This window comes from Platalea leucorodia (assembly GCF_965183815.1).
Source record: "Platalea leucorodia genome assembly, chromosome: 9".
NCBI lineage: Eukaryota > Metazoa > Chordata > Aves > Pelecaniformes > Threskiornithidae > Platalea > Platalea leucorodia.
In genome coordinates, this window is record NC_138831.1 from 24,591,211 (window position 1) to 24,663,299 (window position 72,089).

General features: G+C 40.8%; 1 protein-coding gene across 2 annotated transcripts; it reads left to right on the forward strand.

The window, feature by feature from the left end:
- Nucleotides 1-4,847: 4,847 nt before the first annotated feature.
- HDAC11 (histone deacetylase 11) lies at nt 4,848-38,071 on the forward strand. Of its 2 annotated transcripts, XM_082321679.1 has the most exons (10): nt 4,848-4,912; nt 6,587-6,735; nt 9,890-9,990; nt 18,637-18,753; nt 23,801-23,843; nt 25,270-25,346; nt 27,103-27,165; nt 29,308-29,404; nt 32,434-32,612; nt 36,077-38,071. In XM_082321679.1, coding segments are annotated over exons 1-10 (1,071 nt in total). In that variant the 5' UTR covers nt 4,848-4,910; the 3' UTR covers nt 36,320-38,071. The 2 variants fall into 2 exon arrangements, with proteins under 2 accessions (XP_082177805.1, XP_082177806.1); XM_082321680.1 differs by lacking the exon at nt 27,103-27,165.
- The last annotated feature ends 34,018 nt before the right edge of the window (nt 38,072-72,089 follow it).

Sequence of the window (72,089 nt, forward strand, 5' to 3'; positions counted from 1 at the left end):
GCTCAGCTGAACATGCTAATTATTAGATGAAAACAGTTTTTGTGTATCTATCCGGTTGTTCTTAGGACTGAACATTATGAAAACTGTACATGTTATACACAACCCTGTTTATTTTGATAGATAACAGAGTACTAGCCTTCAGGTTGTCTCTGTAATTGGCAATGAAATTACAAAATTGTATACCGTACATACATTTATAAATATGCTCTGGGAGAATGGTTTCAAATTAATTTGGAGACAATTCTGAGGTAATAGAGAGTGTGTTATTAATTAACTCAATTGTGTTTCTCTCCTGTGTTCATGTTCACTCAGTTAAGTAACTGGCTGCACCTCTGAAGGGACCTGCAAATGAATTGCTTGTTCGAAAACTTTTCTTGCTTCAGAAAGTACCTCATTGTACTAAATACAATTTTCTCCATTTTGATATCGACTTGCAGATGTTTACAGTGTAGGAGAGTAAATCAAGTCTTAATGGCTTCCTTCACTGGTCGTTGGCTCAAGGCATTAAGCTGAGTCCCTCTAGTGAATTTGAAAAGGTTCTTTTAAGTCTATTTTGGATAAACCCTTGCTGGGATTTATATAATCTGAATTCTGTTGCAATAGCCTACATCTCTCATTTTGAAAATTGCATGACACTGAGGGCACAAAGTGGTGGTTAGTGGTATCATGCTCTATTGTTTTAAAAACGGAGGATTTCAGTTAGATGTAATTCAGCAAGGGAGAAGGACTTAGACTAATAAGAGTGAAGATAAGACTGTGAGAAGAATAATGGTATCTTTAAGGAATATTCAGGCCTTGCATTTCCAGCTGCTCTGAGCAACAGCAAGGAAAGAAAACTGTATCAGTTTCTGAGCTATAAAAAGCACAGACCTGTTTCTGCTCTGCTGGATTACAGGAATCAATAATTTCACATTTTCTACACACCACGGAAGTAAATGCCTGATCTCAGTCATGTCACCACATGGCAGATCAAAGCCCTCAGCATCAAAGTGATTAAAGTAGCACAGGCTCTCAAAATATTATTTTCTGACTGAAAAACACTAATTAAAATTTTTGTAGAAATTCATGTAATGAGTTACTATTCAAATTTTTTACAAGAGAAGTCAGTCCCAATGTAAATAAAAAAGCCCTTTTCTATATGTTCCTTTGAAAGTGTTTCATCCCTGATTTTATCTGTAGCACATTTCTTCATGTTACCTGTTTCAAAAGCCTCAACTCAAAGTAGTTTGAAAGCAAACTATTTGTGACGTGGCTCTTATTTCAGTCGTGAGAGTGTCTCGCCCTTTAGGGAAGGATATTTTGCATCTCACAACTGAAACAAAATGAGCTGATTTGCAGACTGTTTTTTTTTTCCTGCAGGGGACAGGCTGTCGTGACAAGAGATGGGGGTGAGACTTTGGAGGTAGCTAAGCTGCCTCTGTATGGAGGAGGAGGAGAGCTGCACATGTCAGGCCTGATCAAACCTACTGGGATTATTTCAACTCTTGCATTATTCCAGCTCCAGGCAGTAACTGGGAAAGTTCCTGGGAGGTTAAAATAAGACTGTAAGTTGCATCAGCTCTTAATTTGGTGTCATACTGCTTCACTTGTGAGGCAGGTGACCCAAAGGTTACATCACTGATTATTGATGACTGGATCCACAGTCCCAATTTTCATAGTATCATGAATTTGCTATCACTAACATTTGTCTCTAACTTCACTGTTTCTTGACATGGAAAATGTTTCACCATTGTTTAAGTAATTTCATCATCATGGAACATCAGAACTAAGAAGTAATTTTCTGTTCTATGGGAGGTTGAGAAGCTTTTGCCAAATTCCCGCATTCTACTAAAGAATTAATGTGCAACAAATTACTTGAACAGATCTAATAAACTGACACAATTACTGGCAGGCCCGACCAGCCAATCTCTTTTATATGGGACATTAGTCAGACTTGTTTTTCTGTTTGCTAAAAGTTGGTTTTGCTAGCAATTCAGACTCTGGGACCCATCTTCAAATGGATCTGCACAAGTGGATCCCTGAACTTTGAACAGACCAACCACATGAACAGCCTGAATAGAGTTCCCCAGAAGGGCAGGTCCATTATCTGAATCAATTTCAAACTGAGGCCCCATTATAAAAAAGTATTTCTCTTTGGAAGACAGTCCGTCCTCCCAGAGGTGCTTTTTATGATTTTTCAACATGAGATGAATGGATGATGAAGAGCACGTTAAACAGGCCAAACCTTGAGAGTTAATAGCTTGCTGGTTATTTATTATAACAATGATATGCCTGTGCTTTCAAGTATGCAGCAATTAATAAACTCCCTTACCACAGGCTCCCAGTGTTATCCATAATATTGTCAAAGCCATTCAAGTTGCACTTTGTCTCAACAGAAGCAAAATGGTATAAGGAGAAAACATTTCCCTTTGTCCTGGGAAAATAGAGGTATCAGTTGAGAAATAACACCAGTACACTGCACGAGCTGGGTTGTAATTAATCTATTTTCTCACTTTTATGGTATATTTGGGGCCTAATTTTGAAGGATTCCAAGAAATTTAGAGAAGGCTGGGTTCTGTATGGTCTTTAACTATTTTCTGCTTGTTATGAGTATGTGCTTTTATTCTAAGAGACTTAGGTCATCTTCTCATATTTGCTGCTGACTTATGCCTATTGCCCTGCTTTTCAAATTTGTAAAGAGAATATTAGAACTCAGCAGAACTTTTAAGGGAAATATCTTTCAGCCAAAAGTATGGATTTAACTATTCCAGTACCTTTTGTGAATGTATATTAATTTAAAAGTTTATTATTTATTTGAGTCTGATTTTTATTTTTTTTTAATAAAAATATTTCAGTTATACGTATTTAAAATACAATTTTAGGACAGACTGACTTTTTTTAAAATTTCACTTTAAGTATTGCAATGTTGTAAAAAGATAACGTGAACCCCAGATTTTCTTCAAAAAAGTTTTTTCAGAGTGACTAGTGAACCAAAAATGTCGTTATTTGCCCAGCTCTGTTTCTTCTACCACACTGTAAGGTTTCCTAATCCATTCGCCTTGAAAAGTCTGCTGGCAGAAAACTGGAGCTCAGAGAATGTCCAAAATCCAGCATGGGTCATTCTTGTGCGTTTCTTGTGCATAAATCATGAGGAAATAATTAACTTCCTACACAAAAAGCTAAGACTGAACAACAATGTTATGCCCCATGTGGTTTATTTAAAAACTGATAGAAACTCATTGCGGTAATGAAACTAACTGAAATGTTTCTGCAGTCAGGCTGTGCTCCTCTGAGGTGAGGGCTGCCCATGTGCAGACGGCTTGTTGGGTGTTCGGTGTCCGCAACCACAGTTCCTTGGAACCGTGGCAGTATCAAGAGCAACAATCACAGAATGCCCAGATGGTAAATATATATATACAATATATACTATCAACAATATTTTCTAATTTATAATATCTTAAATAGTGTGATCTACATGGAAATAGGTACATGTCTTGATTGTATTTCTTTTGCTGCTGGAGCCAAAAGAATTGTACCCCAGCAAGAGTGAACAGGTATTAGTCTAAATATGAGCAGCGTTTCCTTGGCGTGCCTCCAAAAGAGCACGTCCCTGCCACTGTCGCAGAAAGGAAAAGGTATTATTGAGGGGCCTGGTGGGAATCAGCCTGCAGGTGAGAATCCAACTTACTGCGGCACAAGAGGAGGAAAATGAAAGCAGCAAATATCACAGCTAGCCAGAACAGAGGAGTAGATATTTTCATTTGATTTTTGGTGGTGAAAGAAGGAATGGCTAAGCAAACTTTCTATTTGGAGGAGTGTGGGTGTCATAGTTGAGATGTGAATGGTTAATGAGAAAGCACACCTGAAAACCGATTTACAACATCCAACAAATATTTAAACTAGTCTGCAAGTTTATTTTTAATTTAAGTTTAAAAGTTAATTTAGATGAAATAACAACACGTTATATTTGTATCTAGTTAACCAAACAACACTCAAACTCTAATTAAGCACCAAGCATTAAGTAGTCAGTAACAAGGAATAAAAGGTAGATATGCTGAACTAGTACTGAGGCAAGCACACAAAGGGCCAGAACAGAAAGAAATGTTAATTAAAAGATGTCAAAGGGATAGAATGTTTTCTTGGTATAACAGTCTCCTGCTGCTAAATAAATACCAAGGTGAAGTCCAGGCATCCATCAAAACTGAATGCCAAGCCAAAGCCAGCATATTTTAAGAAGTCAGACATTTATCTGGAACTCATATAGAGACATTACTCCTCGTGAGAAAAGAGTGCTTCTATACATTGATCCTTGGTTTGATATATATTGCTGCTATTGATGGACCATTTTTCATGATGGTATTATTGATGTAGCTGTGCAACTGCATAAGAAATCCTTTTTGTATATATTCAAGCAGGATTAGTAAATTACATTTAGAAACTGGCTCTTGACTTGAAACTCGCTTATATTTCTTGCATGTCTGAATTTAGGGATGGTGTTCCTGGGGTGAATCTCGACCTGATGAAATCAATGGGAGTTCTGCCGCTCAGATAATATCACTATTTCACCTTTGTTTTCCTCATTCTGCTGCTGACCTGCTATGTCTCTTTACCTACTGGTATCTTGTTAATTTTATTTGATAATGAGAAGCGTATTTTCCTATCCAAAGGTACTCGTTGTGTGGAACCGCTGTGAGGCTCTTGATACAAAATCACGGCAGCAGCTGATGTAAAAACCTGAATATCGGGGCTGAGTTTTTCCAACCCCCACCAGCCGCTTGGCCCCTGCCTGGGGGCGGTCCCGGCGCCGCGCCCCGCCCCCCATGTCTGTCTCCGCCCCGCGGCGGGGCGGGGCCGTGGGCGCTGTCGGTGCCGGGCCGCGGCCGCCCCGTACCCTGCGCGGCCTGGCCGGCGCGCCCGCGGAAGGCGGGGGGATGTGAGTACCGCGCCGGTACCGGGCGGTGCCGGCACAGGGGCAGGCGCGGCGGGGGCTCCGCCGGCGGGAGGCGGCTCTCGGGGCGGTGGGAGGGCCCGGCCGGCGCTCGGGCCCGGCTGCGGCCCGCCCGGCTTGGGGGCCCGCGGCCCGCCCCTGCCCGCACACCGGCGTCAGGGCCAGCCCCAGGCGGGCGCTGAGGCACCTGCTCCGCTCCCGGCGGGGCCGGCCTCGTCCCCGTGCGGCCTAGGGCTGTCTGCAGGGCGCGGGCCGCCGGGAGGGAGCGCCCGGGGGGAGACCCCGGGGAAGCGTCCCCTTCCCTCAGCCCCCGCGGTGCCGAGGCCCTGCTGGCAGGCAGGGAGGGGAGCACAGGAGGGGCCGGGGGTGGCACATCGCCTTGTGCAAAAGGCGCATTTTATCGCGGTGTGGGACGAGGGCAGGGTCCAGGGAGCCCTGGCTCTGTTTGTGGGTGGTGTGTGGGGATCGGGACTGCAGACTGGTGAAAAACCTCCATTGTCTTCGTGTTTGCTTTTTTTGTTTTGTTTTTAACTGGATTTTGAAAGGGTATTTTTGAGCATGAGCTTTTAGGCTGGAAATAAGGGGTTTTCTGTTTGCATTGTTCACCTGACAAAAGGCCCTTCTGTCTTGCTCAGTAAGTGGCAAAGCCTTTTGCACACTTCAACTAAATTTTGGGGAGCAAGAGAGGTCTTGGAGTAACTCAGTAACACAGGCTTTGGGGCAGAGAAGGGAGGCCACAGCTTGTAGAATAGGCTGAGTGTGAACACAGAATCACCTCTGGGGTTTGGCTTGCCTGTTGACCCATGTGTGCACACAGTTGTCCACTGAATACTCTGTGTGTTCATTTGTAAATGCAGAGCACAGCATTGCTGGTTCTGTGAACAGGTTGTGAAGGAGGGCTCTGAGCTGGCTGTGCTGTCTCTCCTTGTATTTGGAGAATACGAGAATTTGGAGAGGCGGTAGAGGAGAGTGTTGGTTAAGGGTTACAGGCATGAGATCTAGAGCTGAGAGTATGTCCTGTGGTTATATGCTATGCAGATACAAAACCAAGCCTTTTTACTTTTGCTGAGATGGTTACAAAATCTGTTACTCTAGGAAAGGATCCTAGAAATCTTGTCAACCTTGTGTTGTTAGAAGCATTGTGTAGGAGCAAAGTGGTTTGGTTTTTTCAATTGTGTTTTGATACGGACTTTAAAATGTGAGTCTAGTAATGTATTTGTTGAAGGTTATGTTGCCTGCAAAACCGGATGCACCTTCTAAGATAGAGGTGCTGCTCGATGAACTTGGAGAGATGCAGGGAAGAGAAGCAAATGTTTCCATTAATTAATGTCTGCAATGAACTTTAGATGCATAATTCATTAATGTACATTCTTCAGTCTTCACTTATTCTTTCTTTCCCCACTACTGCTTAGTTCAAGAGTTTAACTGTCTGGAAGTAAGAGATGTTACTCCCCCTGACCCTACCATTGAAGAGCAGTCTCCAACAGCCAAGTGTTTCCTTCAGTAACCATGGGAAATAGCATCTTCAGGAATCATTCCTAATGTAAAGTTGGTGTTAATAGGGACTCTCACTGAATTTCCAAATTACAAATTAAAAACATTTGACTTTTTGTAAATACTTGCTAAAAACGATGACTAGTTTGTTTTTTGGTTTTCAAGGCCTCACAGAACTGAGTTGTATGAGGATGCTCCATCAGCATGCTGGCCTATCATATATTCTCCAGACTACAACATCACATTCATGGGACTTGAGAAACTGCATCCATTCGATGCAGGGAAATGGGGCAAAGTGATCAATTTCTTGAAAGGTAAAATAACAGAAGATACCACTTAGACCAACGTTTGCACAGAAGCTAATGGAAATTATGTAGTTAGTGCAGACTTATGTTAATAATCACCAATATAATAGTGACTGTACATTGTCATTGCTCATTGTGTAGATTTAAGCTATGCTCTTTAACCATATTTGGAGTACTTTAGTATTTTTATATATTTGCAGAGTTAAATCTTAGCTCAGATATCTTATAATCAATTTAACCTGCTGAGTTGGATGTCATGTGTTACACATTGTTGAAGATCTTGCCTATGAAATATTTAAAAGATGAAATTGTAATGTTAGAGCAAACATCCTACACTAGGGCTTTTCAAAACAAAGGTTTGTTTTCACAGTGCTTTGAAAATGTATGTTCTAGCTCGCTCCACTAAATAAACTGACAGTTTTGCTTTTGGCTCAGTCATGGTGTCTGTGCAGAGTGAAACTTGTGAAATGTCATTGATAATTGAAGCTTATTAAATGATTTCCTCTCCCCAGAGGCATGAATAATACAAGTCAGAGTAACCAGTTTGGTTCATTTCAGTCTGGCCTGCAGCATTACAAGACTGTGAGTAAAAAGGAGTAAAGAGAAACATGAGCATAGCAATGTCTTAGACCATCTTGAAATATTTCTGGTCTTTGCAATTTGAACGAAAGCATGAAGTGAGCAGAATTTCATTGCTTGGCCTTTACAACAAACGTTCTTGTGGGATATTTGAGAACTGTTTCCACCTCTGATGTGAGCACCAGAATCTTGACTTTCAGCTTAGCCCGTGTTAGGTGCAGAATGCTGGAGCCTTGTGGACATAGCTCAGCATGCTGTGTTTTGATACTCAACAGGTTTTTAATGATTCAAACACTTTCTTTCAGCTCTAGATTAATGTATGAGAACAAAATTTCCTTTAAGTTTCCTCTTGAGGATAGGTGCTCTTTGCAGTTCCAGTCTCTTCTTTCTTTTGAGGACCAAGCCTGAATCTAAAACAGAACGCCGACTTCAGTTTTGTAGCAATGAATGGAAAATCCTTCCTATACTAGCTGCAAGCTTACAAACAATTTGTCTTGCAAAACCTGAATTGCAGTTTGGGAGTACTGCGTCTAGCTTCCTATAGCCTTGTGCTCCCATTGCTTTACACCTGGCGTAACAGGAACTGGGGCATTCCTTGTGGCTTGTGAAACTACAGGTATTAATGACTGGCTTGCTGCAGGCTGTAACTTAGGTATTTAACTTAGACTGCAGTCAGTCTACTGGCAAATGGCACTTTTCAGGGTAAAAGATAAGTGCAGCTTGTATAAATCCATTCTTTATCAACCTCATGGTATCATTCTGATAATGTTTGGGAAGAGCTTTGAGAGGCCTCTGGTGACAGGCTGAACTTTTTTGTGATGGTGCTCATTATTGCTGTTTAAACAAATTGGAAGATACAGGTAGAAATACATTAAGGAAATACCAATGTAAGAACCAAGCTTAGGATTGGGGCCTATAAAATCTTGGCATGTCTTTACCTGAAATTTAAGCTTGCTCATCAAGGTTCAAAAAAAAAAAAAAAAAAAAAGAAAAAAAGTCCAAGAATCAGGCCTCTTCCATTTATGTGGCTCCAATGACTCCTTCAACTGATGATCTTTTGCAGTTCAGTATTGCCCTTCCGACTTTAGGCTGCTTTGTATTCATTTAACCAAGGTTAAATGCATTTTAACACTCCATTTAGTAGCTGAGTTTTGGATCTTCCCTCTAACAACCTTAAATAATCAAGTTTTGGGTTCCATGACCATTTTCTTAGTTGATCAAAACCTTGGCCTTTCTGCTCCTTCTCTGTGTAAAGTCTTTTCCTCTAGCTCTTTCCTGTGTGAAGTGTCCATTCTTTACTCTCAGTCTTTCACAGAAAATTAGTTTTCCCAATTGTTTTACTCTCCTTGCTTTGTAAAGCAGAAAGAAGCCCCAGGGCGCTCCTGGTTTTCTCTGGCTCTGTAGCAACTCCTGGCAACAGCTGACCTACACTGTTCCCTATCATCTTCTAGAAAATCACTGGTGAAAATCTTTCTACACTTACCTTCTCCTTCCTCAAGAATGAAAGTAACTGTTAGCAGTTTGGCTTTCTGTCTGACACCAATGAATGAATGAAATGTTTTTCAGGCCTCAGTCAGGAGAAGCATAAGCTTGCCAAAACAAATGTTGTTGCAGGTGCTGTTCTTGCATAACACTTCAGAACAAAATCTCTCACTTTTGTGAGTTGTTCTCTTCCTCCTCTGAGTATAAAATTGGAGAAAAGTTACAGTCTTAGAAGGCTGCAGCCGTGCAGCAATTAAATATCAAAATTTGTCTGGAAAGATCGGCTTGGTGCCTTATATTTGTTGTTTGTAGTGATCATATGCAGGCAACATTGTTTTTCTGCACTGCTTAGCTTTTTTAGTTGAGCCTAACGTGAACTTTCTGGGAAATATATCCAGATGTATGCATTGGAATGTATTATCTTTGATCATATTCTTAAATCTTGGAGTGATATTTTGTAACTTGCTCTTATGAAACTAGGTTTTTAAATAAACTATCTTTTGATCTCTAAGGGAAAGAATTAATAGCTGGTCATTGGTATTTAGTGGAAATTAAATGGAGGTAGAGGTGTGACAGAAATATCCTAATTAAGTGTAAGCGTTCACTTCCATGAACATCCAAGCAATTATTTTGTTTGGAATTTTGATTTTTTTTTTAATTCTCCTTGGATTTAGGGAATTAAATACCAGTATCAAATGTGGAATTCCTTAAAGCATGTTAAAGAGTGGGGAATATTTGATGGTATGAGCACCAAGAGTTCCCCAGTGTATCAAGCCCTAGACTGTAAGGATTCTTTTGTGTCCGTCCATCCTCTGTCACTACATGTCTTTTCTTTTAGTTTAAACAAGATGTTACCATGATTACATACTGAAAACTTTATGTGAACAATATTTATCATGTACACGCTAACTTCATAGCTTACATATACGGAGGGTATGTATTTGGAAAATTTGTAAACACTGAGTAAACAAAAGTTGTTTCAGTGATTTACATTACAGATGAAGTTACTACATTAAGGTCAAAGTAGCTTCTTTGGCCGGGTGGAATATGGGAAGTTAAATGATGGTATACAATGCCAATTGTTATTTCTCTCCTGTTTCAGAAGAAAAACTAATTGCAGATGACTTGATTGTACAGGCACGGGAAGCTACTGATGAAGACCTCTTGGTTGTTCACACAAGGCGCTACCTTAGTAAATTAAAGGTGCTGTACTTATGTGTTTTTCAAGCAAACTGTCTAGAATTAGTGTCAAGGGTAACAGATATCCTGCTAGATTTGTTATAGAATCAACTTGTACAGATTACAGAATGGTATATTTTTAATTCAATGTTGTCATTGTGAATACTAAAAGAAAAGCATAGAAATAGTAGGCAATTCACATTATAGAGGGGTGGAGTGGAAAGAGGGTCTACCATGTTATATAGGTGACCTGAAATGATATTTCAGTAAAGTTAAATGAACATAAGGACAATTTTAATGTTTGAGATGCAAATTATATTCTCTTTAGTACCAGGGCTTTAGTCTTCAAAAGTGTAAATTTTGATTTGCTGTAGTAAAATATGGTTCTGAAATTGAAAATACATTGGAGAGCACTAAAATGGAGTACTTTATTGGATGTTTTTTAATGCAAGGATTGCTTTATGAGCACAGGTGACATTGCTTTTATTTTGCAACTATTTACTTGGAGGGCAGAGAAGGGATTTGTATTAGGGATAATCTTCCATTTCATAATTCAGAAGAAGTTATTTTGAATCATCTTTGCCCTTCCACAGTGAAGAGTCCTTGTATTTCTATTTCTGGAATGTTTTATTTTTCTGTGTAAGGGATCTATTATTTGTGTAAACTTTTTTCACTCTTACTTCTTTTCCGAGTTCTCTTATCCTTCTTCATTCTGTGCTATAAAGTTACATGAAGTTTCATACATCATTAGATTTGATCTTATTGCAGCTATTCATGATATTGAGCTTTTAATTCCATAGAACCACCCACCTCCTTTTGCTGAATCACTTTTTTGAAGCAGGGTGTAATATGCATAGCTCAGTTTGGAATACCATAATAATATTTTTAGTACCTACAGGATGGCTTCACAGGGAATTGTCTGCATAACTTGTGTGTTGGTGTTCAAAACAAGTATTGTCATGTGCATTCAGATGTGATTAACTGTATTTCTCGTTCCCCTTTCCTTGAGAGAATATTTCCTGCAACTGTAGAAACTGGAAGATGTTATATTGGTCATGCCAGCAAATTCCTGCCAAGCAGTGAAAATAAAAGTGCTTAGTTGCAAAGGAAAAATAACATGGCTAGACATGAAAAGGCCCAGGGTATCCACTGTATTGCCTTACCCAAAGTCTGCTGTGCTTTTTTTTTTTTTTTAAATCCAGACAATTACAGATCTACCAATAAATGGCATAGTTTTATGTTAGATCAGCTCTGAAGACTACAAAGGTGCTTGCATTTCTGGGAATGACTTGGGTTCTTAAAATAATGGATCACTTGAGTATTCTTCATTTAAAATTTGGGCATGAATTTGGTAGGAAATGCCATACACTCACAAGAAGAGGCAGTGGTTGGTATCTTAGCAGCAGCTGAAGAAGCTGGCTGGAGGTTGAAGAGAAACAAAATGGTATGCACAAAGTAGATCAAACAGCACTGGAAATCAGTTCTGTGTTGGAAGGAAGGGTCTCCTTGTTTCCCTGCTTTAGGTAACGTGACTAGTCCTTACAATAAAATTTGGCCTTTTGAATTGAGGTGATTCCCCCTCAGTTATACCTTTGAAGAACGTAGGTCTCTAAGGTAATGACTAGACTTTGGATAATTTACTTGCAGTACTTTTCCACTTACTGCCTTTTTCCAATGTTATGTAAAATAATGAATTTCCTGCATATCAGCATTCTGAAATTTTGGAAGGAGATATAGGCAGTGAGGTTAAAGCTAGTTTCAGACCATGTAAGTCTTTCACTTGAACCATTTTTATCTATGAGAGATTCTTGGATAACATATGTGAGTGAATACTGAAATGCAAATGATGAGGATAATGCTTGTGCGTCAGTGGAATGCAAGGTGTGCTTTTCTGAAAGGGATCTGAAACAGGTAATTGATCAATTGAACTTATAAATTTTAATCTGTTTTATGTATTTGCAAATTATGTAGGTTTAAAAATAAAAAGTTAATCATTTTATTAGAAAAGTAAATTTTTATGCTTAGTGAAAAGTGGATTGATTTGATTATAGGGAGTGTTTTCTGGTGCTCAGGTGCTTGTTTGCTTTGACTCTTGCCTGGTCATGTGACTGCATCTGTCAAGAGCTCAGAGGAACCGGTCTCTGTCACATGGTGGCATTGGCAGTGTGCCTGGGGAAGGAGGTAGGGCTCTCAGGAACGAAGGCAGTAGAAGCAGGCTCATAAAATAATCAGTTCAGCCTGTGATACTTGTGGCTGTTTGAGGTGTTCAGATAAAACAGCACAGACTGCATCTTGGGCTGTGTGCATTGTGTTAGTGACGATAGGTGACTCCACAGCTGAAAACGTGTGATTTTGGTTTGGATTAAATGGACACCTTCAGAAGTGCTTAAAATTCCCCTGTCCAGTTCCTCAGTTCTTGCAGTTCTTGTGCTGTCATCCGTTGTCTCTGTTTGCTTTCCACATTGTGCTTTTTCCTTGCTCAGTTTTGTCAAACTTCATTGGTTAAAAATTTATGGAGGCTAGTGGTGGTTTGCTGTAAAATGTTCATTTAAAAAGTCATGAGAGCAGATAAATGAATTAGCTCCTCTTTACCTAAATTTTCTTGTAAATGTTAATGTGTTAAATAAAGGTCTGTAGGAACATACAAAAATGTTACTTTAAAGGTAATGATATTTGAATATGCTTGGAGAGAACGCTGAACAAGAATACTCAGTCTCGAGGGAAAAAGGTCTGACAGGTTTCAGTATTTACACCACTGCACGAATGCTGTAGGGCATTCTTTGCAGCTAAAGTAACTATTAGACCTCTTAAAGGATAAGGTAGCATTTGGTTAACAGTGATTTGTTTCTTTCCTTTTAATATTTCCAACTCATTGGTTGGGAGACTGATGCACCAAAATTGGTTTTTAGCTGGTTGGTTTTCTTGGGAGTAGCACCTGGTTATCATCAGTTTCTACCAGTTGCAGTATCTTATTCCTAATGATAATTGTGTGTTTATACCTTGACCTAGAAACTTTTGTGAAAATTACAAGCTTCCTGCTCACCTTTATGATTTTATCTTACATTTATTCAATCTAAAAATATGCTTTCTTTATCTATTGAAGATGGACCCAAACAGCTTTGTCGCAGGCAAGCTTCTAAATATAAAATCATGTTAGTTGCTTCGTGTTGGATTTTTAAGTCCGTGAATTTTCCCTTGAAGCTGGCACTAGCTCCAGGAACTTATCAAAGATTTAAACACAACTTAAATTTAGGTATTAAAGAACAAAATTGCATATTTTTTAAAAATTTGATGTATTGTTGGCTATTTTAAAATGCTGGAAATGCAATGAATGCATAACATAAAAGGCAGTACATCAGAGGTTGGTTTTGATCATTAATGTGCTGTTTATATTAATCCAGGATGTACCAGCATAAAATCAACTACTTTAGCTTTATCTTCCTAATATTTGTTTTTCAGTTTAACTTTTAGTCCTTGAACACTAATAATTTGAAATAATTTGTAAAGTCATTTAACCTTACTAAGAAGAGTTTTTATAGTTAAGGAATTAAAATTAATAGTAATAATACTTTAAAGTCTTGCAAGAATATCCTCATTAAATGTATATGTTATTATAGAGTTTGGGCTTAAACAAGGAAAATTAAGAACTCTTGAAGTTGTTTGGTTCTTTTGTTTCATTTTAGTTTTGGGGTTTTTTTGGATGTGACATCTTGATATATTTCAACCACCCTGACATATGCTGGGAAGGTAGCACGGCAGGTGGTAGGCAATCTAGGAGACTCCTGGAGTGCATAGATGACAATTTCCTAAGCTAGGTAATAGATAGCCCTACCAGAGGGGACGCAGTACTGGATCTGGTGGTCACCAATATAACTGAGCTCATTGGTGATGTCAGGATTGGAGACAGTCTCAGCTGCAGTGATCACGCACTGGTAGAGTTCACAGTCCGGAGAGGTAAGGGTTGGCTGAAGAGTATAGTCAGGACCCTGAATTTTAGGAAAGCAAAATCCCAGCTCTTCAAGGAGTTAATCAACAGGACTCCCTGGGAAATGGCCCTCGGGGACAAGGGAGAAGAACAGAGCTGGCAGGTCTTAAAGGATGCTTTCCATAGAGTGCAAGAGCTCTTGATCCCCAGGTGCAGGAAATGGGGCAAGGAAGGGAAGAGGCTGGCATGGCTGAGCCATGACCTGGGGGTCAAACTAAAGGGCAAGAAGAGATTGCACAGGCAGTGGAAGAAGGGACTGGTATCTTGAGAAGAGTACAGGGATGCTGCCTGGTTGTGTAAGGATGGGATCAGGAAGGCCAAGGCTTGGCTGGAGCTGAACCTGGCAAGGGATGCGAAGAATAGTAAGAAGGGCTTCTATAGGTACGTTAACCAGAAAAGGAAGGTTAAGGAAAGCGTACCCCCTCTGATGAGCAGTAGTGGCGAGCTGATAACAACAGGCAAGGAGAAGGCTGAGGTACTCAACAACTTTTTTGCCTCAGTCGTCACTGGCAATCTCTCTCCTTACACCTCCCAAGTCAATGGGCCATTTGACGGGGATCGGGAGGGCAGAGGTCATCCCACTGTAAGAGAAGATCAGGTTCATGACCACCTGAGGAACCTGAATGTACGTAAGTCTATGGGTCCCGATGAAATGCATCCCGAAGTCCTGAGGGAATTGGCTGATGTAGTTGCTAAGCCACTCTCCATGATACTTGAAAAGTCATGGCTGTCAGGTGAAGTCCCTGGGGACTGGAAAAAGGAAAACGTTGCAGCCATTTTTAAAAAGGGTAAAAAGGAGGACCCTGGGAACTACCAACCTGTCAGCCTCACCTCTGTGCCTGGGAAGATCATGGAACAGATCCTCCTGGAATCTATGCTAAAGCACATGGAGGACAGGGAGGTGATTCGGGACAGTCAGCACAGCTTCACCAAGGGCAAGTCCTGCCTGACCAACCTAGTGGCCTTCTGTGATGGAGTAACTACATCAGTGGACGAGGGAAGAGCTATGGATGTCATCTATCTGGACTTCTGTAAGGCCTTTGACACAGTCCCCCACAATATCCTCCTCTCTAAATTGGAAGGATATGAATTTGATGGGTGGACTGTTTGGTGGATAAGGAATTGGCTGGATGGTAGCATCCAGAGGGTAATGGTCAAAGGCTCGATGTCCAGATGGAGAACAGTGACAAGTGGTGTCCCTCAGGGGTCTGTTCTGGGGCCAGTGCTGTTCAATATCTTCATCAGTGACATAGTGGGATCAAGTGCAGCCTTGGCAAGTTTGCAGATGACACCAAGCTGAGTGGTGCAGTTGACATGCCTGAGGGACGGGATGCCATCCAGAGGGATCTGGACAGGCTGGAGAGGTGGGCATGTGCGAACCTCATGAGGTTCAACAAGGCCAAGTGCAAGCTCCTGCACCTGGGTCGGGGCAACCCCCGGTATCAATACAGGCTGGGCGATGAAGGGATTGTGTGCAGCCCTGCTGAGAAGGACTTGAGGGTACTGATAAATGAAAAGCTGGACCTGAGCCGGCAATGTGCTCTCACAGCCCAGAAGGCCAACTGTGTCCTGGGCTGCATCAAAAGAAGTGTGGCCAGCAGGTCGAGGGAGGTGGTTCTGCCCCTCTACTCTGCTCTGGTGAGACCCCACCTGGAGGACTGTGTCCAGCTCTGGGGTCCTCAGTACAAGAAGGACATGGACCCGTTGGAGAGGGTCCAGAGAAGAGCCCCAAAAATGATCAGGGGGCTGGAACACCTCTGCTATGAGGAAAGGCTGAAAGAGCTGGGGTGGTTCAGCCTGGAGAAGAGAAGGCTGCGGGGTGACCTTATTGCAGCCTTTCAATATTTAAAGGGGGCTTATAAGAAAGATGGGGACAGACTTTTTAGCAGGGCCAGCAGCGATAAGACAAGGGGTAATGGTTTTAAACTGAAAGAGGGTAGATTCAGACTGGATATAAGGAAGAAATTTTTTTACAATGAGGGTAGTGAAACACTGCAACAGGTTGCCCAGAGAGGTGGTAGATGCCCCATCCTTGGAAACATTCAAGGCCAGGCTGGATGGGGCTCTGAGCAACCTGATCTAGTTGAAGATGTCCCTGTGAATTGCAGGGGGAATGGACTAGATGACCTTTAAAGGTCCCTTCCATCCCAAACCATTCTATGGTTCTATGACAGTGTTACTCTTAGCCACATTTAATGGTACTGCCTAGTAGTTAATTCTGTAGGAGGCACGTATTACAGGAAAATATACCTGGTTAAGGGTTAACCTGACTTCTTTACTCCTTTTAAAAAAACAGGGAGTGAAATTTTTTTAAAAACTGAAACTTAAACTCATACATTGAATTATTTTTCCAAAACACAGGAAGGTAAATAATTAAAAAAATCTTATGATATTAGCAATAGAAATAAAGAGTTAAATGGAGTTGATAACTAAGAAGAATAAGTGAAGGCATGTTACTGAATAGTGTTTATATATGATTATTACTCTTCCCTGAATCCAGACCAAGTTTTAATTAAGTTACATAATTACATGTCTACAAAACTTTACTAGAGAATCAGTAATTTGATGATGGCCGAGTGAGAGCAAGTATCTACCAAAAGAAATAGTAGCTGATATTATTGATATATGCAATTTGAATGCAAAAAATAATTATTTTAAATAAAATTAAAAAAAAATTGAAGGGTTTGTTCTCTAACAAAGAAAACTAATATGCATGAAGACTTGTGTTACGGAAGCCAACTGACAACCTGGAAAACATAATTAATGTAGTCCTCATCTATTCAAAATCATATTTTATTTTTACAACATGAAAAAGTATACAATTGTATAACACCAATTCCTTTTGATTTCTTATTCGAATGTATACATTGCTGTTCTGAGAATTTATTGCAGGAAATGTTGGGAAGCAAAATTAACACATTGAAGAGAAAGAAGCGCAAAACTGTCCAGAGTTTGAGGCAATATATTTTCTCAATTATTATAGTGGTGTTTTTTCAGAAGCATTTTCACTAGTCTGTAGCTGGATTCTCGAACCCCAAGACTTCCCTCACAGTCAAATGTGTTTGTTTTTTTTTTCCCGGCTATGTTAGGAATTACATAAACACAGTAAAGGACTAAGTCTGAAGCGGGGAATGTCTTTGGGCTTGGCACTGTCCTGTAAATGTCCTCAGCTGTGAATAGAAAGCTTTGCTTACTCTTCACTCGTACCATGTCTGGATTTCTTGCATTCACCTAAAAACCTGCAGCAGCATACGTGTTGATTTGAGTCTTTATTGCTCCCACTTCTTCCCATTGAGATTAAAATTTTTTTAAACTTTGTTAAAACATTCTGAAATTTTGTGATCATCGTTCACATTTGAAATAAATGTTTATTTTGCCCAAATGTGACCTTGTTTCAATTCCATTTTAGAACAGGATTGACTCTAGGTTTTTTTATGCTTGTTTAAAAGCCAAAATATCTTGCAAAAGGACTTTATCAAGATTGATTGTATTACAAAATAAAGCACTTTTTGTTAATGATGGAGAGCTGATAGTATGGTAATAGAATAATGTCTTACAAATATAAAAGTAGTGAGAGCTTAAAATGAACTGTTGACACCATATAGTTAGTACTGAAGAACTTTATGAATAATGCTACACCTTCAAGCCACCCAACAGTACTTTGTAGTTGAAACATTGATAACTGGGAAGCCAAAGTAGCTTAAGTTTTTTTTTGAATATCAGAGGACCCTGACATTGGCATGTGATTGTCTTTGGTTAAAATTGACCACTTGTACATCCTGTCATTTGTAAACAGACAGCTAACAGTAATCGGGCAATGAATGTACTTAACCTAGTTAAGTTTCCTAATGTTGAGGGAAACAGGATCTTTTCAGAATCTTTGTACAGGGGGTCAAATTTGTAATTCTCAGTACCTGGATGTTTCAGTATTGGATGAAGAGGTATATTCTTGCTTGTGACTTATGCTTTGAAATATATTTAGAAGTGTTATTGCTGGTAGCAATGTTAGTAGTAGTTCTTTGAAGTAATCTATATGTGTTTGCAAAAAAAGCATTTATATATTGCAAATATTTTGTGTTCTAACCTTCAAATCATATTCTTGATGATATGACTTTTTAACAAAATGTTTCCTTGAAACATTTTCCAGAAGTGTTTAATATGCTAAATAAATTTTAATCAGTTCTTCATGCTAAAATTTGCACTATGTGTTCACTTAAGTATTTGAACTTCTTAGTTCAGTTGTCTGTCTGTTTTTCCTTTTTCCTGGGTATATCCTTTTGACTTAACACGGGAAAAGATATTTTAGGTTTGAACAATATATTAAGCGTAGCTTGCTATTAATACTGCTGAAGGACATTTTACAATTCTTCCTCCCAATCATAGAGACATTAGATTTTCTGAAATACTAGCTTGCTGAAAAATTGCTGATTTATTACCATTTGATACTAAAATCTGAAAAACCTAGTGATGGTGATTGAAAGCGATGATTCTTACAGTTAACAACTTGAGGACAAACCTATTTGGAGGTTACTAATAGGGACTGTTGTGGTCACCTCCATCTAAAAAATATTAAAAATCTTGCTAAGGACCTGTGAGCTCCTTTTCAGCAAATAACAACTGATGAGAGATCTAAATGTCATCATTAAGACAGGCTATTAATTGGAATGTTTTTTTCCCCCTTGTAGTGGTCATTTGTTGTGGCTACAATCACAGAAATTCCACCAGTTGCCTTTCTTCCCAATTTCGTTGTTCAGAGAAAAGTTTTGAAACCTTTACGAACCCAGACAGGAGGAACAATAATGGTAAGGTGCTCTTGATTCACTTTTATCGTATTTAAACTTGTTGAGCAAAACACTGTAAACCTGTGAGTTGTAATATTTTGTATAACTCAAAGGCTTGAGGCCTGTAGAGGGAAGTGAGTTAGTGTACAGTCCTAAACATGAGCAAAGTTTGCCGCTTGTTAGCAACTAGGTGAAGGACATATCTGATTTTATGGTCCGTAATTTGCAGAAGCAGAAGAGACAGTAAGGGGCAGCCTGGGCAGGCAATGATAGATATGGCAGGACTTACGGCAAATACAGAAGGAGAATTATTTATGAACAGCATTCTAATACAGGGAAATTCTAGGAATGGGAGGTTTCAAAATTGATAATATAGAAGCTATTTTTAAAGCACATATTTACCAGATGGCCTTGGTACTCTATGGGAAGAAATGCATGGTTTGGTTGCTCTTGAGACTAGGTAAGTGTTTAAATTTAAAAATCATATCACCTTGCTCGTTTCAATGATTAAAGTTAGTTTATCTATTTTTTCTATTGTAAATGCTACATAAGCAGCTCAGCTGAACTCAAGTGAGATGTAGCCTGTTTCACCTTAACAGAATTGTTTTCTAATTAGTTAAATGAGTGCTCTGGTCAGAAGAGCTGTGTAAGTGTCGCCAGACATTTAATTTTGCTTGAGAATTGCCATTAGAGATGTTGAGGAAGTAGAAGCAAAGAAAACAGTTAATAGCTGGAGCCAAGAGTGAGTTATTTAGACCATGTATTGAGGAATACATGCCTTCATAATTGTAAACTGGTAACTAATGGAACCTTTTCTGCTCTTTTTATCATTCCTTGTCGTATTAGAGCTCGAGTTCAGAAACTATGCAGCATGGTGCTCGGAGAAGATGGTAACAGTCCTGATCTGTCTTCACAGGCACTGAGCTGTAACAGTTACATAATGGAAGACAAATAATCCTATCTGAAATAATTAATATTATGGTACAAATAGATCTTTGCTGCATTTTAGGTACTCTTCCTGAAGGTAGCTGTTACAGTGAGTGCATGTGAAAAGAATAGAAGCCCATATTGCTTTTTCTGTATCTCTTTGAAGCCAGTTATTGAAGAACACTATTCTGTGGGTTGGCAAACCTTTCAGAGTATGTCTATGCCAGACAGTAGTATGTATTGCAACTACTAGATATTAAAAGGTGAGCGAGACTGGGAAGCCGTAAATGAACAATAAAGTAATGGCATTATTTTCAGAAACAGGCTAATAGGTAGCTTCCCATTTCTGTCAACAGAAATGTGGGTACTTAGTAATCTGCACGGGAATCAAGGTTTCTTATTTTTAAATGCTTACATTTGTGAATATATCAAGAAATCATTGAAGACATAAATAATATGAAGAGGGCTTCTATGACTAGTGCATAAAAGGCAGTGCAGTATGGTTTTCAGAAACAATGAAAAAGGTTGAATTTGTTTGTGAGTCTGACCTATGAGAATGATGTGAGTGAGCCCAAAAGTTTGGTGAATCAGTTCTCCGAGTTTGCCTTAATTTCGTGGGGCTGACATGAGACTAACTGTTGCTACTATCATTTCTGTGTATAAGTGGATCTGGGCACTGAAGTTTCAGCCCTCTTGGGTTTTACTGTGTGAAATGAAAGTAGAGAGCCAGTTGTTATCAGATTTTAAGGCAAGATGAAATATCCTGCTTTTCTGTTGTATTTACTTTTTTAATGATAGAACCTACTCAATGCCTGATTCTTTATCAGAAAAAAAGGTCAATTTTTTTCAGTATTTCAGTACTCTGTTGTTAAATCTGTGTCCCATCCAGCTGCTGGATTTGCAAGTGTGTATGTAAAAGTAACTCTCTGGCAGTTGTTTTTTGTTACCAAAAGGTAGCAGAGGAAGGGAGAGAATGGACTGGGCAACTTGTGACTGGACTTAAATATCTACTGTTAAGATTCAGAAACATTTTTTAACAGTGCGATTTAATTGTTTTAAGCATGTCATCTTAACTCCCTTTGTAATATCCAAAACACTGGTCATAGATATTTAAAAATCTGGAGCTCTTCAAAAAGTTTGAGTATATCATCATATTTGAGCTGTGTTGCAAACTGGTGCATCTTGTTATTTATAATGGGGAATATAGTGTTTACGTAATGTAGCTCTTCATGATACTGTGAAGTACTCAGAGAAGTTGAAAAATGTATCGACATACATATGCATGTGTTCAGAAAAATCTCATTTATGATTGGAGGAAAAGGTGAGAGTTATAATGATAGCAGAGAAGTGGCAAAGGAATATTTGCAGTAAGTTTTTGAACTTGGGGATAGTAGAGGGAAAGACCAAAAAGTCACCTCCTTGATGCTGAAATTGTCTGTGCGGAGTGAGTTAACTGCTGCTTATTGCTCTGAGCTGTTAAATAAAAATGGCCAATGATTCCTTCCTAAATCATTAGGACAATAGCGAGCCTTGTGATATTTGCCAAGTTTGAGTATCCTTGCGCGTTGCTGAGTCTGGTTTTAATTCAGGCTTGTGAGTGGGAAATGGCTTTCTTTATTTTATAAAAGTTGTATGTATCTTGCCCACTTTAGACTCTGTTTCTCCAACTATTGTTCTTGCCTCTTAAATCCCATTTCCTAATTCTACTTTAATTCTCTTGTGTTGCTCTGTCTTCTTGGATGTACGTTATTTAAAGTCAAAGAATAGCAAGGTAAGGAAATATGTGGAAGTGTTTGTACAGTGTAGCGATGTCTGATGCTTTTGTTGAAGCCTAAAAGTCTGCATAAGCATGAGAAAACCAGATAACCTACTGAAAATGTTAAACCAACCTTTAAGGACGATTTAAGTATATGAGTTTGGAAGGAACATGCTAGGTTCTGGATAAATCTTTAGACTTGTTGGATTATGGTAGTAGGCTAGATAACAAAAAGTGCTACCTGCTTTAGTAGGTGTTAACTGGCAAAAGTGGAGATGATGGAAGTGGAACACCGTGCATCTCCCTAATGCAAACCTGCATAAAGCACCTGGAACATTTTCTCCTGGCAGTTTACCAGCAAGAGCTGGAGATATCAGCAAAACCAGTTTGGTGCTGATATCTGTAGACATCTTGCTTTCAATGGACTGCTGGGAAGTTTGCGGGTAGTTTGACTTTTTTTTTTTTTTTTTTTTTAAACTTGATGTTACAGACTGGGTAGTAGTAGAGAGAAAGTTCTGCTTTCATGTGGTTCGTATAGTTCAAAAGTGCTTAAAAATTTTTGGTTTTACTCACAGACAAAGAAGTAGCTCCATTCTGTCTCCATTTAGTCCTTCAGCATCACTTCAGGCTCCTGGTCAGTTCTCTCTTCTGTGCCTTATTTCTGACTGCATTCAGTAGTGGTTATTGAGATGAAGGATTTTGGTCTGCAAAGTCCTATCTGAATAGGAACATCCAGAGTCTTCTCTTAATACACCCACTCTGTCTTTCTGTACAATAGTTATGAGGAATGAAGGAAATGGTAGAAGAGAAAAATAATTGGGAAGAGTCTAGAGTTTCCTAATATTCCACCTTTGGTATTTCTTGAGGGTCTTGACAGTACATGTGTGTGAAATCTATTTCAACTTCATTCTAATTAGTCAATACTTTTGTATAGCTTTGTGATGTTTTTCATTGTGCTTGTGTTATCTTTAATTCATAAGTGTGTGTTCACTAGTTATAAATGTGGTCATGCAGAAGAGATAGCCACTAGTTGTCTATTATGTCTTTGTACCATGCCTCCTGAAATACAGATGACATCACTGGTCACTTTTGAATTGATCTTGATGCCATATGCTGTTATTTTTACTTTTTTTTATTTTTCGTTATGGGGAAATAGGTATGTACTTTAAAAGCAGTTTTATTCATCAGACAATAAAATTTGTACAGTACAAGTCAGAAGTACAATTTTCTGCTAGTCCTGATGGTCCTGTTTATCATGAAAATTCCTGTTGAGTTTCTGTATTTTTTAATGTTTTTTTTTTTTTTTAGCAATGTGGGAAGATTGTTTTTTGGTGAGGAATCCCTAGGAAGTATGCTAAATCACAGATAATGTGCTTTCCCTGTGACTTAATGGGTTTTATAGTTCAGAAACTACAATCTTTTCTCAAGATCTAATTTGCATAAGTTAGCACATTCATAACATGATGATGTTTACCTTCCCAGTAGTTTTCTTAATACTAAATTAGAACTGTTCAAATATAAATATTGGTGGTGACGAATTCTCAACTGTCCAAACTTCCTTTCATATATGATGTGTAATATGTTCTGTGATTATTGAAAAGAATAATCTATTTTTACCCACCTTCCCCCCCCCCCCCCCCCCCCCAAATTATAGCTAGTAATATCTTCTTTTTTTAACATGACAGTTAAGGAATACTGCAGTTAAACAATTGCTTGGCTCTTCCTGGCCAAAATAAGTCAGGTTTTTAAATTAAAATGTCATCATTTAAGTCTTGTGTATCTCTTCTCTGTCAATACTTTCCCTTCCCTGAATGTCCTTTGAGTTCAAAGGAGAGATACAGGCACAGTTTTTCTTTATTGGAGGGAAAAAGATTGGTAAGATTCTATACTATGCATGTTATATCATTTTAAAAAGTCACAGGACACTTCATACTGTAGCATTTTTCTGTCTCCACCCTCAGCTGAAACTATGTTCATCTGTATTTTCAGGATTTTGAGCTTATGTTCTTCCTATTTTTACATGAACAGGAAGGATATTGGGAGATTCTTGCTCATTTTTTACTTTTAACACTTGTACTTTCTCTTTTTCATTTGTCTGCTGGGGGTCAGTGTTCATCTCTGCAAAGCACAGTTAGTTTTAGATCCGTTCAACTACCAGAGACTGAAATACAGATGAGATATCAAATATTTTTTCAACTAATTATGCTGAGGATAGTTTTGTATGATTCGTATTCAGAGATCTGATTCAGAATGACCTGCAGCGGTAAAACATCTGAAAATTCAATGGACATGTCCGAATGCCAGGTGTTACATTTGGGGTGGAAGCAGACAGTGTTAAATGGTTGCCTTGTTCATTCATGAAGTTCTCACTGTAATTTTCTTAAGGCAGGAAAACTTGCTGTTGATAGAGGCTGGGCAATCAACGTGGGTAAGTACAAATGTAGTGCATTAATGACATTCGAAATAGTGTGTTTAAAATCATATTATTTCCATTTAGCATGTTGTGTATTCTATTTATAATAGCAGAAAGTGACTGGATTGTGTTTAACTAGAATCAACTCTAAAGGAAAAAAAATGGAAAAAGTACTGGATTTGTTTTCTCATCCACTATCACCCATATTGCAGTTTTATAATTAAAATACTTTTCAGAAAGAAAAAAAAGATAACTGGATAAAGATATGATATTGTATATAAAGAAAAGTGCTTGGATTGGAGTAGTGAAAAAAAATTAAGGAAAAATATTTGGAGTAAATGTAAATATGTCAATAAAGTCTTTGTTTTCATTGAATTATAAATTAATTTTCGTAGATCGTATCATCAGCTATTTTATATATTATACCAGATCAAGGGATTGGTTGATATGCTGGAGAGCAGTGCTGTACCAGTTAGTGTCTATTTTTGGCTATGCAGTTTTTCCTGAAAAAGACTTGAATGAACAAATTATGAAGAATATAGTGAGTATAAATCTGCTCTTCTGCTCATAGCAAATAGCAATGCAAAACCAGTAAACTATTGAAGCCATATTTTGCGTCATGTAAGACTTAGCTTGTCGTTTTCATAGAGCTCATCAATTCTGGGACTTTTCCATTATTTCTTACACACATCTTCTCAAAGTGAATATCCAATGTTAAAAATTAAATAGACATTAAAAACAAACCCAAAAGCTGGTTATATTTACTGATATATAAAGTGAGTGTGTTAAGTTACTTGCTTAGATATTTGTAGTGGGTTTCTCAGTAAAAAGTTCTGGTTTATTATATAAAAAAATATGTTTGGGGAGGGGGAGGTCTAAGTACTTTTTTCATGTAAAGAGTGTGTGTGTCTGTGTGTTAAAGAGGAGTTCATAAAGTTTCTTCTGGTCTGAGTGTTTGCAAAAGACAACGGCATGTGCAAATAATAACACCATGGTTCATAGTTTGGTATTTTTTTTTGACCTGGTGTTCAGCATAGAAAAGAACTTTCCACGTGTCCTTTCCACCTGCCCCATAATGTTAATTATGCAACTCCAGCATGCCTGGGGGAGCTGAACTTGCAAAGCAGTATGCTTTGTTATGGAGGCGCCATGTGTTACGTATGTACATTTCTCAGTTCTTAGGGAGGTTGCTAGATGAAAGGGACAATTCCCTTTAATCTGGGCATCTGCAGATCCTTTGCCGTTGGTGGGCCACGTCTAAGCTATGTACAGAAACCCTATGAGATGTTTTGTGTTGCTAGGTAAGGGTTTATCAGTTCGAGGCACTGTATTTGCTAAAGAAAAAAAGTGCCTGACATGTAAGTGATCTCTGTCTCTTTGCAAAGACTATCTATGTTCCTTAGCATCTAGCTTTTCACCTTTTGAACATTTTTACATTTAGGGGGTGGTTTTCATCACTGTTCAAGTGACAAAGGTGGAGGATTTTGTGCATATGCTGATATCACACTGGCTATAAAGGTAAGATGTACTCTTAAGTCAGTATTTTCTACTGTTTGTGCAAATGGGAAAAAATCCACATAAATTCATAAGAACTAATTTACATCTTAATAGGAGAAAATAAAGCCGTCTATAGGTGGGTATGAATAGGAAAATGGTGTGGTACTTGATGCTGCAGAACATAACACATATGCAGTATTGTTATGTGGAAGGCAAGAGTTGCAGGGGTCAGAATTATGAATGTAAATATGAACCACTACAATTGCATTAATAATGTCTTCTTGCAAAAACCCACTCAAAATCAAACCGGATTGACTTTTAATATCCTCAATGATAATTATCCTAGCCTTGCAGTTGAACTTGAAAATTCCACATTAGTTTCAGTGGTTACAATCAAGACGAATGCAGAGACAGAAATCCTCTCTCTGAATCAAGCTGCACTATGCAGTGCTCAGAGTGGTTCAAATTCATGAATAAAAATGTGAATGTCTCCAAAATAATCACTGAATGTGAATGAATACGTTTGGTATTTAGCTGTTGAAAGGCTGAAGCAAGAGCCTTCTGCAATTAGGGCTTATTTTTGTCAAATGTACTATGGTATATTTCTATACTAGAATATTTTTAAAGTACCAGTAATAATCAAACATAAAAAAGCTCTAATGATTGCAGCATACGATATGACATAACATCCTAATTTCTGTACATGGTAATTTGCAGAAAAGTAATCCACAGTGTTCTGTTTTCCCTATCATTAAAATACAGATTGAGAAATTATAGCAGGTGACAGTTTGTACAAAATTTTGGGGTTTTACCATGTCTATATTAAAGATAGTAACTTTTCAAAGTTAAGACTCAAAGAATTAAAAAATAATTTTTTTCTTCACAGACATGGAATAAAAAATGAATTCTGTTACTAGAAGTGGCTTTAATGCATACAGTCCCTACAGCAGCTTTTCCTAAATGATGGATTTTATGCTTATACAGTTGGATGCCATCACAGTGGACTGTTTCTCCCTTCCTGCTGATAAGCCTCTCTTGTGTTGTCGTTTGTGCCTCATGAAGTTATCTCCTCGATGTTTTGGGGCCTGTGCAGCTCTTGCTTCACCCTGTCCCAACCCACAGTTGTTGCTGTTGCTGGCTCCACTCCAGCCTCTGACAGCACCAATGCCATGATCAGCTTTATAATCCCTAGCTGCACCTGTCCTTTTCTGTCTGGCTGGTGTGGGATGCAAAGATGTACCAGCTACACCTGTGTAGGGCCAGTATTACTCCAACAGGGTTTATTACCCTGGGCTCCCTTGTGTTATTCGGTGCCACCGGGCTTACACGTCATTTGCGGAGTCTGCTTTACAAGTTACTGTGGGATGCTGTAGAAAGACACGTCCTCGATCCTACGTTGTGTTGTCTGGTACTTTGTGGGAGAAAGAGGCAATGAGTAGAAATCTCTTTCTTCCCTCTCTCCAACAACTTTCTCTACAAGTGGGCAGATACCTGCACAGACAACTGTGAAATGCATGTCTTATGCATTTCATCTGGTGGAAATGAATAGGATTTTTATTGTATAATCACAAAAATTATCTTTTTATGTGAAATAACTAGAGCTTTTGTAATTAAATATATTAGAATCATTTAGCCATTTATTTGGTGAATTAAATGAATAGCTACGCACTACATTCAAATCAGAACAGTAATATACTGTGCAAGCTTCAAGCCTCCAGTTTAATCTGTCACCTAACTTCATAACTTTTTCCAACTTTTTCCGTGCTTATATATCCAGTTCTTATTTGAAAGAGTACAAGGTGTGTCTAAAGCCACAATTATTGATCTGGATGCTCATCAGGTGAGTAGCTTATCTGTATTCAGTGCTGCGGATGTTTTGCTTGAAATACAAGTGTGTGATAAATACCATTTTTTCTAACAGTAGCATAAACTGTCAACTGACAGAATACAAAATTAATCATAGATGATGGAAACTGTGAACAGTTTTAATTGTTTAATTATTTTATGGTCCAAAACACTGTTAAGCCAGTTTAATAAAATTAAACTGAGTTGTAGCTCCATCATGTGGCTAGATGTAAAAATATTAGAGTTGCATACTGATCTGAGGCATAACAGTCTCCAGAGTAGATCAGTATCAGAGCAAGATCAGAAACAAGAATCTCTTAAAACAGAATTACAGTTAGTTCAGTGTGTGTGATCATTGCAGCAACCTTTGCAGTGGATGAATTTTTGCCCTTCAGTGTTTTAACAGAAAGCCTGGCTTCAGGCTAATAAAGTAAAGAATACATCACTCTTCACCTGGTAAAGTGATTTACTGTGGGTACTGAGAACAAATTTCATCTTTGGTAGGATTTCCAAAATAAATCCTGAAAGGAGGGAAACAGTATTTTTAGAAAAGCAGGTAATGTACCAAAGTTATGTCCTATTTGAAGCTTTCAAGATAATTTTATTATGTGTAAATAAACCATTTTTAAGTAGCTCCGTGGCAGTGAGGAAGCCTAATGGCTGGAAGTTTTCCATCTTCTATCATTTCTCTTATCTGGAAGTTAAGGCATCCTAAAATTACTATGAAATAAGTACATAGATTATGCAATAGAAAGATGTTTTGTGTTCATCATTCTCTTCAGCCACCTCTGTCAGGGCGTGGATTTTTTTTGTGCTTTTTGGGGTGGTTTTTTTTGTTTGTTTGTTTCTTTGTTTTTATTTCTTGGAATGTATTTTGATTTTCGGGTATCATGCTGGTAATCTCAGCCCGCACACTATATATCATCTCTTTGTTTCCTTTCTTTAGGGAATGAGAGATGAGTGAAGTAGTAGCTCAGCAGATCCTTTTTAAATATGCAGATATTCTCATCTTCTAAGTGTTCCAATTCTTGGTGCATTGGCGAGTTTCACCTTTCATAAGAAAATGGTTCACCCAGAGGCTCTCATGTTCCTAGATTTCTGTTTATGAACTATTTATTTGTGGACCAAAGGTGCTGAAGAAATAAGTAGGAGTTGCCATTTTTTAGCATAAAGAAATGCAATTCAGGTCCTTCCCATTCCCTTTTTCACACACATTGAGTAGCTTTAGCCCAGTAATTCTTTTTTTCTTTGTTTGTTTCCAAGAGGGGAGGTTGTAGCAGAAATATAGCTTAACTGTCCAGGGACATAAATTATGTAACTGAATTACTGAAAATGTATCTGTGGAAATGTCTGTTTCTGTAGTTTAAATGAAATTCTGTTGGGAGTAGGGGCTGGGATCCTGTATGGTACACTGATTTCAACAAAATTGTCGTAGTGATTGCTGTAAAAAGATGATTTTTATACTAGTGGAAAAAATTCTGAATGAGAGCCAAAAGAATACTATTTAAATTCAGAAATGGGGGAGGGCAAAATATTGAGAATTTGATTTTACTCTTGAGCATCCGTCTTTACACCCAATACAATCTTTTTGTATGGAATTCCTGGTGTTAAATAATATGTTGAACTGTTGGGTCTTTAGTGTTTGTAACTTTTCTAGGGATTACTTATCTCACCAAGGCTTGAATTATCAGAAGAGCTGTAGTCTGCTTTATTTATTTATTTATTAATCCTTGTATAAGAATATGAGTATCCCTGCAGCAGTTGAAAGTGACTTTTTTTTTTTTCACAATTGGAAGATGAGAAATCTATTTGGTGGTCACAGTTGCTCTTGTGATGCTGCTGAAGAAAATTAGCTTTGAATTTTTGTTCATTTTTCTTGTATGTGCAATGAGATCTGTGATAATTACCTTCACAGAGATATAAGGATGTTGATTTTAATAATACCTACAGTTTTCAGACTGATACTGTCAAAGCCCCCAGAACTCTACACTTCAAAATAACCTTCAAGACTATAAATAAGAGAATGACACAGGAATTTTAAATATTAGATCTTTGTAGTCTTAATTACTTTAGAATTTGCAGATTATTTAATTCTGTGTTAGTATGCTAGGAATAGCTAACTGTTAATTTCTTTCAGGGAAATGGCCATGAAAGGGACTTCATGGATGATCATCGGGTATATATTATGGATGTGTACAATAGATATATTTATCCAGGGGATGGATTTGCTAAACGTAAGTATAATTGAAATTCATATTTCAAAATGCAAAAGACCTACTGTGTTGTTAAATAACTTCTTCATTTACTAATAAGCTTCCTTGCAACGTTAACTAGACTTTTTTTTTTTTTAATTTCACACTGAATATACGATTTTCAATGATCATTATGATCTATCATAATATTGTTAATGCTGTAGTGTTTTCCCTCACGTCTGGAATGAATTTCTGGAATGCAACATGTGAGTATTACACAGACTTTGTTAGCAGTCCAGTTAAAAGCTCATGCCACGCTTAGAACACTGAGTTAAATAATCCTTTTGATTTGAAGATAACTGTTAGAACTTAATCTTCCCCTTACACTAAATTTATAAAAGAATTCACTAAGGATTAGCTAATACTCCGTAAAAAGGTTTCATGTTCTTCTGAAAGTTACAAATTATAACATATTTAGGTGTTGTTTTTCTGGTAGAGCTTGTTTTATCAGCATCTAGAAAACAGGGTGCATCTGAATATGAAACAAGTTGGGAAGCAGAAGGAAGTCATACAAATATTAAGAGCTGGTGCTTGATTGCTGTTGTTGTTCATTTATCCCTACTGTGATGTGCCTATTGTGTCTGGTGACCTGTCACAATTAATTAGTGGGGTTTTGATAATGGTTAAATGGGAATGCAAAAGTCCAGAGTTTATTTGATCTTTGATTGTGTTACACTGTCATTTATGACAGGCTTAATTTGTTAACTGAATTATAGCTTATTGGGGGAGATATTCTTCTGCTGTTGAATTTCTTCAATTATGCTCTCATTCTGAAAAGCCTACTTAATTTGGATTCTTGGCAAGAATTAAGTGCAGTGCATTTTACTTAATTTTTTTAACTAGTAAAGATTTTGAAAATTGCAGTATATGTATTTCAAGGTATTAAACTAAATAATGACCATTTAAAGCACATCATGTCTGTAAGCAGACAAATTGCAAGCAAATGAAGATTATTTTTTTCTAAGAAAAGCACCCCTTTATTCATATATCAAATGGCAATATTTTGAACAGATGGATTAAGACCAAAACAGAGTAAGCCCTTGTTAGCAAATCTGAAATACTGAACTCGCCCCTCTCCTGTGAAGCTGGGAATACGAGCATTCCCTTTCTACAGATGAAGCATGAGGTGCAGAAGGCTGCCACCAAAGGCGTGTTGAATATGTAGTTCCTTGTAGCTTGCATAAGTGTGTCTAAATTAGGAGTTCAGTGGCTAAATCCTTTAAACTCTCTCCTGCTAGGTGACCAGACAAAGGTGAGATCAGGGAGGGCATCTTTTTGAAAGGAAGTGGAGGCTTGAACCTGAGAGTTTGAATCCTTAGGGTAAACTCTAACTGATCACTGTCTCCCTGGACTTCCTACTCATTTTCTCCATGTTTTATTACAGGAGTCTCTTCTATATATTTTTTTTTGCCCCATGCACTTAATTAGGGGAAAAAAAAAAAAAAAAGACCAGCTAACATTGCCTAATGCTTACCTGTAAGCATATTGAGTCCCTAAGGGGAAGTAGTTTGGAATTACACAGAAGCTTAGGAAAAGAAAGGAGAAGATGGATGGGGAAAAGGACTGGTTCACTGAAGGGTGAGCATAAAAAGTTGACAGCTGAAACTCAAAGTTCAGGCCTTAAAAAAGCATTGCTGTTGGTCTGAGTGTCACTTCACAGTTTTTGAAGCTGTAGTAGTACATTCACTAATTAGCAAGATAACTAAATACTGTAATTCTGTGTTTTGTGGTGGAGATGAAGACAAGAGACCTGCAGAGGCATGGAATCTTATTCACAATCGTCTCAACTTCTTAATGGTTTCATCAGAACAATACTTATTTGTTCCACATGCTATTGTGTTTACCTCTTCCTCTAAAGCTCTATCCAGCTATTGGATTCTTTATCCTGAAAAGGCTTTAAGTGCTGTTCAGAAGAGCACAGCTGTGCAGACTTATATCAACACTTATATAACAATAAGAAAAGAACTCAGGAAAAATATCATAAAGAAACAAAAAACTTTGAAACTAATGTTGATGTAATAAAATAAAGGAAAGAAAAAGAATGTTTCACTAATGTTGAACAAGGATGGAAAGCAGAAAAAAAACCCCTACCCAGCAATCATGAGAATAAATAAGTATCATTCTGTGTTGAATGCATTCATGCACACTCGGTGGGTGCTGAATCTACACTTAAGATGTAAGACTCCAAGTCATTTAATTCAAGGCATAGGGTATGGTGAGGTGGAAGTCATACGTTGAATCACTTCTGACATAGATTTGATTAATTCAGATTGAGAGTTACACATAACTCTGTAAAAGCACCCAAAGCTAGACTGCGTAACCTTGGGTTTCTTTCCTCTGCCTTCTCAACCCTCTTCTACTTCTAATAATGCTTTATTAGAAGCATTAGAAATAATTTGATTTAAATTAAGAATAGATATTTGCTCTTCTGGTAGGATTATGGGGTAAGAACATTAAATTGAAAATGCTTGGGGCAAAGCTGAATCTTGTTATACATTCATAAAGCAGTTCACATAAATTCATGATCCCTTGCTGTTAAGTTTTGAGTGTTGTGATAAAAATAAAACATCTTAATAATGTCTCAGTGATACTTATCTTGTGTTTTCCCCCAACTGTTGCCTGTGCAATAGCAATTCAGTGTTTTCTTTCCCTTGTGCTTTATTTAGGCTGCTTTTAAGTTAATAATTTTCTTTATGATTTCTTTGCTGATTGGTAAATGGACGTGTAGTTCATCTGCTTTTCAATAACGTTTTCCACTTGTGTTTCAGAGATATTTTTTCCCCTGCATCTAATTTTCTCTCTTCAATGGAATTTTTTCAAGGTCATTATGCTTACATTTGCTGGGAAAAGAAGTAGTTGAATAATTTTCTTTAATTCAAGGTTCTGTGAAAATGCGATGTATTTACAAAAATTCCAGAAATGTTATCTTTTTCTCTTGCTTACCTAAATCTTGCATTTTCTTTCAAAGCAATGCTTTGTTTATTGAGTAACATCGAAACTTTTTTTTTTAGGTGCCATAAAACGCAGGGTGGAATTAGAGTGGGGTACAGAGGACACAGAATATCTTCAGAAGGTACATACTCACGTGGAAGGAGCATTAAATGAATTAAAACCTGACATCATTGTTTATAATGCTGGGACTGATATTCTGGATGGCGATCCATTGGGAGGACTTGCTATTTCGCCTCAGGTTTGTATAATACTAAAATACCTACAGACTTTCACTCCTCACTAGATACTGAAGGCAGTCCTGAGAATGAGTTGTGGCTGTTTGTTAGCTAAAGGTAAGGTGCGTACTTTACACTAAACCAGAGCATTTTCCTGTTATAGATATGTATAGATACATCTCTGTTGCTCTTTCACCATATGTTTTTTGTTATCTCTTCCTGACTAAATATTTTTGTTCTTCAGGTGCCTGTTCCAGTATCATTTGTCTTCTTTCTAAAATATATTGATCTTGAACATCCAGACAGTAACCAGAGAGGCCTATAATTTCACACTTCACCTGACTCCTATTTTTCCTGTTTGGTTGGTTGTTTTTTTCTTTGTTTCTTTTGCCCTCACATAACCCATTTTGCAATGTATTTCTTTTGTCTCCTGCCCCCAGTATGTATCTGACACTTAATTTTCTCTGTAGCACTCCCAGCTGTTTTAAACTGCTCTTCTGGTATCTTCCAGTTGTAGCAATTTTGTGCAGCCAGTCTGTGAGTTCTTAGCAAATGAACAGATTTTTTCCCTTTCCTCATTCTTTTCTATACAAATATCATTACCCTTTTTCAGTTCAGTTTACCTTCTCTCTCCTCAGTTTGGTACCAGATTTAAATACTGATTTATTCTGTATAGCTTCATAGAAGTCTTCATCTTCCAGATATAACAAGTCTGCTTTTCTCAAAATAAAAAAAATTTACGAATCTCTTATTTCCTCCATTTTTTTAATGATTCCTTCTCTGACATCTCCTTGGTTCCATCTCCCTCCTGTTTTCACATTTGGTTCTCTTTTAGTGTCCACCAGTTCAATATAGGAAGTGCTTTGTTGATTTGTGAGCTCTCTGATTCCCTTCTAATCGAGCCATGACTCGATCCGTTCAGTTTTCATTCTGTTTTGCAGTACCTGAGTTCTCAAATTTTAGTTCTCATTTAAATAGTTCATATTTACGCAGAGCTCTAGTTCCTTGCTGGGTCTTATTGGCTTCCTGATGTATTTCCTCGTTCTTATAGTCTCTGTCACTGAGCAGCCACTTCATTGCTTTCTGACTGCCTGCAAAGTCCTCGATGAACCCAAGGTGGAACGATCTGGGAGCCACTCTGAATCTCCACGTTTTGTTTCCATGGATTTGTAAAAGTCTCTAAGGAGAAAGAAAGAGCTGAGGGGCTTGGACTCTGTTGGTTTTGACCTTGGAGAGGATATGACCTGAGGTGTAAGATCTCATTTTGTGGAGCAGAGGTTTTTGGAAAGCAGGGGCCACCAAGAGGAATGGAAGCTAGTGACAGATGGAGAATACATTTAAGATGTGCCTTCTCAAAATTTTTTCTGCTGTTTGAGAAGGAGCAGTGTTAATGGCCAAGAAAAATGAGTTGCTGTAGCTTGCGAGGTGCTGTGTAGGGAAAGAGACAAAATGTAGGGATGGAGAAAGAAAGGTGAAGTGATTCTTCTGGTCACAAGCAGAGACAAAAGGCAGAGTGCCATTTCTCTGCACAACCAGTGTCTCAGGTGCCTGATGGAGAAAAGGTTTCTGTAGCTCAAGCCTTTGTTTTCTGAATTGAGTGCAGGGCTTCTTGCCTCTCTGATCTTGTTGGCTTAGGTGTGAATGGCATGTTTCACCAAGCTTGAAATCCCAGGCTACTGGAAATGCTGAAACTGAGGGCGTTGAACCTGGATAATTCATCTGTTCAAGGTTCATTAGTCCAGTCTTCAGTTCTACAGTTGTAGATGTCATTCATATTTTAAAATCTTGCTGCAGTGTTTATTCTACTTAAAATTATGCCTCCTCAGAGTGCTATGAGTGATAGTTTCTTGGTGCTTGAGGCTATAGCCAGAAAACTTGCAGTGTAGCAGGTAAGTCCCTCTTATCTTTGTTGGTAAGTGGGAACTGTATCAGGCTGTCATTTTCATTTGGTGTATTTTCTGTCTTCGTAACACGCAAATGCTGGAATAAGCCCATGTGTTTTCCCTTCAGTTCTTCCAGGCTCAGCCACTAGAGATGCTAGAGCAGGGATGGGGCAGTTAGGCTCCTATGAATAGTGACTGCTTCCAGTTCTTGTGTGGTATAATGTTTACTGCATCCAGCGATGATTCCCAAGGGATGTACAGCTCATTCTGTAATTCTGTTACTTCCTTTAAGGATCTGTTCCTAATACAATTCTTCAGTTTCCTTTTGTCTTATTTTTTAGTTATTATTCCTTACTCCCATTGTTCTTTTACAGGGCTGTGTCAAACTATAAAAAAACCATTACTGTTGTATGCTTTTACAGAATATTTTTTTCAGCTACATTTGAATTTTAGTCTTTCCCTTTACCATTTGTTTGTGGTCTAATTTTTTTTAATGGCAGGGTAATATTTCTTGACGTATTTACAGTCTTCCTCTAACCAGTCTGAGTAGTGCATGTTCATTTTGTTGTAACACTTTTGTTGCTGCTTCCTTAATTTTTTGTGTGTGTTTGCATTTTAATTCTTTTCCCCTTCTCCAGCTTTTGCAGTTATTTAAATTTTGAGCTGTCCATTGTAAGCTGTTGTCTATTATGTTGTTAGTGTTTTGTTTTGTTTTGTTTTAGGAGTTGTAATGGATTATTTATGCCTCCTATGTTTCTCTGGAACTCTCTGCTTTTACTTTTCCCACAAAAGTAGATTTTAATTCTGTTCTCACTTATTTCTGAATTCTCTCTTTTCCCCCACATGTACCAGTTTGAAACCTAAGAGACTCGAAGTCTTCTGTTGTATGGGTTCAATGACAGTACAGTACCTCTTGACCAGCAATCTTTGTTAGTTCCATACCCTTCTCTATTAGTAAGAGGTTATTTAGAATTTATTTTCCTTTCTGTGGATTTACGATTACTTACATTCTGCAACTCCCCCTTCAGCCATGGATTCTTTTAGTATTAGCTTTTATTAAAGAAACTGGAGGCTGATAATTCAGCTAGTGATTGTGAACATGTAACATCTGATTTGAATTTTTGGTTCTTATGTAGATTTGTGAAATCTTGATCAAGTTGCTAAACTTTTGTCAGAGGGTGCTATGCAAGTTGAGCACCAACTAAAGCACTTTGAATTAAGACAATCTTTCTTCGTCTCAATTCCTCACCTGTAAAATAGGGTGAACATTTCTGAACTTTGTAGTTAGTTTAGACTTCATGGCCTTTGAGCAGGAATTCTTCTAGGAATTTATACTAAAGACTTTTATCTGTTGTCTCCTCTAAAATCAAGTCAAGGATTTTTGGTTTGTTGTTTTTTCCTTTTTTTTTTTAATGATTATGCATGTAAACCTGCTAATGGGACTTTTAAATGAATTTTTGATTTGTGTTGTAAAATGTAGGGCTTAATCACTTATCAAGCATCCGATACTATAAATCCATGAACCATAGGCTAGTACTAAAATATCATATTTGTGTCACTTTTTTTTTTTTTTTTTTTTTTTGGTAACTGCTGTAAACTTGCAGGGAATTGTGAAGAGAGATGAAGTTGTGTTCAAGGCTGCCAGAAGGCGCAGAATCCCAATCCTGATGGTGACATCTGGAGGCTACCAGAAGAGGACAGCACGGATTATTGCCGATTCCATCCTCAATTTGCACAACCTGGGGCTTATTGACAAGGAGCTAGCAACCAGTGGAGCTGCAAACCCCAAGGTAGAACAGATGATTAGAGACTCTGCTAAAGACCTAACCAACTTGTCACTGCAATGACAAGTTACTAAATTTTAGGAAACGGCTTCCTGGTTTAGGAGCAGGAATCCTCCACATCATTATCAGGCTTAATAGAACATATTTAAAAAAGACTCAACTAGCCTGTAAAATAACACAGTAGAGATAATACGCAGTCACAGAATAACTGTGTCTAACTTCTGAAGCTATCTTGAGCAAAGGCAACAAATCCTTTTAAGCTAATTGAGACATATACTCCAGGGTACTGTCTTTCAGTTTATAATATTACTGTAGAAAGCTTTAATTGCTTCTCTTATTGTTATGGATAGTCTATTATGTTGAAAGAACTATGCAGTTGGTATCCAAAGACTGTCCCAGACCTGTTTCAGATGATGCACTTCGGACTATGGTGGGAGAAATATGGACTAAACCTACTGGCATTTTTTTTTTAGATACTGCATTTTATTTATTGCTTTTTTTATTGAAATATTGTTATAAAACGAGTTCTGTGCAGGCTTCAACTGTCAGTTTAATACTAAAGTTAAGTGCAATACTGTAAAAAACAGTTCAGTTGGTAGGCTTTTAAGCCACAGCCTATTGGAATGAAAGTTCATTAATTTATATTTTATTCTTGTTGTTGATAGTGACTTAAATCCTACTTATAAACACCTTGAGAAATAAAATATGAAATACCTTTGGCTCCATATGCAAGTGAGCCATAAGGGCTCAGCATTAACAGTCTAGTTTTTGCCTCTCTTAAAATGAGGCCTGCATATAAAAGGCAATAGTTACTATGCATTGTAAATCACAGAGTAAAGAAACGACGATAATGAAAACTAATTTTAGAGTTCTGAGAATTCTTGCAGAAAATATTATGTAGAAATATAGGGTATCTTTTATTATTGTCAGCTTGTCATGTATGAGACAGTGAAGAGTAAATTTTGATTTCCGCCCCCCCCGCCAGTGCTGTGCTTTTCACTTGCTCAAAGGGTGATGGTACTTATAGTTGCAGTCATAGTTGGTAACCAAACTGTTCATATTTACAGATAAAAATACAGTGAAATTTCTACATTAAGTTAATGTGCTAACTTTATATGGGAGATTCTAGGAGGGTTTTGGAACAAAATAGTGTATCCAGAAGCAAATTCAGTACACTAACTGTAAAGTTTGGGTTTATTTAAGTTGGTATATTTTGCATTAGGTACTGTTTGTAGCATTGGGTCGTAAACATACTAAACTGTATATTTTGCAAGAGCTTTTTTAACTTCCAAGTATTCACTGATTTGTAGTACAAGTTTCCCATCATGTTTAGGTTTGAGCCTTTCTATGAAGGAACACCACTATTTTGCTTGTAGTAGAATTGGTGTATAAGCTATTTAAGGAATGTTTAATTCTAATTAGAATACTTACCTCACTTAGTGTTAATTTTTAGATTGATGGGGTTTGTTAATTGTAAGAACTTGCACAATTGCTATAAATATCTGCTTTAAAACAGATTTGACATATTGCGCTAATCTTGAGTTGCAACACTGTTATTAAAAAGCACTTTTAAATTTCTTACTAGAAGGACTATCAGAGTACAACTAATGTTGAGATTTATTTTTTCTATACTGTCTGATGTTACTGAAAGATGTTGTTATTGTTTCTTATAATTTTTATAAAATTATAAATCACATTTCTATAAACTAAAACCCTGTCATAGTACCATACAGTCTTTTCCAAAACATTTTCTGTTTGTGTTAACATGTTTCTATTATTTTCCCTTAGTGGAGATTAAAATGATGTTGCACAATGCTGATTGACTTTTCTTTTCACTTCACATATATCTTGGCGGTCAAAAACTTTGAATGGAACAGTTTATTGAAAAGACAAGAAGATGTGTTTTTCATACTTAAAATGTAACTGAAACTGCAGTGAGTCTTAAGTGTGAATAGTACAAGGTTTGTCAACAGTGGATGACTTCTCTGAGAGTTAATGTGTTGACCTCTTAAAGTGAGCTTGGAAGTTTTGTATCCAAATACTTTTTAAGATGTCATCATAAGGGGTTAAAGTCGCTTTCTAATTACAAGTTACATTTCATTACCTATATTGTAAATCCTATTTTAAGTATTTTGTTGTTACAGGTATTAAACTGTAAACCAAGCTTCTGTTAGGGCTGCAATAGTTTGTTAGAGGTCTTCTATAAATCAGTATCTTTTCAGAGAGAACTAAATGTTTGCAGAAGACCCTGGTAGCTTTCAGACTCATCTGTAAAATTTGCGATTGTTAAGCAATGGACATATTGACTGCATTTTCAGTGTTCATTATAAAGTTAGAATTGGTAAATGGATAACTCCTTCATATTTTTCAAAAATTTTAATTTAGTGTAATACTTGTCTTGGTTGTTGAAACCAAAAGATTAATTTCTACACATTAAGAAACTAGTCCAAGATAAATGTGTACTGTTTTTCAAATAGAAGTGGTGAAACTGTTTCTAGGTTGAATTTAGACCACAGATATTATATGATTCATAGTTAATATACTGTTATCGTTAGGCAAAGTTCACTGAAAACTTCATCATGGAAACCTTGCCTTGACCTACCACCATCAAAATTTTTAGCTTTGACAAAAACCTTTGCGGAATGCAAAGACCCAGGTAAGTCTGCTAGGAGAATGCCATGTAGTCACAAATTTTATGGGGGAAAAAGTGTGGAGTTTTGTTGTTTTCGTTTTTTTGTTGTTGTTGTTTGTTTGTTTTAATTGCAGTTGTAACTACAAAATCCTCCTAAAATAGGAAAGAGTGTTTCGGAACTGATGCCCTAACTTACAACCAAAAAACTATCAAAGACCTAGTAGGTCTTGCCTTTCATACGATATTAGTTGTGACTCAAATTACTTAAGAAACGAATAGTGAGGATTGTTCAATAGCTTATAGTTAATGTACAAACATGCATTTCTTGCTAGTCAGCCATGTGTGAAATTTATTTCAAAAATAAACTGAAGAGCTGGTGTTTTCATCTATTTGATTCAACAGTTGGCATGTTGAGCTCCAGTCCCCCTTGCTTCTCTGACAGTTGACAAACAGTATAGAACTCAGCATTAAAAACACTGGGTGTTGTAGTCATAGTCTTACACTGACTAAATATTAGCTTTAGATAGTAACATCAATCTCTTTCACACTGAAGATATGATTTCTTTGTTTGACTTTGTTTTTTTTTTTTTTAACATCCTGCATTGTCAAGTCCCAGACTTGTATCATGAATACAAGGAAGAATTTGAGAAATGCTGTAGTCAGACAGCTGTGATTAAAAAAAAAAAAAAAAATTATGAAAATTAATTGGTAGACAGCTTACTGGGCGGGGGGGGAGGAATAGGTAGTGTTTATGTTCAGTGAGTAATAAATGTCCATGCTCCCAGGTTCCCTACTCCTTGCTGTTCCTCACAGCTTGAGGAACCTAATGACCCTGAGACAGTTCCCTGGTACTTTCTGGTCCTGCTACCAGAGTAAGTTGTTCCAGCAGCGTTTGTGCCTCCTCTTGCACATACAACAAGGCACACAGTTCTTTTCAGTGCTGGCTGCATATGTTTTTTGTGGTCTGTGAAGTGACGCTTAAGAATTTCTGGTACTTTACAAATTGTACTGTACAATTGTGTCCTACATGCAACATAGCCACTTTGGGGAGAATACTCTCTGACAAATCCAGAAGTTATGAACTTAGTAATCTTGGATCTAGACTTTGCTCATACTGTGCTGCCAGGAGCTGAAGGAGCTTGCTGAGTTCAGAAGGCTGCAGGGTCTAGGATCTTGGTGCTGTGTGCTATGCCAGTTTTTGAATAATTGAAAACATTCTTCTTTCAAGAAAACTGCAGTCCCTTGGTGAAGAAGAAAATTCACTTGCTATCTGTGGCCAATAGAAGATGATCTTCCTTATACCGCTGTTGATTCTGAAATGCAGAGCGTATCAGAAGCAATAATAAAGGGCCTAATCCCAAGTGATGCTGTGTCCTGAACTTGCCTTGAATTTAGCATGGGTTGTGTATTCCCCAGCCATTCTAGAGGCAAGCCTGCAAATTGTTAAGTATGTGCAAGCCTTTAGCTTAGACTTTAAACAGGTGTGATTTTTCAGGTTTTTAGTCTTTCCTTGATCCTGATGCTTTTGGTAATCTCTCAGATTTCCCATCCAGTGCTCATTTAATTTTCACTTCTTTATCTTATCATTTATGCAGGCCATTTTGCTACAGCCAGTCACTTCTTACCTCAGGTCAATAGAATTAATTTCTTCTAAAAAGAGATGATGCTTTGGTAAGGTGTATGAAGGACCAGTTCCTATTACTAGGCCTGATTCTCTCCTAGGCTTACCATGGCAGTGAGAACAGGAGGTTTGTTTTGCTCAGTGCCTGACTCAATGCAAGTATAGTACTGACCTGTAGATGATCCTTAGGATATAACTCCTGCCCTACTTCCTACAGCCTTTTGAATGTGCAAGAATGCTACGTGCTGCACATAGCACTGACTTCCTGAAACTAAATTCAGAATATTGTGGTAAGACAAAATGCCGTTTTGATTGAAAAGAATGAATAGGCATAGGAAGTTATGGTGGTGGGGCTCTGGTTCTGACTTACCAGCCTGGTGGAGTTCTGACCTCCCTCCCTACAGCTTTCTTGAGATTAAACTTCTGGTTGGAGATGAATTAAGTACAAAAATTACAAAAAGACTGCCAGTAATGTTAGGCACATCTTGTGTTGCCAGTCCTGCAGTATTATATTTTACCAGAGCAGTGGTGTATGGAGCCACACTTCTATAAATCGCACTTCCACACACAAGTGTGCGGCACACTTCCATAAATCATTTCTTCCTTCAAAAGTAACATTACAGATAATTGCTTAGACTATTTGTTGTCAGATATAAGGCTAGTTATATATTTCACTAATAAGGTCCAAACTCTTGTTTTATTCTACAGTTGAGAGTAGACATCTTTCGAGCTTGACTGGAACTGATTATCTTGATTCTGGAAATGCATGTTTGATTTGTGTTTAAAAAAAAAAAAAAAATGTATTCAGGGCTGACCTAAAATGCATCTTGTGTTTATAGTGTCTTAAATTTAGTCCTTGGTAGAGTTATAACAGGTTGCAATGCTTTGTAAGAGCAAAGAGGTGTCTCCTTTCTTTCACTTTTGACGCCTAAGAAAGATTGTAATTAATCCTCTTAGCCAAAAGCTTGTCATTTGTTCTGTGAGTTTTTTGGTTGTTTTTTTTTTTTTTTTTTGCCCTTGTATTTGCTACAGATACAGAAGAGGGCAAAATAGAGTTAAAGTGTATTTAGGTCTGTAGCAGAGAGGAGACAAAGAAACTGAAAATTCCCAAAACAAAAAGCTGCAGCCTGTGACGTTGGAGCTGCAGCCAGCAAGAGCCTCTTTGCTTTCTGTATTGAAGCAAGTAGAATCTTTCCTCTATATGTAGGTATCAGCATATTTATTTGCTTCTTCCATATATCGTCTGCTAGCTTCTGTCTCTTTTCATTCTTTGCTAATCTTTCCTGTGACAACCATCCACCAAAAGTGTCACTGAGAACATTCTGCTTTTTTGTGCTGGTGACCAGGACTTTCTCTGTGTGGCCACTGTTCTCCAGCTGCAGTACAGCTTCCCACTGACTGATTTTCACTGTATAGAGGCCTCCAGCTACTGAGAAATTCTCAGTGTAAGGGCTTAGTGGAATTTGGGCTTACTTGTTTTGGTCCAAGGTTACATTTGTGTTTGGATCTTGTTTAGTGTATGAGATTTTCAGAAATGGATGTGCCAACACAGGCTCTGCATGTGTACCTGAGGATCTGAGTAAGCAGCAGGTATACACAGCAACTTCTGCTGACAATTGTTTGTGTTTTAAGATAACCAGCTCAATAGGGTCCCAGATCAGAAAGAGATGTTTGATTGCTGCCTGAGTAGAAGTAATTCATAATAGCTTGTTCAAGAAAGGAAACAGAATCAGATTTTGATTCCTTTATGAATCAAAACAAGTTGACAAATATCAGAAGTAGATGGGGTTTTTCTTGTGGGGGATGTCCAAAAACTAGTGTGTCTGATGCTTCTTAATTTCAAGATACTATGATTGTATTGGAGTATTATTCTAAATTAGATGAGTTAGTCTTTGTCAAGACTACATCCTGTGATAATCACAGAAGTGCAGATTAATGGAAAGCAGAGGGGAAAAGGCACAGCTGCAGGTGATGTGATACAACTGCTGTAATAATTTTCAGTTTCATGATAGCACTGTAATGGCATAGTAAAATGCAGCCCTGCTTGTTGCTCTGTGGACATAAGCAAGAGAGTAAAGTTCTGAAGCAGGTAAGTGGTTCTAAAGATTCTAATTCCTATTTATTTACTTTTTCCAGAACAGTTAAAATGTAATTATTTCAACATTGTGAGATTTGAGTGCTCATTTAAGAAAAGAAAAAAGTGTTGATTCATACAGATTCTATAAGAAGAGTTTTAAAAATGGCCCCATAAGCAATGGCCACAGCTCAGCTACAGTCTAATGGCGAGCTTGAGCACAGGCTATAGTTCAGGCATGCCAAGGAGTATTGCGAATTGTGCCTGGCTGCCAGAGGCATCTCCAGCTGCAGTCCATAAGAAAGGCTGGTTGATAACACCTCAGAACACCAGGCATCCAGTTCTGATCTCAGCAATATCTTGGGTCCGTTTTCAGGTAGCCCTGTGAGATCGCACAACACACCGCTTATTGCCATCCATAGCTTTTAATTGAGTTTGTAAGAATTTCCTAAAACACTGTTAGAGGAAGTGCTTAGACTATTGGAAGTTGCAAACGGAAATATTGATGACATGAGCCTTTTCTGGATGAATTGTTTCAGCTTCATGGTATGCTGTCTCTGAAATTGATTCTGAGGTTGTCTTTATCTTGGCCACTGTTTCTCAAAGTCGCCTTTTGTTACTTAAAAAAAAAAAACAAAACCAAAAAAAACCCCAAACCCAACCCCCAAACTTCTGGACAACTTTGTATTAGCAGTGCTAAATGTATCACAGGAACTATGACAAAATGCATTAAGGGTTTTTACGTTGGCATGCAATTAAATAATACACTTAAAGCTGTTGATACCATGTTAAGATCAGAGAACAAAATTCTACAAATGGAAATGAGGTGTACTCACAGCTCAGGGAAATATCCTGTGATGAGATTATAGACCCAGACTGGAGCTTGATATCATATTATTGAACAGAATTGGCAACCAGTAAGTACTGAAAATGAAAGAATTATTTTAGATGGTAGAAATAGACGAGACTGTAAAAAAACAAAGAAGTCTGAGGAGAAAAGCCAAACTTGGGCTTCCATTCTTTCTAGTACACAGTACCATCAGCTCTGTAAACAATGCTAGTCCTTTGTCTCTCTTTTTCTGTTTCTAGATGTAAACATGGTGTCACAAAGATGCAGTTTTGGAGTGGAAGCCATAGTAAAACAGCCGTATATTGATTTCTGGAGGGAAAATCACCCTGGATTTGCTTCCCAGGTGATTCCCTCCAATTCCTCCTTATCTTACATATACTGACTTACAAACACATCAGGTTGTAAGACAGTAAAGTAACTCTTCACTGTAACTCAAATACATTGGTTGATTTGTCTATTATTTCTCTCAAGCAAACTTTCCTTGTGATTTCTTCTATTTACTGTTGATAGTGTTAGAAAGCTTTGAGAGTTCCCAGTTAAGAGTTACGTTTTTAATGCTATTAGGAAGTTGGAAACACCTGGAGTGTTTCAGACATAGCTTTTTCACTGATCTGTAGAATAGATGCATGTTTTACCCAATCCTTAATTAAGCAGAAGTTTTATAAATAACACAGTAAAAACTGTATTATGACAGAAAAATAAGTACAATGTGCAGTGACTACATTAAAAGGTAAAAGAAGGCTTTTGTATTTTCTGTAGCCTGTATTCACTTACTCTTTAGGGAGTAGGATATTGAAACAAAACTGGTGAATGATAGAGCTGTGGAGGTTCCATGGTCCATCAAGATTTCACATTATTCATTGTCATTAGATACAAGACCATATGCTGATTAAATTAATTTGAAAACTGTATCTGACTGTGGCTATGAACACAATTCCATATAACTCCTAATGCTTCATCAGCTATATCTGCTGCTAGGGATAATTTTCCCTATATTATCATAAAAATCCAGAAGGTTACTAAGTGCTCTATAGTCTGGTTTCATTTGGTTAATAAAAATATGAACTGTATTTCTGTGCTGGTTAACTAGAAAAACAAGTTCAAAGAAAGATATGCTGTGGAAAAAAAAAAGCTGTCTAAAGAAAGATGACATTTTTCTGAATGTATAGTTTGCTAAGCTATAAGACAAGGATGAAAAGCAAAGCTTGATTTAATGCTATTTAAAAACGCTTTTCAGAATTCTTGCTTTCTCACAGAAGCTGTGTGTCAGTAGCAATTATAGCATGCTGTATGTAGGTGTTGAGGATCCATGCATGGCTATACAAAAAGGACTTGATCATTAATGAAGTTACAGTACGTTTTCTAAAGTGCTGCAGCAGGAGGTAACGTCTGCTAAATTTTACATGGGAAGCAGTGCAAGGCCCACTTCTCCACTCTGTATGCAAAGAATCTTCGTGACTTAGTCACAAAAGCAGGCTCTTTTATACGGATCAGTTTTTCCTGTATCCATTTGTGCACATGTTATGCCACCCATGGAATTTGAGTCCTGTGATGTCTTAAATAATGGTCAGAATGAGACGGCAGCCGTAAAGATGAGTCTTCTACTGTACTGATACATCAGACCGCCTCACTAGGTATTTTGTGAATTAATCTGTTTTTATACAGTATTTCTGGAGAAACATTTTCTTACGGGCCAGCAAGCAGAGTAGCAATCACTCTGAATGCTACAGCTCATTGAATAATGTTGAGTGTAGCAAACATACTTTAAGGTTGTAATCTCAATGTAAATTGAAAATTGAGTATACTGCAATATGAGAATAATGATGGTTATTAACAACTGTTCAAACAGTAGCAGTACTTTCAGAAATAGTGAACTGTCTGAACTAGCAATTAAGATGTTTTATTAGATTTTCAAAAAGATAGGCTAGGTAGTCTCATTTTGTAGAAATTCTTGGCTTATAGAGGAAGAGGTAGCACAAATAATCATTGTTAGCCTTTTCATTTTGGTGCTGCTTGTTTAATGTGCAAATTGCAAATTGTTGTTCATTCTGTCTGCTCATGAAAATGTTGTTTGCACAGACCAACAGCATATGCAAAGCAGGAATGTGAAAGGTGAGAGTTGCAGTATAAATGTGTAGCCTTCCATGCCAGCACACTGATTGAATTAAAGTGTGGCAGCAGCAGTGCTGATGAACTGCAGATGTGGTTTTTTAGAGCTGACTGCATTTGCTTGAGGACAATATTAAGAATTCAAAAAGTTTACCTTAGTTTGACCTCAGAAAAGTAGGTATGTGTGTCTGAAAGTTAACAAGCTATAATAGAGATCTGTTCTTCACTGTGTACTTGCAGTAATCCTATCTTATTTTTAAATACTCTTGATGTAATGGGTCTACACAGCTTGAGAAATAAAGCTGAGTCACCAAATGAAGAATGCAATAAACTGCATTCCAAACAATTGCCATCTGTGGGTTTTTTTTATATTCCTCCTCATTAAAACTGGAAGGCTGATTTTTCCCAAATGCTGCAATGAAAATCGAGCATTCTTGTGTTGTAGCATGGCCATTTTCATGTTGTTCACAACTAGAGAATTATGCATGCTGTCTCCCTTTCATACTCTTAAGCAAATAATTTGAGGAAATTGAAATGACACATTTTCAGGGTACAGGTAAAATCAAAGACTAACCTTTTATTTTTCTATAGAGATGACCAATGCCTACTTAGGCCCCACCTAATGTAGTCTAAAATAAGTAACTACATGTGGTGCACTGCTATCTGAATGATTTGTTATTAAGGTCAATTTTACTTAAAAAAAAAAAAAGATGGGAGGGGAAAGAGATGATGGTTGTTGTTAAGAAGTGCAGTTTGTAAGCTTTAGTTCACATACAAGTCCTTTCCCAGCTAAGGTCAAGGAACATTTCAGCTTAGATGTGGACAATATAAACCTATAAAGGATTGTCAAGGTCACTGCTAATGAAGTTGGGCCTGATTTATTGTGCATTTCTACAACAAGGACAGTTTAGAGGGTCAAATTTGATTTAGTTTTCAGTGCTGAGGTATTGCTAGGGAAAAAAAAACCCTACAACTCAACAAATTACTGTGCTGTGGATGTGATTAAATCAATAGCAGTCACACAACAGAGATGACGATACACTTCTTGTTTCTTTTTTTGAGGCATGCTCAAAGACCTTGAAATTTTACAGAGCGTGGGAAATTTAGTCTTTTAGCATGTCTCAGTAAAATGCTGTCTTTGACATGCACACTGCTTCCATACTGGATGATGTTACTGTCCATACAAAACGCACATACACCTTCTCCTCACGCTGTGGTCACAGGATGTGAGGAGAGTAGCCTATGACGTTTGGGAGGTGGATGGCATCCTGTTGGGGACACGCAATATGGCTCTTTGGGGGACATTTGGAAATGTGGAAGTAGACTTTTTTTATAATGCTTAGCAGTGCTTTAAATGACTGTACAGGGAATCATGGGGTCATTTCAGTCATCAGGAACAGTTCAAGGTTTGAAGCAGGAATAATAGTGTCCAGGCAGATATATTTTGATCGTAGTTCACCTCTGGGAGAAGAAATACTGTTGCTCACCCTTGATGTGCAACTGCTAATCAGCGCTGCCTAGAGGTGGAAAGTCAATAGTCCTCCACAGAGGGAAGACCCAGAGACTGGCAGTTAGTGAAGCTTGTTTTAGAGTTGAAGTTGATTGTTCAAATGCTTAGAAATGTTCTATTTTTTTTGTTTGTTTCTAATCTTTCCCTTCCATTGTTGGCAGCATCTCGGGTTTACCAAACTGGACTCCTGGTGTATTGAATACTTAGGGTTCTGGTTGTATTTCATCTCTTTCTTCTTCTGTTGTGGCTGTTCTGCTGTTCATCTACTTAAAGGGGGTGGAAAAGATTTTGCAAATGAAAGGGCTGGCTCAGTTCTTCTTCCTTGGACTATGTGGAAGAATTCCATTGAGAATAAAATTGTAGATCTGAAAAAAACATGCTGCTTTCATAATTACACTTCCCCTGCTTCTATGGAAATGGTTTGCTTTTCTTCTGCACTCTATATGGGTGGTTTTCAAGCTGTTCTTCAGTGCAAGATGGGAGGATGCAATCTCTGTGTCATCAACAAGAAGTCGGGTCATTTTTGGTGACTTAATACATAAATGGAAGAATATTATGTGTGGAAGTTTCTCTTTGGAAGTTCCTGTGTGTTACCAGATATGTGGTATTCTGCTCTGCTTTAATTGGGTTCCTCTGCTGTGCATAATCTGTATGTTACATGAATAAATCAACACACAATTCTTTCAAAAGATGTAATTAGTAATCTTTAACTGTTTATAAATGGAGTGAAAATATGACTAGTAATATAGAGTATTACAAAAATGGTAGAAAAGATATAGACATTGCAGAGGCTGAGGAGTTTGAGTCTGACAGCTGGCAAGGTTTTGTCCTATCAATAAATACTTTGTCAAGGGAGAGTGAGGCCACAAATCCTAGATTTTTTTTTTTTTTTTTTGCCAGAGATCTTTCCAGAGGAAAATTGGAAAATTTCAACAAGCCATTTTAGTATTAAAAGATATTTCATCTATTTACACTTACTTTGAATATTTTCTCATTAAGTGTAGAGCTGTGTAGCTGATTACCAAGATGCACAAGTCTTTTTCAGTATTTCTTTATGAACCTAAGCAGAGGTAGCAAGAATCTGGTTAAATTTTGACTGTGTGGAAGTTAGAGGAAACTATCATTGCTGTTGGTATACATATGCATACATGTATTTATTTTGCACTGCATGATGACGGTTTAACAAATTGCTGCTGCCACCAAGGATTGTCTAACTCCTCCCTTGCAAAGAGAGGCTGGCTAGGAAACTCTTGAACTGGCCTTTTTGTCACCAAGATAACCTCCTACACAGCAATCTCAGGGCCAGCTTATGGCTGTAAATTACTAATGTGTAAGCATACCACTGAATTTAGAGAGGAATATAGGCTTTTTTCTTCTCCAGATTTCAAGAGCTCGCCTTGTTTTTTGCCAGTTCAAGGACCTGTGGTGGGAAACAATAGCCATTATTGTCATGAAGATAAAATCTCTGAGAGAATGTGTCTGATAGGGGTAGAACTCCTAATTAAGCATGTGATGGTTGAGTTGTAGGCTAATTATCTTTTCCATCCGTTACCTAATAGAATTTTGTAACACTGGGATTTAAGCTTTGTCAATTTTTGCTCTCTTTCGTTCTAAACCTGGGCATCTCTGCCAAGGTCAACAACGAAATGAGCACATTAAGATGATAAATCTCCAGTGAACAGACCAAGTTATTTATTTTGGATGAACAAGGTCACATGTAAAACTGGGGTGTATTTTGGGTTGACTGGTTACTGGAGGTGGGAGTGCTTTAAGAGTTGAATGCTTTAGTTGTGGGAACATTTGAGCCTGAAACGTGAAAGAATGCAGACCTTTCGAAATGTGGTATGTGAGAAAAATGTATGATTTAGTGTTTCCATTTCCATAGAGGAAATAGCAATGCTTTGCTTGAACCAAATGATAAATTTCCTTTAAACTTAGTCATATGATGATCAGGGAAATAAATTCCCTCTCAACTTTTGTCAAAGCAGTTGAGGGAGAAGTTAGGTGTCTTACATTAACCTGCTGTCTGCAAGGACATGGTTATATTAGTCAACAAGCAGAGGACTGCATTTTTCCTCTTTTTAAAGGCATTTTATAACAGCCCTAGAAAAATAAATAGAAGAGTTTATCAGAATCTGAATTGGGTTTGTGGTCACTGCACTGTCAGACCAATTGTAAACATTACTTATTCTTGGACAAAACCGCAGTTGTTACTTCAAGTAATAGAGATAATTGGGGGGCAGTGCTGTATCATCAGTGTTTCTGCATTTGAGATTTTTGACAGTTTTTGAAATGTATGTTCTTCAGCATGTAATACACCTTTCCAACTGCATCTTGCACAGTAGTGTGGCAGGAAAAAGTCTACACTACATCTTGGTACTTCTATTACCATAAAATGCATCTTGAGTTCTCTGTGTAGCATTAAAAATGGATATAACTGGGAAGAGCTTTTGATATGTCATGGAGAATAGTGCAGAATCATAAGTAGGTGCAATAGGGATTTAGAATATATACAGCTAAACACCAATAATGATCACTGCTGCCTTTATCTATCTCTCTTGTCATTTTTACTACTTAAGCCTGAGAAAAGATCTGGTGCTGCATGGGGCGTTAAAAACTTGGGCGGGGGTGGGGGTGGGGAGATGTTAAGTGAATTTGTAGGCCACTAAGCTGCTCAGTGTTTGCTGAGTCTTGGTGTGCCACTCGGGAGTGGCATCTACAGCACTGGGTCATCTTAAGATGGAAACAGCTAGTTCTTTGAGCATACAAGCAAGATTCATGCTTATAGTGACTCTGCCAGGAGTTAACGTGACTGGTTTTAGGCAGGTTTCCCTCCTGGCATTGTACAAGGAAAGGTTCAGTCTAGTTTGATTTTGAGTTTGGGAGACTTAGTTACATCATGTTGAAGCAAATGTACTATTTCCAGCGACCCGCTTAAAACCTGCTCCCATGAAAGTGTTTCTTGTTCCTTAGCTCAGTGGGATGGTGAGAGTCAAAAATGTCTTCGTATGTGTTATGGCAGGAGCAGTCGGAAGTTTCTAGGATGGAGCCTATCGGAAGCGTGCCGTCTTGAATTAGCATCACTTCATAACAGAGACTTTGCAGGTCTATCGAACAGGTAGAATAACATAAGAGGTGTATTACTAAAATTAAGTTATTTAAATTTTTATTGCATTTACAACCAATTAAGTGCTCTGCAATTGAAAATACAAAAGCACTCAGTTTAAGAAGCGTAGAGCTACTGTGTAAATCTTTTCATGAGCCGTTTCTTGGTCCATCTCATCATGTAATGTAATTGTGTGGCTCGGCTTGTTTCCAGTAAATCACCTCTCTGGCCCCGTGGCAATCTCGCCACCATTCCTTGGTCAGCCTCTCTCCACAGGGAAGAGTCTGAAGAAACATGGTAATGGAAAAGAAGACCAGTGTTTACAGTAAGGTAATGGGAAACCCAGCTGTTGTGATAGGTTGCATAATCTTGGAGAGGAAAATCCAGTGTCTTGAAGAGAAGGCAATACCAATTATCCTCTTCATGGTAACACTATTAGATGATGTGTTTTCATCTGTGCACGTGGTTGTATTTAAATCCTCCCATCTGTCTTCTAAGTTACTTGCTTTTTGCAGAAGGGCCTAGCGGTTTTATGTTTTAACTGGAGGAAATATCTCTTGAATGTGTGTTGAATTTGGAAGTCTGATTTGGCTCAATTAAAATGTGATTAGGCTTTCTGTCTCCATTGTAGAGGCTGGAGAAACATTTAATGTTGAAGGCTGGCCTGCTGGTTTTGGCTGAAACGTAGATAGAAATATGCAATGCTCTGAGAAATTCCAGGACTCCCACTAGCTCAAAAAATTTTCTCTCAACTATAGCATTTCATCAAGTTCCCTAGTAACATGTCTCCATGTATCACAATCATTATTGCTTGGAAATCCACTGACTTGGCAATGAGCTGAGAGTATTTATTATATGTGCTGGATGGCATTCTCTTAGTAGAGAGGTCTGATTTAAAATAATTTCCATCCCTTCTGGTTTCAGACTGCATTTGTGTTACATGCTGTTGTTCTACTATATGTTACATGCTTTGGATGAGATTAATTTGGTTACATGAGTATTTATCTGGTCTAATTCTATTAATTACAATATTTTGATCAACCTAACCTGGTATATGTTCAGGATCCAGTCACTTAAATCTGGGCTAAAGCAGAAACTAGCTGTACTTTTAGAAGTGTATTTGGCATAATTCAAAACATTATATACAGAACTTAAAAATCCCTGAGCTAGTCATCTTTTTATAACCAGACTACTTGGGAACTCTATGATAATGGCTCACTTCAGTATATCTAATCTTCAAATCTTTCTAAGACATATATCTGTCTGGTCTTTTTATGGAATACAACTTTTCTGGGTGAAAATACAGAAAACTTCACTTAATCAAAGTTAAGATTTGTAGTGCACCTGTTCTCTGGTCTAAAACTGGCCAACAACGTAACTGAAATTTCACAATGGACCTTTCTTGGCTTTGGCGCGGTGTTTTCGAGCAAGTTAAGACGTAGTCTAACAAATTATTTAATGAATCATTTTCAACTGAGAGAACAGTGTGATTTGCATATGGAACCAAAAAACTCTTCCTTTGTTACCACTCCAGTCTAAAGATGTTGATAATACAGTAAGTTTATAGTAAAATGGGGCACTAACATTCCATGGAGTCTCAGTGTATTCAATATTTTTGATCCTATGATGTACTGGATCCCCTAGACCCCCTTATTCTAGAATGTGCATGTTTCTAGCTGATTTCCTGAGTGTTCATGAAATCAAGTGAGTGGCTTGATGTCCATTTTTTTTAATGAGAAATTTGGGAAGCAGAGCTAGCTTATTCTGCATTGTGGACCTCAGCAGCTTTTCCATGCGGCCCCATATCCATTCTCCTTTCAATATCCTCCTTATTCTGTCCTTGTAGAAGCACTCTGCTAGCGTTGGGAGGTGTCTCTGTGTCTTCATGACTTCTTAAAGGAAAAAAAGGTCCTAAAAAGTCCTAAACGTTGCAAGTAGGGCATCAGTAAATGTTGGCTGGGACCCAAGTTTCTGAAAATATTTGGACACCCTAGAATCATTTAGTTCCTAATTCCTGTTGAATAAAGATATATTAGGCACCTCGGTGGCTTTATGGAACTCATCTGATGTGAGCTGCCAAAGGCTACACAGGAGTTACCTGCAGAGCAAAGAGTGAATTGCTGGGCTTATAACTCCATGTCCAGTGCTTTAACCACTAGAGGACAGTGCCTCATTACTATTAGGGAAATTAATCATTACATGTTTAGAACCCAAATTACAGGGCTTGTCTTTCTGTTGGCTTAAGTTAATCTGAGATAAGATTTATTTTTTTATTTTGCACTGCAACTATCCACAGTGCTGCCATATGGTCCAATTCTACTTTGAGCTGAATAGGTGCCCAAAGAAAGACTGCTATGCTGCCCTTCCGCAAGTGAAAGCAAATACCTGATCTTATTGTTCAGTGCCTCAAAGAAAGCAGAGCAACACTAGAAGACCCTGCAATATTAAGAGGTGTGCATCGGTTGGGCAAGCTCATCTGTGAGCGATAGGTCATGCTCACACTTATTTTTACAGTCTATTTCAGGCTTAGTAAGCTTTTGCCTTTGCTTTGAAGCACACTGCCAGAGAATGTAGATCCCACACCTATCCTGTGAGCAGCTCCACAGGGAGGCAGAGGGCAGCTGGCTGAGAGGAACCCTGAAAGACATGTGCCTATCTCCCCATTTGGGGTTTTCCCCAAAGGACAGACTGGTGATGGCAGAGTTGGTGTGATGATCTCATGCGTTACTAGTCTACAACGCTCTCGTGCTCTGGCTGTGGCAGAAGCAGGAGGCCACCAAGTGAACGGTGCTCCGGACTTGTGAGCAGCTCTGGCATGTGAAGGCACTGGGGACAGAGCTTTGCTTCCTCTGGGAAGGAAAGGAAGAAGGTACAATTCTCTTTTCTGTCTTCATCTCAGAAAAGCTTCAAAAGTAGGCTGTCCATCAAAAAGCATTTTTTTCCTGTATTTGGATCCAAACAGGAGAATATAGAGATGCTTCAGGGTAAATTGATAGAATTTGCTGCTGCTTTTGCCAATCACAGTATTTAATTGTAACCTAGTCCCATGGTGGTAGCAGGAATGTATCTAGATTTTTAAGTATTGTGATTACATTCACAGAGCTGCTATAACGACAAGGAATGTCTGAACTACTATTACTACTACTACTATAGTAGTAGATGTTCTTGTGTTAAATCCCACAACTCATTTCCATTACATCATGAACTTACTGAGTTGGGAAGTCATAGCTCATCAATCAGATAATGCATCTCCTTCAAGAGCTGCTTATTTTCTTGTACATTTGCATCACATACCCTGCATATTGGAAAGAGGTAATTTGCTGGGTTAAGTTACAGAACTGGCTCTGTTAAGTTGCTGTGAATCACTGAGGTGTCTGAGAGTGAATTCACCTTTGATAAAGTGGGGTTATAACCATGAGGAGATAGGATAGTCTGGAAGTATTCATCAGTCAGTTCCTATGCAGGGTCAATACTGACGTACCCATGTGCATTGTATAAAAACTGCTTTTATCTGCAGCACATCATCTTGCTGGTTTTCAGCAGCTCCCTCCATGATGAGTATTCATACTAGTGTCTTCTCCCCATAAATACAAGCTATCCCAAATACCTCTTTTATGTGCAAAATCTGGTATTGTTATATTAGTCATGGAGATGCAAAGAACCTCATGGAGCTTAAAAAAGAGAAAAAATAATAGAATTGTCTAAAGGTAGATAAATGTTGCAGTCCAGATGTATGAACCCCAGAAAACACCACCGGCAGGGTCTGTATCTGGAAGGTAAACTGGCATATTTTTCACTTCCTAGGAAGCATTTCTGTGCTTGAGTCAGAAGTATCTATGCAGATTTCCTTGCTGAATGCTGCCAGCAAGCTCTATTTCACTTACAAATACATGCTAGCTTTATTAATTTCCGTTGTTATAATTGCAGTGAATTCTTTTATTGTACGCTGAACAGCTTTTCTGTTGTTTTGAGAATTGTTTTAGCGCAAAAGTCTCTTGAGGCTCGAGTTTGACTGAAAGACAGCCAGATGGGAAACATATTTTTGACTGACAGATGCCTGAGATTTGTAGCCCTAAAGCTTCTGGTAAAAATGGGGGGAGCTCAGAATACAATGCCGCTTGGAAAAAGGGGATGTCAAGAATGGGTAGCTTATAATTGTCTGTGTATAGAAATATATAGAGCTTGATCACTTTTATACAGCTGGAGGCCCAAATCAATTACATAAGCAATGATAAATGTAAATTGTTTTGTGTTCATTTTATTAGGAGAGCATTTGGGTTTGTCTTAAAAACATGCTATACGACTGCATCAAACTCTCTTCTGTGTCAAACCAGATAATACGTGATTTTTGCTGAGGCTAGCATTCACTGCAGGCTTGCCTCTAGGTATACCTCTTGGGCCTCTCTGCACATGCAGTTGGTTTTTTTTTTAAACTTGAGCTGGCTCCTCTCTCTGGGGATGTTGCTCACAGCCTGACCTAGTGCAGCTCCGCAGCTGCTAATGCAGTCTCTGTGCAGTTTGAATAATATTTAGTGCTCTATCTGCTCTCATTTAAGTGCAGCTAATGCAAGGGGAGTTAACTTGAGTGCAGCAAACTCAAGTTAAATCTGTGATGAAAACAGCCTTAAATGGGTATGTTCAATAGGTTCTGCATATGTTCACAAAATTAAAAGAAAAACAATAAAATCATCCCACAAACACAAATGGGCGAGCCGCCCAGATCAGCACAATTTGATGGATGAGCTGTAAAACGCTGACGTGCCACCCCTGGAGCAGAGCAAACGATCCGGGGGATGCCCTGGGCTGTGCTGTGGTGCAGCAGCTGGGCTGCTCGGGGAGCACCAGCTGCCAGCCAGCCCCGAATTTGAGGTCCACAGAGCTGGAGGGAGCCTCCCAGCACAGGATCCAGTGGCACAGCCCCCCGGGGGGTCCTGGGAAGGGCCAGTTGTGTGGTTTAAGTGGCTCTTTCCCTTTATGCTCTCTGTCAAAGTGGGTTCATTTCCTTGTAGTGATCTATTTTCTGTGTTACCGAATGTGTTCTTGGTCCCTTTTTGAGTCAAGGAAATATGTAATTCTTCTAACGATGCCCCTAGTGTATGTATTTTGCATTTTGCCAAGGATGCCCACCTACTGCAAGGAGACAAACCGGGTGGATGCAGCATGTGAGTGAAAGCCACCTATGCCATGTGTGACAAAAACTTATAAAGCAAATTTAATAATCCTGTTGTTTACAAGCAGGGTTTTTTTATAAATATGTTCACTACTGAAGTTGTGGATGTTTTTTCAAGCATAGCGCTATTATAAAGCATTTTAATGATTTGATATATGACTATTACGGTTCACCTAAGTCTTAACATGTTTCCATTCTTTAAGCAGATACCATCACTGAGTCACTGGTTAATGGCCTAAGCACTGTAATGTTTGCTGTCTTTTAATCAAGATCTGTTCTCATCAATGTTAAAAAAATGGTTATAGGTATGTCAAAGTTCAGTTATGTTTTTTTAGCACAGAAATACCCGCTAGTTGGGCCGTTCTGCTTGGGATGCCAAAGAAAGTAATCTCAGTCACACCTCAATACCTGAGGGACCCCCATGTACGAGAGCCAAATTGAGGAGGGTCTTCAGGGCTCTGGTCTATCCAGCTTTTCCACTGGATGTTTCGCCTGCATTGCTGTGGTGAGGGATGGCTGAGCGGCATCGGTGTCAAGGTGTCTGGCAGAAAACCCCATGGCAGCAGCACTGTTCCTTGGAAAGCAGCAGATACACCATGTGTGCTCTTTCACCCACTGCACGGTCAGGTTTTGTCTTGGATTTTAAAAAGGCCAAATTCTTCTCTCATTAGTGGCTGTAAATGGGGTTCATCTCCATCACTGCTTCATTTGCACTGCCGTGGATTAGATGCAGTTGATAGCAGAAAGTTGCCCAAGTTCCTGAATGCTCAGCAGTTTGTCTGTTGTTGGTGTTTTCAGATGTTGTCTAGTGGAGCTCAGCTTTCTGCCTGCTCTCAGCTCTCTTTCCTTTGGAGATCAGCAGTGGTAGGACTGCATGTTGTAAATGTTTGCACTTGACTTGCAACCCACAGACAGCGGGCGTAGGGATCCCACCACTTGAAGGTATTTAGGAAACAGAGGTGGGGAGCAAGGTGGACATACCAGAACTCGGTCTCTTGGCAAGAGCTGTCAGAGGAAATTTGTTCTGGACAACTTCATACTGGGAGCCAACTTTTAGCAGTGGCATAACCTTTGATGCCAAGAATTTTTGTCCTGTCTAGTTGGGAGTATTGGAGTAGTTTAAGGTAGGCGGAGATAGAGAGAGAAAAGAGCCTAGATGAGTTTAAAATGTTTTTCAGTGAAATTCTGCAGTGTTTGCTGTTATTTGCATTGTCTCCTTTGAATTTCACCCTGTTGCAAAGTCAGATTACCTAGAGGAATTAAACTCTGATGATTAAATTCCATGTTAAAATGAGTATGGTACTGGGATCCTTTAGCACTAAATCACAGTCATGTCATATTAGACCCTGAAAAGACAGTCTGAAAATTACTCATTTAGTAATATTTTAGAAATTATTTTAAGTGCCTGCCTGTCTTCTGACATACACGTTTAAAGTGATTTATCCATGCATTTATAAATTTCTCTTTTGCTTGGAATACAGCAGAACTAGGTCTTTGATATTTAGATCCTCATAATTGTTCTTGGAATTTTTCTTTGGCTGAAGATTTTGGCACTGATGATACTTTGTGAAACAGTCCTGTGTCTGGATCTCATTCATCACAGATCTTGAAAAGAAATGTCTCTTGGCTTTCGGATGGGGCCATGGAATTTTTCAAAGAATGAATTCAAACTATAAAGTGTATGTACATTTCAGTATATGTTCCTTAAACAGGCAGAGCTTACGTAAGGATCAAACTTGTGTATATTCCGTTAATGGTAAGTGTAAATTTTGAATGTATTATAGGCAATGGAATATGGACTTTTACATTAAGCTGTGTTTACATATGACAGCATTTGCCAAATAAATTTATTTCCTTGAATTAATTCTGTTCTGACCAGGCATCATGAATGGAGATGGAAGTTATTCCTGTATATTCAGCTTTTTGTCAGCTTGCATGTGCTATTTCTGTGTACAGCGTTTTGCACTGGGCTGTTCAGGAGCTCCCTGCAGAGAGCATTGAGTAGACCCTGTCTGGAGCTGGGATCCTGGCATTTGGGCGAAGCGTTGGGCAAAGGTAAAGTGCAAAGACAGTCTGCGTCAGTTCACAAATTACCGAAGTGCAGCAAAGAAAAAAGGGGGGAGAGCAGGGAGGGGTCCTGGACTACACGATGTAATAGGTTTTCTGTCTCTGATCTCGATGCCTCCAGTTCTGAAAAGGTGTTTATGGGCTGCGCTCTGTCCTGCTGCACTTCAACAGAAGTACTTCTAGTGTGTAAAATTAAGCTCAGACATCTATCATGTCAGGTTCAGGGCTTATCACTTTAACTGGAGTAAGGTTATTGGAGCCAATATTTGGGTCACTGGAATTATAAAGTAGGCTATTGGGTTGTATTAAAGGAACTGAGCTCATATTAGCAAAGCCTGGCAGTTCAGACGTGGAGCCTTTAGATTTACATAGTCTTTTGTCTTGGGCCTGACCTAAATCACCAGCATTTAGGGACAAGAAATGAATTAAGTCTTGTTCCTGGCTTCTGCTGAGCGTACCATTAATGGAGCCAGCAGTGGTCATGTCTTTCCTTGAGACTACCATAAATTGCATTTATTAGTGGCAGATTATATAAATTTCAGCCAAGTCTTTATCAGCACTTGGGCCAGACACCAGATAACAGTTGGCCACAACTCTGGCCTCTAATAAAATTGTACATGAAACTTGGAACTCAGTTTTGTGGTTTAAACACTCAAAAAATGAGCTGGTTCCTCAGCAGTGTAAACCGGCGATGCTGCCTAAAGCCAAAGCAAGTCCACTGCGATACATCCGATGGGGAACCAGCCCTTTTCTCTTGGTGGGAGGGCTCCTGCCCTGGCCCCCGCTGTGCTTGCAGAGGAGGGAGGATGAGGATGAGCGCTGCTGGGGAGGCTGCCCGATGCCCATGTGCAGGGCTGGCAGCGTGGCTGGGAGGGCACCCATCCCCAGAGCACGGTGTGCATCCCTGCTGTGCACCTCCTGGGCTTGGATGTGTCTCACACTTTATTCTTTGAGATGAGTTTCCCTTTGCATCTGGCTTGCAATTTCCCCTCAGAAGGACGGGCTCTGTGCTGCAAGTTGCACTAAGGGAAATTTCCCGCTGCTGGGAAGAGATTCCCCGCTCATGATGTTCCTGTGCGGCGGAAGGGGTGGATGAGAACAAACTGCAGATGCTGGAGCTCCCAGGGACCATGCTCTCAAATTAAAGCAAAGTGACAACACATGTAGGGTAAATGTTTGTAAGGGAGACAAGAGCAGCTCCAGCAAAGTTAGCGAGTGTAGCCTTTGTGCTATTTTTCTAAGCTTTTTTTTTTTCAAGTCTTTGAAATACTTTTTGACATCTGCTCTTCATTACACAACAATATAGCTGTCTTTTTAGAAAAAGAGACATTTTTTATTATTCATTTCAAACTTCTTAACAAACAGATTTTAAAGTGCCCACAATAACTGCAAGTGATTTGCTTTCAGGTGATTTACCCATGCAGCTGAGTCCAACTACAACACTTTTCTGTTCCATGTCTACATTTACCTTCGTCACAACTAAAACCAGGCTTTTATCAGAGTTCCTGGGTTTGTTTTTTATTAAAGAAATACTTCAACTTTGTCTGGATAGGCAACATGAAATTCTGGCAGGAAATCTGAACCTTGTGGTACTTCACATACTGAGTTCATCGGCAAAAGCATTTTGTTCTTTGTAGGGACAACAGAGTTGTGCTGGGGATTTTCCCTTTCCCATCAAAGGTATCACATGTAGTTCTCTTCTTTTATACCCAAGTGGAAAAATATGTAAACTTTGAAGGGTTTTTAGCAGAAGCAATATGTAAGAATTTTAAGACAGAGGTATGCAGTACTGAAAAGCTGACCTCCGTTTCCCCTTTCGTGCCACATCACATTAGCTGTATGTATTTCTCTGAAACACCAGAGCTGAGTGTAGGACTTGGGCTGCTTTCAGAAAGTAAGGATGCTTTGAAGGAGAGGCCAAGGGTGCAGCATCTGTAAGGGTGAGATTGCACACATATCTTGACTCCTGTCTTCAGTAATTATCACTGTGCCACCTGCATTTTCACATCAGGGAAAGCTGCAGACACCTGAATTTTTTTCTGACTCACCCAGGAACTCCAAGTCTGTTGGGAGTCAGAAATACAAACCAGGGAGAGATCGTGGGGTGGGGAATGCTCTGAAGGATGAAGAATAGGCGTCTCTGAACTCGGGAGGTCCCACTTCTGTACAATAAGGTTGGGGGTTTTGGTTTGGTTTTGTGTGTGTTAGGAAAATCATTAAGCTTTTAGTAAACAAGGAAGGGGAAACATTTTCTACAGAAAATACTTGTCATCTTGGCATTTCAGTTGTTTCTTGATATTTACAATTCTTCACTTTGTTTTGTACATGTAGGGGGCGTTTTTCTGATCTCTGGGACAGTGAGAGAAGATTGTAACTCTTAAAATATGAATTCCCCTTTTAGTAGTGCTAAAAGTTTGTTAAAAAAAATAAAAGCTGTATTCATGGGCAATAATGCAGTTTCCTAAAGCACGCAATCCCTCTTGATCAGGTAAGCTCACCTGGAGCTGTGCAGGTGAGGGTACAGCTGAGATTTTTCTCTGCCCCTGACAACTTCTGAAAATGTGATCCCAGGGCTTCCAACCTGTATTGCTCTGTCTTTTTGGAAAGGAAAAATAAAACAAAGGAATAAGTAAGAGTGAAAAGACTAAGAGTCATCTGTAAAAATATATGGAGGGCCATCTGTAACTAACCAACACCCTGCAAGTTGCAAAGATGTGAATAGCAGTCTAAGTGTCTCTTATATTTGCAGTAGTCATCTTCATTTTCAGTCATTTGCAGAGTCCATGCCCTATTCTGTATTCTCAACCTGAGAGCAGAAATTGCATGTTTGTATCCATAAAGTGTTTCTTCTGTTTCTCATTCTGGATAGCGGCCAGGTGAAGTGTTGGAGCTGGAGACATGCTGCTGACTGTTTATATTCTGCAATACAGGGAAACAGCTGAGGTGAGTTTTCTAAAACTGCTGTTAATAAGAGATACAGCAGCTGGCTTACAGCTCAGTTACTGAAGATGCCTAATAAATGTGATGCCTCTTGTTTTTTCCAGTGTAAAGCAACTGTTGGGAAAAAAAAAACAAAGAGAAAGCTCCTGTCCTCACTGGATAGAGGAGCTTTAACTATAAGGAATGTGGCTTCCTCATCCCCGTCCAAAGCATTTTGATAAGATGAGAGACAGTGTGTCCCTGGATTTGTATTTCCTCCCTCAGGGCTGCAAGTCTGTATTCTCAAAATATCCAAAGGTTACCTTCCAGGCACAGGTCTCTCTTTGGAGCCAGGTTACCGCTGTCTGCTCACACCGATTCATTTTCTGAGAGTTTTCAGTGTCATGACCCTAACACGTATGACAGAAAATAAGAGCAGTTTACTCTAAATTTAGAGCACAGCAGGGTGCAGCTGGGATTAAGTAGAACAGTGATCAGAGCAGCAAGGCTACAAGCTAACTCAGTTTGAGACTTGTTCCCAATAGTTGAACAGTATTTGCTTTATTTTATTGTGTTGACTGCTGCAGTTTCAGAAGAAAGGTTGAGTTCTGGACTCATTCGAACCCCGAGCAGCTCCAAGCATGGTGGGCTCAGAAGAGCTCTGATCTGGGCAGCCCTTCTGGGTTGACTCTGTTTTGGCTGCATCCCTGAACGAGGGACCTCCTTGTTCAGCCAGCCAGGGGACTCCAGGGTCTTTGGTTGCCTTGTTTTCCTTTTGCCAGATATTATTTCTGGTCTCCATCCAAGCACAATCCTAATGCAGGATGATAGTGTTAGTCCTGAGAGTGATGGGTGACGTGCAGTCAGAGCCCCCCTCCAGCCTGCACTTTTCCATGCGCTGTTTTTCTGTTCAGGTATGAAATATTTTCATGCAGTTTACTCCAGATGTGAGACAGAAAGCAGCATCACTTTAGGCCTAATCACTAAAGCTTTCATATTGCTGTGGTTGACTCCAGAGTTACATCTGCAGGCTGTAGTGTTGCATTGAACTGCTTTTAAAGATTATAGCATGTCTACACTTTCAAGGGATGATATAGCCTGTTTTATAACCATTCACAGAAATCCTTTAGATACAGTGTTGCAGTCTGAGGAAATAACTCCGCAATCTGAGCTGTTAACGTATTTTTATTATGCAGCTCATTCTGATGATGATGGGAACATACAACACATTTACACTTTTTTCCAGAATAAAAACAGACAGGTTAGTTTCTGGGGAAAAGAACTATGTCAAACACACTGCTTGTGAGTGATGGAGGGGAGGGAGGGAGAAAGATTTGCCATTGACTAATTTAAGGGATGCTCTAATTAGCTCCAACATTTAAACAAGCTTCTTTTCATACATATATTGGGCCATTTTCAGTACTAAATGGCTCCATTAAATGGTTTTCCAGGTCTTATGCTGGCCAGACAGCTATTAAAGTCAATGGGAGTTTAGCCTCCATAAGAAACGGAGCATCAGTTCTTCTGCCAGGTGAAATATATCATTCAACAAAAGCTAAACTCTTGTTCAGAGAATCCAACAAGCTAATGTCAACAAGGATATAAAGCTTCTCAAATCCTGCTGAGCTGTTTTTGCAGAGGTAATGTCTTTTACAGCACTAAAATAAGTACCATGGGAAAGTGAGCTGGGAACCGCATAGGCGCTGCATCTCCAGCCGGAGGAGTGGGGACCACTCAACAGGGACAGCCTTGAAATGAAGTGGAGCAGCAGAAAGGTGAAAGCAATTCCCTGGTTTTAGAAGAGAGAGTGAGATCTTCCAGAAGGAAACCAAGAGCCTCTGTCTTTGGGAGCTTCCTGGAGCCTGCTGTGCTTAAAGCCCGTCTCTAGAGATTAACAGGTTACCTTATCAGAAATCCCTATACATGAAGCGCTTTTGCAAACACACCAAAGAACAAAAATCCTCAAAAATATCTTTCAAAATGACTGGCATTGCCAAGGTTGTGGGTTATTTTGTTGTGATTAGGTACAAATCTCCAATTGGAAAACAGCCTCTCCAGCAGGTTGGTCCTCACTAGGGTATCATCTTAGTGCTTCCTCAAGTAAAGATTAAGAATTAAATATAATTTCTTTTTTCCTGTGGAAATCTCAGAATATTTTTGCTTTCCTAGAATTGTGAATATAGTTTGACAGTTAAACACTGAATTGGTGGGGAAAAGGGGGACAACCATTTGGTTTTCTTTCCTATGAAAAATATTTTTTTATGTTGTCATTTCTTTGAAAAACAAAGATAGTAGCTAAACCCATCTATATAATTTTTTTTTCATGGATAACTTGTTTTTTCAAAAAACGAAAAAGACCCAGGAACATGTTTCTTAAGATGTAAATGATCTTGGAATGTGTTACTGTTAGTGAAGTTTCACACATATGCACGCGCGCACCCCCCCCCCCCCCCTCAATAATTTGATTAAAAGCTACTGAGTTGTGATAGGGATGGTGTTGTCCTGAAACCAGCTGTGCAGGGTGCGAGGGGCCTGACTCTATCCAGGACATGTAAGTGTGAAAGGGAGAGTGAATTCCTGTCTTGGTGTGTGACTCCTGGAATGTAAATTAAGAGTAAGGCTGGGCAAACACTGGCCGGCACTCGCTTGCGCTCTTAACAGGTTGGTTGTTTTTCATTTACCTCTGCCAACACAGATGTAAGACTAGATACAGAAGAAGACTTCTCTTATTTCTGGAAGAGGAAAAAGGTGTTCCATCAAAGACAGACTTCCATGGACAAATGGTTACTGAAGAAAAAGGACATGAATATTTCCTTTTCAGCTAATGGCTGAAGTACAATCTTTCCTTCGCTCTGTCATATAAATAACCTGGGCTGTTGTCTGCTGGCATGTCCCCCTCATTTTGTGTGCTCCTGGAAAGGGAATGGGTGGCACAGCAAGGCAAATAAATGCACTTACCTGATATTCTTGAATGAATATAGTCACGGTACTGCAAGCAATGCACAGAGGGAGGCTGCAGGCAAGGATTTTGTTCTTCTTTGCTCACTTTATTTTGTTTGCACAGAATATGGGGGCTGCTGGGGACCCACTTCTGTTGCAGGCTGTGCTGTGATGCAGAAATTGCAATGACCTGACTGAGAAGCTGGGAGCGGCCTGGTTTGGTGGCCAGGAGTTCTGTGGGGGCTGCCTCACTCTGCTTCTTGGGCTGGCTTAGGGAAACTTGTTTCAGATTGTTTTGTGCTCCCAGTGTTACTTCTGGGACCTGGGTTGTCCTGTGGCAGCTGCACCGTGGGCACTTGTGGTCTGGCCAGCAGACTTGAGGATCTTAGGGACAACCAATGATCATAAAATCCTGTGGGAGCACATTATAGAGAAGAGGATATGGACTTCCATCTATCTTCCTGCAAAACAGGCCCCCATAATCTAACTGGGAAGTGTCTGTTAACCTTTGGATGTGGTGTTGGTAGTGGAGAGAGCAATCCATCAGTGACTGGCACCTTGGCTGAGCACAAATGTGCTGAGGAAATGCATGAGGCTACTCTGCCCTCCCATGCCACGGATGCTGAGATCAGGCTCACTTGACTTCCTTTTTTTCCTCTTGGTAGGAGAAACCTTCAGTACTTGCCTGAGTATACAGGAAGAGCTACTGGTTAGCTGCAGAATTTCAGGGTAAAAGAGAGGTCCCCTTCACTGGTGTAGCGCACTGGGAAGCACCTCCGCATACCTCCTCATCTCACTGTAGCCTGTGGTGTTGTCCTGCTTTTTCTAAACTGCGACAGCAGCCTGTAAACCTAGGGTCTCTCAGTAGGGCCTGATGTGATAGGACAAGGGGTAATGGTTTTAAACTAAAGGCGTGTAGATTCAGACTGGATATAAGGAAGACATTTTTTACGCTGACGGTGGTGAAGCCTTGGAACAGGTTGCCCTGAGAGGTGGTAGATGTCCCATCCCAGGAAATGTTCCAGGTCAGGTTGGACGGGGCTCTGAGCAACCTGATCTCGTTGAGGATGTCCCTGCTCATTACAGGGGGGTTGGACTAGATGACCTTTAAAGGTCCCTTTCAGCCCAAACCATTCTACGATTCGATATTTCACTCTGCCTTAGCTGTGAGATTCAACAAGCGGAGGTTTCAGATGCATGTTAGATGTCTAACCTTTGTCTAACCACATCTTCCATCACCGGTCATGCTCAGTGGTGACTGAGGGTGCTCCCCAATTTCCCCTTTCTGCTTTCATCTTTTGCACAGATAGGCTGGGTCTTTTCTATTACATCATTGACTTTAGCTGAGGCTCTCCCCTGGTTTTTATCCTGCGGGGTGTACAGTGGTAAATAGCATAAGAAAGACACGGACCTGCTTGAGCGGCTCCAGAGCAGGTCCCCAAAGATGATGAAGGGGCTGGAGCAGGAGTCAGTAGCTCAGGTGTCTAAAGTCGGGTCACCTGCATGCTATCAAGGAGTCTGTGATGAATGAGGGGGAAAAAAAAGACTCCAGCCCTGCTGTTCTCTCAAAAGGAGGGTTGTGTCAAACCAGAAGTCTGCCTAGCCTAGGGTACCTTGCCAGTGGGTTGGGCTCCCGCCACTGCCCCCGCACCGTGTGTGGTGTTGCTATCTGTTGCTGGCCATGGCCATGGGCTCCCCCAGCCCCTTGGGGCCCTGCTGCTGGTTGGAGGAGCCCTGTGCCTGGTTCCTGCCTGCCGACACCGTGGGCATCCACAGCTGCGCGCGGGCGCGGAGCTCAGCCAGCGCTGGTGCCTCGCGGGGTTGGCTGTTGGTACCACCCGGACACTTGTGCGACAGCTCTGTCCCTCTTTATTTGGAGGGAAACAGCTGATCCCAAAGCTGTTGGGGGGGGGAGGTGTCTGTCAGCACACCCCCAACCCCTACCCTGGCGAGGCCGCCTTCAGCGCTTGCCGGAGGGCTGGAGCAGCGGGCTCGGGGGGCGGGGGGCCCGTTTCTGTTGGGGCTGGGGCTGGAGGGTTCGGGGCTGGTTCCGCCACAGCAGGGCTTCTGGGGATGGGCTGGGGGGGCGCAGGGGCCGTGGGGAGGACGGGCTGGGGGGGCGCGGGGGCCGTGGGGAGGACGGGCGCGCTGGTGTTCGAGGCCGGTGTGGCGGCTGCTGGCGTTGGGTCCAGCTCTCAGGGCTGCTGGGGTGGCTGGTCCAGCTCTCAGGGCTGCTGGGGCGGCTGGTCCGGCTCTCAGGGATGCCAGGGCGGCCGGTCCGGCTGTCCGGGCGCGAGGGGCGGCTGCCGGTTTCCCGCTGGGCTCCTGAAGCTGCAGAGAGCTGCCTGTGGAGGGAGGAGGCTGCTGAGGCCCTCAGCTGCAGATGGGCCACAGGGACTCTCCTCCACAGCACGGCGCAGAGCTGGCAAGGCTCACCACCAGGGGCTGAGCTGCGGGCACAGCTTGGCCGAGGTGGACACCTGCACCTCATGGCACCGCCGAGCCCCAGCAGGGGCATTCCTCCGGGCAGGTTCACTGGTCAGGAGCGGGAGCTAGTGCGCGTCTCGCTTTCTAGGGTAATCTCACCCCCCTCTCTTTCTCTTCCTGACCTTGCTTTGCCTATGCCTGTCGCTCCTGGGGACTGCTCTTGTCCAGGCAGGGTCAGCTTGAGCTAACACAGGCTCCAGCCAGAGCGGGCTCCCGAGAAGAATACCCGGGACTTAAGACGCCAGTTAAAGCATCTGCCAGCAGCAGAAACCTTGGCAGAGTTTTTTGGCCAACCACTAACTCGCCGCTCGACAGCAGCCTGCCTAGAAATGCTTCGTGGCTACAAGCAGCCATTGAAGCGGGGGAAATCAACGACTCACTGTTTTCTCTTCCTCCGCCGATGGATCCAAACACAGCACAACACTATCGCAAGTGGCACGGAAACCACGGCTGCTCCTGTGCCTATCATACAGCGCCTTCGTATGTCTTGGGGACACAAACCACTTGCGATGTTCTGGGGATTGTAAACCCGTGTGGTTGTCTCGCCGAGCACATCTGGAGGAGCAATTTGCGACGTTAGGCCGGCCTGTGCACCACTGGTAAGCTTGCGGCACGTTTGATATGGCCAGGAAGTTCTCTGTTCCCCCCCAGTGCTGGTGCCTGGAGGCACGCTCCCACCCTTTAGGACAGGTTGTCCCACCGACCAAAACTCGGAAGGCCAGAAGGAGAGCAGGGGGAGGGGAGCACAGCTGCTTGCCCAGTCGCTCCTTTTGAGGGACACAGGCAAAAACCATCCCTGCAGCAGGCAGTGCCACCCCCCAACTCTCCCTCGCCCCGGGCCAGCTCCCACAGCCCGAGGGAACGGAGTCAGGCCTTCCCAAGAGATGCTTGAGCCTTGCTCTCCCCTTCTGCCTTTTCCCCAGCACGGGCACCGCTTGCAGCCGCTCCCAGGTTTCGGGACTTGTCTCCGACTTGGGGAGCCCAGCAAGACTGCTCAGTACCTGAGTACGTTCGAACAAATCCATATACCCTGCTGTGGAGGTCTTCTCTGGGCCTTGGCAGCACTGCTAAAAAGGAGAGACGACAGGGAAAGCCTCAGCATGGCTCAGGCACAGAGGATGCAGGAGGATGGGGAGGTTCCCTCTAAGACCCTGCCCAATCTGGGCGTCAGGGCATCGCTCTGGACCTCAGCTGACGGGAGGGATCCCGCTCTGTGCTGCTCTTGTGCCCTGGGCCTCTAGGGACTCAGGGCAAGCTCTGGGATGCAGCTAGAGCGGGAGGTACGTTCGTGCAAGAGTCACGTTTCCCATCATCTGCGGAACGTGGTCCAGGTGCCTCGAACCCAAAACACTTCCAGCTTTGGCTGCTGACGTGACGGGCAAGAGCGGGCACTGGGGGAAGAGCCTGCTGACACACAGCCATCCTGATGGGTGACACTGGCTGACCACGGGACCGCAATTACCTGACATGCCGGCGGCTCGCATCGCCTCTCTTTCTTCAGCAGAGACTGGCGGTGAGCCACCGCTTCCTTCCGGCAGCGCCTCCTTCTGCACAGCCTCTCGGTCCGTCTCTTGAAAAAGCAAGCGGGACAGTTGGATCAGATGGAACTGTTCCCCATCAGGGAGATGGCATCTTCAGGAGGCAAGACTTTCTTGGAGAAAGACATTGATAAAGTTTTGAAAAAACGCCTGGGCTTTTGGGGCTGCGCCTAGTCCCTACTGCGAACACCAGCCACGCCTGACCTGCTGGGAGACCAGGCAATTGCACGCGATCTTCTGGTCTGCATTGCACGTAGTGCATTGTCCGCAAAGCGTAAGGCGATGCTAAAGGCCTTCCTTCAAAGAGGACGGGAAGAAGCTGCAGCCAGGCCAGGCGGGGAAACAGCCCTTCTGAGAAGGGCTCCTCCGCAAGGCCCTCATGCCCTTCCCTGTAAGCACCAGCAACGGTCACGTTTGTCTCATCCCAGCTATCGCTCTGCAGATGGGAAATGGAGCACAACCCAAAAAGCCTGCCCAGTCAGCATCTCCACCCGACTTCCAGCACTAGGAAAGGGCAAGCAGCATTGCCTGGGACCTCGCTCCCGCCTGGAACTGGCCGAGTGTCAAGCAGCGCTGCGTGTGAGCCCAACACAAGTTCAGCACACGCCAGGCCCTCAAATCTGCCTAGCGACGTGCACAAGCCACCTCCGAGCCGTACTGGTCAAACTGGGGCAGCAGCTGCCCCTGGCACTCGGCCTGAACCATGACTGGCAGCAGAGGCTCTGCACCATCTCTGTGGTTCGCCAGCACCTGCAAGGCGTGAAAGCCAGCGTCGCTGCTGCGAGGCTCCGATCGATCCCTTCCTGCTGTGCCGGCTACAGCGTGTGCAGACGTGTATCTAAATCCTCCGGTTGCCGAGCCTCACGGCTAAGGCAGAGTGAAATATACCCACCGTGTCCTCTCTTCAGTTCCTCCAGCATTTGCCTTAGGACCTCAGATGGCTCCGGGGACTTTCCTCCTCCTTCAGCTTGGTACTTTGCTCTTGGAGGACCTTCACAGAAAGTATTGGGTTCAATTTCACACGATTAAATTACAGAAAAGCAGTGCACGGCCTGCGAGGTCAGCAGAGACAGACTACTCACCCCTGCGATGCCAGCCCGGCTCTAGCGCAGCATCCAGCCGAGGAGCTGGAAAAGTCCTCCCTGCGGGCACATCTGTAACTAAACACCCAGAGAAGCTTCCGCCATCTGTTGTGATCTACACCGGCACAACTGAATCGCAGAAGCGGTAAGGGGATCACGCGAGGAGAGGGCGCACGCGTAGAGGCGCCTGGCTGGCTGACCCTTGGGCTTTCAGCTGGCAGCTCTCAAAGGGGGGAAAAAGCCGTGACGTACCCATGCCATCTGCCAGAGGCTCCGTCCTGGAACCCAAGTGGGAAGCCGGATCACCTTCGCCTACAGGCACGGCTGCAAAGAAGCGCAGGACAGAACAGCTCCCGTGACACAGTTCAAGAAACTTCTTCAGATGGGAGCGGCAGTGCGCGCAATTCAAAGACGGGATTACTCCATGGCGCTCATCTCTCCCGTCCACTCAGGAGCACGGTGCAAAGAGTTACCGTGTGCCCGCAGTGGCACCGCGCTGGGACGAAACGAACCGCGCGCGGAGCTGCCGGGAGAAAGGACTCCCTGGAGCTCACGCCAGCTCTAAACTCAACCCCAACAAGCCCGCTGGCTTGGCTGGCACCGGGAGCAGCTCGGGCTCCGAGGGGCTGGCAAAGACAGCTTTGCAAGGCAAAATCACGGAGCCCGACCCGTTCCCCCCCTGCTCTTCTCCACGTCTGTGCATCGGGCACGGAAGGAGCAACTGGCATTTCACAGGGGAAGAAGATTAAAAGGTAAATGCTCCTTCCTCCCACTGACTTCCCTGTGGGATTGCTCTCGGGCTCGAGGACAGGAATCGGCCAAGAAGTCAGGAAGCCGACGCCCTTGAGAGGATCTTAAGGAAAACTGCACGTGAACAAGCTCTTGCCACGCTGTCAGTGTTTATTCTTTCAAGGAAAGGGACATTGAGAACTTACCTCCAGGATGCCCCAGGGGCTCCAAACCAACATCCAGCCGAGAAGCTGGATAACCATTGCCGCCACCCTCATCTAGACGCAAGCACAAATGAGAAATGTTTCCATTGCATGCTGGGATCCACTGCTGCCTTAGTGAACTGCAGGCACTGGAAGGGGGGTCAGGTAACAGCGGGGGAGCCAGACATAGGTGGAGTTTGCCAAAGCTGCAGAGGGGCCCGGTGACCTCCTGTCTGGCTCCTGGCAGCTCTCCAAACACTCTTTCCAGGCCATGTGCAACACCCCTCGAGGAGCGGATGGACCAACGTACGGCCCCTCGGGGCTGTCTTACGGGGAGAGCTCTCACGCACACAGAGGAAACCCTCGCTAAAGCACTGGAGGGAAAAAAACCATCATCCACGCTTCTCGGGGAGAAGAGCCCGCTGGCCCATGAAAGGCTGCACCAGTGCCGCCCGCTTACCTGCTCCCTGCACTCGCCACGGAGCAGCCCAGGCAGCCCTGACATGCAGGGCCACCAGGAGGAGGAGGATGAGGAGGAGGCGGCGGGCAGGGGCCATGGCCCCCTGCGCTCGCACCATGTTGCTGCTGCTGCTGCTGCTGCCGCTGTTGCCGCTGCTGCTGCTGCAGTTGGGGCCGGGGGCTGAGCGGTTGGTGCTTATGGCCAGCGCGGCACCGTGGGGCTCTGTGACCTCACAGCCCTGCTGTGACCTCACGGCTGCGCCGAGGCGGCGTGGAGACGGCTCTCAGGGCGCTCGTGGAGAGCCGCTGGAGCGCAGTCCCAGCCGGGGCTGAGCCCACAGCTCTGCCCTGTTTTCCAGGCGCTGTAACAGGGGCAGCGAGGAGCTCACAGTCCCCCAAAACAACAGGAAACCAGAGCCAAGGGATTTCGGAACTCCTCGGGTGCTGTTAGCAACAGCTCATGAGGCTGAAGAGTGAGTGGTTTCAGTCTCGAGACTCAAGTACAAGATCCCCTCCTGTAGGCAGCTTCCAGGCTGGAGCCCCGTTTGGCACCTTGGGGGACCCCAGGGCTAACGAGTCACTTTTGCATTATGGGAAAGAGGAAGCCATTACTTCTCCCTTTCTTCTTCATGGGAAATCTAAGGGAATACTTTCTGTCAGGTCCTCAAAGAGCAAAGTCAATCAATAAAACAGAGAAAATTGTCTCTTAAGTTATTTGACAGGCAAAAGGAAACGTCGAGAGAGCACGGAGTGGGTATATGCTGCCTGACCGTCCTAGTGGCCTTCTATGATGGAGTGACTACATCAGCGGAGAAGGGAAGAGCTACGGATGTCACCTCTCTGCACTTGTGTAAGGCCTGTGACACGATCCCTCACAACAGCCTTCTCTCTAAATTGGAGAGATACAGATCTGTTGGATAGTGTGTTTGTGGATAAGGAATTGGCGAGATGGTTGCATCCAGAGAGTAGTGGTCAAAGGCTCAGTGTCTGGATGGAGATCGGTGACGAGTGGTGTCCCTCAGATGTCCATATTGGGACCAGTACTGTTTAATATCTTCATCAGTGAGATAGACAGTGGGGTCGGGTGCACCCTCAGCAAGTTTACAGATGACACCAAGCTGAGTGGTGCAGCTGGCACTCCTGAGGGACAGGATGCCATCCAGAGGGACCTGGACAAACTTGAGAAGTGGGCCCATGTGAACCTCATGAGGTTCAACAAGGCCAAGTGCAAGGTCCTGCACCTGGGTCAGGGCAACCCCTGGTATCAATACAGGCTGGGGGATGAAGGGATTGAGAGCAGCCCTGCCGAGAAGGACTTGGGGGTACTGAGAGATGAAAGCTGGACATGAGCTGGCAACGTGCTCTCGCAGCCCAGAAGGCCAACTGTATCCTGGGCTGCATCAAAAGAAGTGTGGCCAGCAGGTTGAGGGAGGCGATTCTGCCCCTCTACTCTGCTCTGGTGAGACCCCACCTGGAGGACTGCGTCCAGCTCTGGAGCCCTCAGCACAGGAAAGGCATGGACCTGTTGGAATGGGCTCACAAAAGGAGGGAGGGCCTGTTGGAGGAGGGCCGCAAAAACAATCAGAGGGATGGAACACCTCTCCTAAGAGGAAAGGCTGAGAGAGTTGGGGTTGTTCAGCCTAGCTGAAGGCTTCGGTGACACCTGATTGCGGCCTTTCAATATTTAAAGGGGGCTTATAAGAAAGATGGGGACAGAGTTTTTAGTAGGGTCTGTTGCACTAGGACAAGGGGTAATGGTTTTAAACTAAAGGCGTGTAGATTCAGACTGGATATAAGGAAGACATTTTTTACGCTGACGGTGGTGAAGCCTTGGAACAGGTTGCCCTGAGAGGTGGTAGATGTCCCATCCCAGGAAATGTTCCAGGTCAGGTTGGACGGGGCTCTGAGCAACCTGATCTCGTTGAGGATGTCCCTGCTCATTACAGGGGGGTTGGACTAGATGACCTTTAAAGGTCCCTTTCAGCCCAAACCATTCTACGATTCGATATTTCACTCTGCCTTAGCTGTGAGATTCAACAAGCGGAGGTTTCAGATGCATGTTAGATGTCTAACCTTTGTCTAACCACATCTTCCATCACCGGTCATGCTCAGTGGTGACTGAGGGTGCTCCCCAATTTCCCCTTTCTGCTTTCATCTTTTGCACAGATAGGCTGGGTCTTTTCTATTACATCATTGACTTTAGCTGAGGCTCTCCCCTGGTTTTTATCCTGCGGGGTGTACAGTGGTAAATAGCATAAGAAAGACACGGACCTGCTTGAGCGGCTCCAGAGCAGGTCCCCAAAGATGATGAAGGGGCTGGAGCAGGAGTCAGTAGCT

Excerpts from the sequence above, each read along its gene's own strand:
- HDAC11 (XM_082321679.1), top strand. Across the intron at positions 29,405-32,433 it reads AGGGGATGGATTTGCTAAAC|GTGCCATAAAACGCAGGGTG; the intron begins GTAAGTATAATT and ends TTTTTTTTTTAG. Across the intron at positions 32,613-36,076 it reads GACTTGCTATTTCGCCTCAG|GGAATTGTGAAGAGAGATGA; the intron begins GTTTGTATAATA and ends GTAAACTTGCAG.